Source organism: Triplophysa rosa, linkage group LG12 (genome assembly GCF_024868665.1).
Source record: "Triplophysa rosa linkage group LG12, Trosa_1v2, whole genome shotgun sequence".
Classification (NCBI taxonomy): domain Eukaryota; kingdom Metazoa; phylum Chordata; class Actinopteri; order Cypriniformes; family Nemacheilidae; genus Triplophysa; species Triplophysa rosa.
The window spans coordinates 7744567-7808425 of NC_079901.1; the positions used below are offsets into that span (position 1 = coordinate 7744567).

General features: G+C 38.6%; 6 protein-coding genes across 8 annotated transcripts in view; 3 read left to right on the forward strand and 3 right to left on the reverse strand.

Annotated features, from left to right (window-relative positions):
• The window catches only part of pex16 (peroxisomal biogenesis factor 16), a 9438-nt gene extending 3733 nt beyond the window's left edge, over positions 1-5705 (forward strand). Inside the window, exons 5-11 of the mRNA XM_057348618.1 lie at positions 2038-2138; positions 2535-2612; positions 2896-3045; positions 3430-3502; positions 3593-3712; positions 4139-4203; positions 4303-5705. Of these exons, the coding sequence (XP_057204601.1) occupies positions 2038-2138; positions 2535-2612; positions 2896-3045; positions 3430-3502; positions 3593-3712; positions 4139-4203; positions 4303-4361 (646 nt within the window). The 3' untranslated portion in view covers positions 4362-5705. The remainder of the gene's footprint in view (positions 1-2037; positions 2139-2534; positions 2613-2895; positions 3046-3429; positions 3503-3592; positions 3713-4138; positions 4204-4302) is intronic.
• A 6312-nt stretch (positions 5706-12017) lies between these two features.
• si:ch211-71n6.4 (para-nitrobenzyl esterase) lies at positions 12018-21172 on the forward strand. Its single transcript, XM_057348154.1, has 9 exons — positions 12018-12097; positions 15780-16497; positions 16736-16843; positions 18302-18498; positions 18773-18975; positions 19098-19156; positions 19251-19418; positions 19745-19966; positions 20810-21172. Exons 2-9 carry the CDS (start codon positions 15804-15806, stop codon positions 20950-20952), a joined length of 1794 nt encoding a protein of 597 aa, XP_057204137.1. The 5' UTR covers positions 12018-12097; positions 15780-15803; the 3' UTR covers positions 20953-21172.
• A 169-nt stretch (positions 21173-21341) lies between these two features.
• arfgap2 (ADP-ribosylation factor GTPase activating protein 2) lies at positions 21342-29497 on the reverse strand. 2 transcript variants are annotated; one of them, XM_057348155.1, is made up of 17 exons: positions 29397-29497; positions 28134-28252; positions 27826-27898; positions 27575-27706; positions 27184-27264; positions 26740-26854; positions 26563-26619; positions 26263-26313; positions 25628-25680; positions 25258-25394; positions 25031-25162; positions 24666-24794; positions 24430-24579; positions 24224-24350; positions 24032-24122; positions 23806-23927; positions 21342-23726 (listed from the first exon to the last, which is right to left on the reverse strand). In XM_057348155.1, exons 1-17 carry the CDS (start codon positions 29466-29468, stop codon positions 23706-23708), a joined length of 1662 nt encoding a protein of 553 aa, XP_057204138.1. In that variant the 5' UTR covers positions 29469-29497; the 3' UTR covers positions 21342-23705. The 2 variants fall into 2 exon arrangements, with proteins under 2 accessions (XP_057204138.1, XP_057204139.1); XM_057348156.1 differs by lacking the exon at positions 26263-26313.
• A 389-nt stretch (positions 29498-29886) lies between these two features.
• Positions 29887-37082, forward strand: srpra (SRP receptor subunit alpha). Its single transcript, XM_057347972.1, has 15 exons — positions 29887-29964; positions 30078-30227; positions 31335-31418; positions 31508-31671; positions 32228-32388; positions 32468-32627; positions 32797-32959; positions 33194-33381; positions 33490-33605; positions 33748-33834; positions 33911-34083; positions 34164-34377; positions 34464-34627; positions 35194-35292; positions 35820-37082. The coding sequence occupies exons 2-15, from the start codon at positions 30105-30107 to the stop codon at positions 35946-35948; spliced, it is 2025 nt and encodes a 674-aa protein (XP_057203955.1). The 5' UTR covers positions 29887-29964; positions 30078-30104; the 3' UTR covers positions 35949-37082.
• A 511-nt stretch (positions 37083-37593) lies between these two features.
• fam118b (family with sequence similarity 118 member B) lies at positions 37594-48859 on the reverse strand. Of its 2 annotated transcripts, none has more exons than XM_057348637.1 (8): positions 48713-48859; positions 47106-47192; positions 46568-46820; positions 44150-44377; positions 39432-39560; positions 39028-39340; positions 38881-38946; positions 37594-38605 (listed from the first exon to the last, which is right to left on the reverse strand). In XM_057348637.1, the coding sequence occupies exons 1-8, from the start codon at positions 48766-48768 to the stop codon at positions 38592-38594; spliced, it is 1146 nt and encodes a 381-aa protein (XP_057204620.1). In that variant the 5' UTR covers positions 48769-48859; the 3' UTR covers positions 37594-38591. The 2 variants fall into 2 exon arrangements, with proteins under 2 accessions (XP_057204620.1, XP_057204621.1); XM_057348638.1 differs by lacking the exon at positions 48713-48859 and adding an exon at positions 48121-48417.
• Positions 48860-50622: 1763 nt separating this feature from the next.
• ilvbl (ilvB (bacterial acetolactate synthase)-like) lies at positions 50623-60542 on the reverse strand. Its single transcript, XM_057348053.1, has 15 exons — positions 60194-60542; positions 59352-59553; positions 59109-59236; positions 56478-56616; positions 56192-56303; positions 55970-56069; positions 55637-55734; positions 55198-55334; positions 54932-55066; positions 54734-54848; positions 54440-54609; positions 54272-54342; positions 54062-54133; positions 53652-53757; positions 50623-52494 (listed from the first exon to the last, which is right to left on the reverse strand). Exons 1-15 carry the CDS (start codon positions 60293-60295, stop codon positions 52316-52318), a joined length of 1866 nt encoding a protein of 621 aa, XP_057204036.1. The 5' UTR covers positions 60296-60542; the 3' UTR covers positions 50623-52315.
• Positions 60543-63859: the final 3317 nt, after the last annotated feature.

The following is a 63859-nucleotide window of genomic DNA, read 5'->3' on the forward strand; positions in this document are numbered from 1 at the left end:
TGTGGCACTTTTGACTACCATTATAATTTTTCCTACTATGGTAGTCAATGGGGTCCAAGAACGGTTTGGTTATAAGCATTCTTCCATGTATCTTTCTCTGTGTTCATCAGAACAAAGAAATTTATACAAATATGAAACAACTTGAAGGTGAGTAAACGCCAATAGAATTTTCATTTTTGGGTGAACTATCCTTTTAAGCCAGTGGTTCTCAAATTGTGGTACGCGTACCAGTAGTGGTACTTGACGAGACCCCTGGTGGTACGTGACACGACAGAAAATTAAAATCTCTACATATTCATTTACATTTCATGTTTTAAATACAATTTAAAATGTGTAATACATGATTGATAAATATGGAATACATCTTGGGCTATGTGCAATTTTAATATAGTTTTTTGAATTATTGTTTATTTATCATTGGTCGATGTAACTCAGGCACGTGACAGACAGCTCGAACGCAGAGCAGGAGCAGACCGACGCTTGTGCGTCTCTCACTCTCTCTCCTCCGATGAGCTGCATGTAAATTAAGCTTCATATGTATTTTTTCACTTGAACCGCTGTTTAAAGCTGTTGTTATTGCTGTAAAGTGGTAATTCTACACGCGTCTGCATCTACTCAAGGTTTAATCAATGAAGCGCATGTTGCGATTTAGTTTTGATGCACCGCTTTGACAAACTGCTGCAGTAAAGTGTGAGTCTCTGTTTGTTATATACAGCTGTTCTCTTGATGTTTAGGTATACGTATATTTATTTATCTTCTGTGTGAAATATTCTTTCCACATGGTTTGTCTTTAATATAGATTTGTAGTCTTTCCCCACAAAGATAATAAATCTCCCTTAAAAGTCATTTACAGAGCCCTGTTTACTGTGCACAACAGAAAAGTGTTTTGTGTCCACTATTATTGCTGACTAACTTGAAAAACATGGAAAAAAGTTTTCTTTAGTTTGAAAACAGCTGGTAAATAAAAAAGTGTTTGTATTATTAATAATAAATTAGAATTGAAGGACGAGGTGTAAAAATAAAGTTTCACAGCTCTATTGTTAATTTAAGTGTTTATTCGTAGGATTTTCTATGGCGGTCATTAGGTGGTACTTGGAACAACTCATTTTATGAAAGGTGGTACTTTACTGAAAAGTTTGAGAACCGCTGCTTTAAGCGATTACTGTCTTTATTAGGACTGCACGATATTGAAGAAAAATTAAATGCACTATAACTTGATCATGCTATAGACGATATGCGATATGATAATGCTTTAAGTCTGTAAAATCAGTTCAATATATTTACTTATAAAATAAATTTAAATGTATTAAACAAAAAATTATACAACCAACATACATGTTTTAGCCTAAACTTTGATTAAACATAACTTTTCAATTTTTTCATTTTGTAATATGCACATTTGCAAAATTTTGATAATTTTGATATATTGTGCAGCTCTAGTCTTTATTTTTACAGTGAAGTCTGTGCAATTGATCGTAATTGTCAATTTTGACACACTTTTTTACTAAAACAAAATAATTGAGTGGCATTTCATTTGACAGGGATCAACAACGGCGCAGCGTTTTACATGTATTTTTATTAGTTTTTTATTCAAGTTAAAAAGACAAGATATGTTGTTTCAATAGTCAGTGAGAAAAGGGTGATTTCAATGCTTGCAAAAATAATCGGGATTATATTTTTTGTCATATTCGAGCAGCCCTATTACATTGCATTTTAACAAAAATAAAAATTCTGTCATTATTTACTCACCCTTGAGTTGTATAAAATCTGTATATATTTCTCTATTCTGATGAACACAGAGAAAGATAATTGAAAGAATGCTTGTAACCAAACAGTTCTTGGACCCCACTGACTACCATTGTAGGAAAAATTACACTGGCAGTCAAAAGTGCCGTGTGCTGTCCAACATTCTTCAAAATATCTTTATACTATGGTAGTCAATGGTAGACAAGAACTGTTTGGTTAAAAGCAATCTGCCAAATATCTTTGTCTGTGTTCATCAGAAAATTCTGCATGTGATCTCATGTGTTTCTACAGAGCGATACTACGCTGTCTCCTGCTTTTCTGGTACAAATCAGGCATCCAGACATCACCACCTATAATTCCTCTGGACAGGGATTCACAGCTCTGCAGTGGAGGTGAGAGATCGTAGTTTACCTGTTAATACATGTCAACCAAGGTTACAGAATGTTACTTATTTTCTGTCAGCTGTGCATGAGAATCCGTATATAACATGACGCCCACCTCACATCGTAAAGGTGACTAAATAGACACCTATTGGAATTCAAATGTTGCAATAGTGTTATCACTATGTTATCACTGGCGTTATGTTGCAAGGATATGAAGAGTGAACTGTGGAAGTGTGTTGTGTTACTATGTCATTGAGTTTCATTATACTGTATGTATGCCTGAGACAGGACCTGCGGGTGGCTCAGGGGAGGCTGGCAATGTATTGTGGGTTCTTTAGGATGGAAAGTGTCTGCTAAGTGGCCATTTCCTCTGCATTGCACTGATGCATTGATCTCTCCTCACAGAGAGGAATACTGAAGAGGAGGAAGACACGACTTTTGTCGGCCAGCGTTCAGGGAGAGTGATACGACCACTGGGAAACAGTAAGACATAGATATCTGTCAACCCTGTAGTTCTATTTTTTTAGAAGCTGTAAGCAAGTGCATCATCATGAGAGCTCACCTCTTAAATGATGGAACACAAAAGAAGATATTTGGTTTTGTGTTCATACAATGAAAGTCAATTGGGTTCATATTTAGTTGTGTTGTGTTTTCAGTCCAGTGTGGAATATGTGAATATATCTGTATTCAATGGATCCTAAATGTACTCACTGACACACCATGCCCCATACATTCATTCATACTGTGTGTTTTTGCTTTTCTTTAGCACCATCATTACAGTCTCGTCTTTGGGGTCTCCCTCAGAAAAATAAAGTAGGCAGGAATCAGGAGGAGGTGCTCCACCCAAGCCCCACCCCTCTGGGTCTTCAGGAAACTATTGCAGAGTCACTGTACATTGCACGGCCCCTGGTTCATTGTATCCTCATGTTTATACATATAACATTTTTAGTGTAATATTAGCCAAATTGTTGCAAAATAATTCATGTATTCTCAGGGGCTCTGAATGGCTGATGGAAAAACATGAACGCACATGGTCCCTCCTGAGCTGTGACATCAAAGGCAGTTCATTTCATATTTTTACGAGCCCTCCAAAAATCTGCGAAACATCTTCTGGAATATATTTGTTGCAATCTTCACAGATATTTCTGTTTTATCAGAATATGCAGCGAAATGAGAAATTCCTAAAGGTTTTGATGGTTGCTCCGCCCTTGTTTACTCCAGTTTGTGAACTGATGATGAAGTTGTTTGAACGTTGTGTCGGTCTGGCATTCATTGGCATGGCATTCTTAACATTTCCAAGTGGCCAGTCTTGGGGTTTGCGGAAAGCGTTCCTGGAAACCGTGGATCATCTCTGGTCTCTTGGAGATAACCAGGTGCTCTTCTTATTTCATTCTCACGGTTGCTTGCTTTCTCAACTGTGAAGATCTAAAAAAAAAAAAGTTAAATCGGTGCTGTGTCTTCAGTTTCAGTTTGCTGAGTGACATGAAGACGATGAACCGCAAAGAGCGAGCTGAGATAAGGAGACGGGCTTTCCTCCTCCTGTACTACCTGCTCCGCTCCCCCTTCTATGACCGATACTCTGAGTTAGTGTCTCCTGTCATATGCTTTTCTTTTATGTTTAGCTGTCAAGACTTCGAGTCTGTTCATTACATTAACGCAGTGATGTGCTGCATACCTGTTACTAATCCTCATACGTGGGCTTGGTGAAAAGAGGTGTGTTTATAATCTATTTACTGTAAGTGCAGATGAAAAATCCCATAGATTTACATTGAGCAAAGCAAAGCCATGTTAGGGGCTATAGAATATCATAGATATTCAAGGATTTGTGGGGTTAAAATGCTAAAAATTACTCTGAATATCTGCATAGCAACACCCTGGCAATCACCCAAAACAACCTAGCATTGTGACAGCGAGTTTTGCATGCCTAAGCATACATTTAGCATCTTACTGCATAATGGTTTTTCTGTTGTTCTGTAATTTAACTCGCATTGTTTCATGTACACCCACAGGACGAAGATCCTATTCCTCCTCCGCTTCCTGGCAGATTATGTTCCTGGAGTGGGTTTGGTTGCACGTAAGTCATGAATCCATCTCGCCCAAGTACCATCACACAAAAAGCTTTTAAGAAACTCAAAGTCATGTGCTGACTGTATTTCTTTTCCTGTCCTCTCAGGTCCACTGATGGACTACTTGCCCATTTGGCAGAAGATCTACTTTTATAACTGGGGCTGACGTCAGAGTAAATCATTCACAGGTCATCACAGCCAAACTGTTAGCGAGATGAGCAGAAGCCATTTGCCGGATGCTTCCGCGACACTTGAGGACTGAAATCACACCTGTGCCAGGATATTACGATATTAATTAAGAAGTTTTGCAGTAAAGATGCAAAATGTCATTTTTCTTCAAGCGATACATGGATAATGAATTTCTAATCTGGGCATTTTTATCAGTCTTAGTTCACACATTTTTACACGCCTGAGCTTTTGTGTGCCATTTTTGCGCTGATTAAATCAGTTCGCAAATGACTTTTGAGTCACAGTGCGAACTCTCTCCCATTACTGTCCCTCTGTCAACACAAATGTTTTCTTTCTCATTTAGCCTGGGAATAGGTTTACTGAACAGAATAATTGGCTGGCTGAGATGAGGTCACACAGACAGCTGTTTGAGTTTGTTTTGTTTCTGTTCTGTTTGTCAACGAAGTACCATGCAGCAGTTTATTTAAAAAAAATAAACAATTAGTTCACCCACAAATTGTGGGCTAGTGGTTAGAGAGTCGGTCTTGTGACCTGAAGGTCGCCGGTTCGATTCTCAGCTCCGGGCGCTGCAGTGATAGCTGCCCACTGCTGTGGGTGTATGTGTGTTCACGACTTGCTGTCATCATTTACTCACCCTTGTGTTGTTCCAAATCTGTATAAATTGCTTTGTTCTGATGAACACATGCAGAATGCTTGTAACCAAACAGTTCTTGGTCACCACTGACTACCATTGTAGGAAAAATTACACTGGCAGTCAAAAGTGCCCCAGAGCTGTTTGCTGTCCTACATTCTTCAAAATATCTTCTTTTGTGTTCAACAGAACAAAGAAATGTATACTGATTTTGAGCAGCTTGAGGGTGAGTTAATGAAGACTGAATTTTCATTTTTAAGAGAACTGTCTCTTTAAGGGTCTAAGGTGCTATGATACCTGTTGCAAACCTGAAATGCATATCGAAGTTTCTTATTTCAAAACAATAGCATGTTCAGGTTCAATCTAAGAAACCCTAAATGGTGCCTCAAATATATTTGAACTTTTACAGTATAGCTACATTTCATCGTTACATTGCATTATCCATGGGTAACGATTCCCCCTTGTTTAACAGGGCTCCAATGAGACTTCTAAGCCTAAACCAGCATTGGAAGCATTGAATAATAAGAAATTGTTTTTATTCACTATGTGAAATGAACTTATCTTTTTGAAAATCCATCAATGTTTTGATTCCAACAGAAAAGCATGACTGTTTTAAAATGCTGAAAATGTGAAATGGATAATTGGTTTGGTATACACCTCTATGCCTTTAATAAATCCTTAAATAATACACGTTCTCATGCCTTAACATGTTTTCCATCAAAGCAGAATTTATTTATTTATTTATGAGAATGGGCCATAATTCAAAGTCTGATCTCGCGGTGCTCTCGGTCAGCTTTTCAAACTAGTGTTTGAATTATACATAGCTGTGATGTATGTACTGCAGATTCATGGAATCCCAGCACCCCTCGCTTTGCTGAAGCGTTTTTCTTGAAGAAAATACCTGAACAGAAGCAATCCTGAAGATGATAAACTGCTTTCTGAACAAAGGGGGGAAATCCTCACAGACCTTAGGTTAGGAATAGCCATGCTATCCATAATACATCCCTGCGGGGGTAGAAAACCAGATATCTCTCTTGAATTGTGCCCCTAGATATTCACTTCCCTTTTGTGTGATCGATCTCCTTTTTATATAGTTTGTGATTTACTTTATATACCAGTGGTTTTATGAGATTGCATATAAAAAGACATAAAAACTGCACTGTTACTGTTAAATTCCATTCTAAAGCCTTTTCACCACCAAACAAATTACCTTGTGTGTTGGGAAGGGATCAATACCTATCTAAATCAATCTAAAAACAATTAAAGTTTTAATTTTTGTTAATCACGCCTAGAATTGATTTCTTTCCCAGATGTATTTATTTCTTTTGTGTCGCTCACACAAATAATAATAACACAAATGAGTACATGGAGAGTAACACACCGGCTTTGTCAGGTATTCAATTCTGGTATATTGCAGATAAATTGCTGAACAGGCCAAAACAAATGACTAATTAATGGCTGTTATTTAAGCATTGTAAAATCATGGTTTATACAGTAATACATTTAATTCCAAATGCCAATCATGTTTAATTTATGCTTTTTTAATTTTAAAACATATTTAAACGTATCTTCTAAAATATCTACATTTTCCCTAGGAGAAATTATGGTTTAATTATACTAAAGATTACCATTTGTATTTACTACAAGAGCCATGGTTAAACTATGGTAACTGTAGTAAGAGTAAGGTAAATATGAGCTAAAGTAAGGTAAAATTGTGGTTATGGTTTTACTACTCCTCCATTCTGACACTCAGTACTGGAGCTCCACAGGGTTGTGTGCTTAGGCCTCTGCTCTACTCGCTCTACACCCATGACTGCACTCCAGCACATAACTCAAATGCAATAATCAAATTTGCAGACGACACCACTTTGGGTGGGCTGATATCACACGGAGATGAGTCTGACTCTGCCTACAGAGAGAAGGTTGCTAAACTCTCCGAATGGTGCATCAGTAACAACCTGGCACTCAACACCTCAAAGACAAAACAGCTCATCATTAATTTCAGGAAACAGAAGGTCGAACCTACACCTCTGAACATTAGTAGAGAAATGGTGGAGAGGGTGACCACCTTTACATTTCCCTGGCACACACATCTCTCAGAACCTTACATGGACTGTTAACACTATACAGTATCTCTCATCAAGAAGGCACAGCAGTGGCTGTACTTTCTAAGGGCACTGAGAAAAACCAACCTGTCCCAGCAGCTGCTTGTTTCCTTCTACCATTGCTCAGTTGAAAGCATACTGACCCATGGCATTCTGGTGTGGTATGCTGGATGCACTGCAGCTGAGAAGAAAGCTCTGCAGAGAGTCATCAACTCAGCACGAAAAAAATCAAAGGTACACAACTGACCTTACTTGAGGAAATTTACAGGACCAGATATGTTCGACGGGCCAGAAACATTATAAAGGACTGCACCCTAGCCACAACCTTTTTACCCTGCTGCCCTCGGGTAAGTGCTATCAGTCTCTTAAGACACGGACCTCCAGACTCCTTAACAGTTTATACCCACGCTCAATCATCGAACTGAACTCCATTTAATGAACAACAAGATTACTCTTTTATTAACATAAGCTATTGGGCTTGTGCAATACTATAACCCTGAGGACTTTACTGCACCAATATTCCCCCCACTGTGCAATAGTTCTATGCCTTTACTGGTTCTTATTTATTTATTTTTCCAACTTTTATCTATTCCACAACACCTTTCAAACCACAACATTCATTGCTGGTTGTTACTCTTCATCTGTATCTGTGCAGGTATAGATACTCATGAATGTCCATTTACCTACTCTGTATTATATAGAGATGTGCATCTTTTGCGACAACAGTTCTTTGCCAACTGTTGTATTTTGTAAATATGTGTACTTATGTAAATGTGTGTACCATTTGTATATGTACAGTGTTACTATGTGTACAGAGAGAGCTTAAATTTCGTTGTACAGCTGTACAGTGACAATAAAAAACTATTCTATTCTACTACAAATATCCCGATTAAACGTTAATTAGGCTATTGTAGAAAAATCATGGATCATTTTCCTAAGGGTTTCCATTCATATTAGTGGAGAATATACAGTAGTTATGAACTATCTATCTAATGGAAAACATGGGGAACGGTATCTGACAGTAACATTTTTAGCCGTCAGATAATGCGCCACTTCTATAACCGGCAAATGTTAGCCTTCAAGGCTCCACAGTCAATTTTGTCTCAAGCAAATATCCCAGAGGTCCAGTGGGTAGTACATTGAATTTGTAGGGAGAAGGTTGTGGGTTTGAGGCTGACTTTGATATTTTTATCTCATTCAATACGGGGAACCTCATCTGACAGCAAAATTCTTAGTTGTCTCAAGTTCTCCTGCTTTGATGGAAAGTTTTGTGATATCAGGCTGAAACTTCTTGTTGTGTTGTTAAAAGTCAAAGTCAGTAGAGTAAATGTGAGACGAGTATGTGCTATCTTTTTAATGGAACACAGTGGGAACGGTATCTGACAGTAACATTATCCCCTTGCTATAACTTGCAAATGTTAGCCTTTAAAGGATCCACATTCCAGCTGACTCCAAACGAAATGCTCAGTGGTCCAGTGGTAAGGTTGTTGGGTTTGTGGGCTGCAGGTTGTTGGATTGAGGCAGGCTTACCTTTCTTTTTCTAATTCAATATAGGGGAACCTTATCTGACAGCAAACTTCTTACTTGTCAGGATAAGTTCTCCTGCTTTGATTGAAAGTTTTGTGATAGTAGGGCTGAAACTCTGAGATCCCACTTGTTGTGGTGTTAAAAGTCAGCAGTGTTAATGTGACAAAAGTATGAGCTTTATATCTAATGGAACACAGGGGGAACGGTATCTGACAATAACATTCTCAGTTATAAGATAACGTTCCCCCCTGCTATTTTGTTGACATGCAAAAATTTCAAGGCCACACACACTACATGTTACACATGCAGTGTTGGGGAAGCTACTTAGATAAGCTACAAGCTACTCATTAATTAAAGTAGTTAAGTTACAGCTTAGCTACCCATCTGAAAAAGTAGTTAGCTACACTACAAGTTACTATAAAAATTAGCTAGCTACATTGAAACTACTTTGATTTTAGAGTGTCATTGTATTTTAAGAATAACTGAATTATTGTTAATGAAAAATGTTTTAAGAAAACAATGTTTAAAACAATGTAATACAATACAGTTATGATTTCAGTGTTGTTTTATTTTGTAAACTACACAGTACTCAAGTTAAAGTTAAACAGTCAAGTTGAATACTCAAATTTATCTCAAGTTGACAGTTTGCAAAATGTAGACAATGTGAATCATTAAAACAACAAAAAGAACAAATGTATGCAACTTATAGTGGTTACACGGGAGTGATTAGTCAGAAATACTACCCGAGAGATTTCTTTCTTGCATTTTGGCAAGAAAATAGTTTGAACACTAAACTACCGTTCCTAAACACTGAACTTAAAATGGTGTGTTTATGTTACAAAAGCCTTAAAACCTAGAATACTTGGAAAACAGGAAATGTCAATAACCGAAAAGGTTTTAAAATACCCCGATTTATAACAGCTTACCGCATAAGCCTAAATATTACTTAATTTACTTTATTTTATGAAACCTTGCTACGCATATGGTATAACCGTTTTATAAAAGCAATAAGCTGCTTCACATCGTGCCACAATGCCCTTAGCTGTTATAAAATTCACTGTAACCCACTGATTCTTGGGGCTTATCGCTTTAATAAAACAGGATAATTATTCAATTTAAAATGGCTATAACTCACCTGTATGTGTGTACTTAACTTTGTGCTTGAAGTCTTCGATGCAGACAGCGTTTTAATTTTTGAATTGCACAGATTACATACAAACGTGTAACCTTTAATGTTTGCATCTTTAAGAGACATGAACTTGGACAATTAAGGCCATGGGCAATTAATCTGTACATCTTCCGATTCCGAATCTGCCGCGGCCGCCATGCCTTGCTCCATCCTGGATGGATGTGTGTGTCGAGTTTACTTCGGCACATTCACGTAATCATCAGATGCTCTCCGAGTACTGTGCGTAAACCGCAAGATGCGTCACAGAACGCAAGATGCGTTACAGAACAATAGATGGCAGTAATGCACAATTTTAGTTTGTGATCTACAGTAGTAAGTAATATGACGACGCTGTGCTCAGTGCGCTGCACTGCTTATTGCTTAAGAGTTCGTCACAATGGAATGAAGCGAGTACCGTTTGGACACGCTACACTGCTACTTGCTTGTAGAAGTATTTAACTACTGGAAAAGCTACAATGTTTTAAAAGTAACTTAACTACCATCAAGCTACAGAAAAATTTAGTTAAGTTAGTAGCGTGGCTACTTGTAGTTAGCTACTCCCCAACACTGTACACATGATAGAATAATATTTCAAGGAGGTAATATTGGTGCATCATCTGTTTTGCCCAAATGCCAGGATTCTACCTCCTTCAAATGTATGCATGGATGCACAAAAAAAGTCAAAAACAATTGTAATGCATGCACACAAGCAACACTGCATGTCTCAGAAAGCATTCATTCAGTAAAGCAAAGGCAGTGTAATATTTTGGGGCCACTCACATTACGTTACATAAGAAAGGATAATATTTCAGGGGGTAATATTGGGGCAGGATCTGTATTGCCCAACTGCCAGGATTCTACCCCCTTCTAAATTAGGCACGGGTGCACATACAGTCAAAAACAATTTGTTTGTTGAATGCACACAAGCAACACAGTGTCTCAAGAAACCATTACTCATAATGGAATAGACAGTTTAATATTTCAAGGGCACACACATTACATGTTGCACACGAAATAATTATATTGGAGGGGGTAATATTGGGGCAGATCTGTTTTGTCCACCTGTCAGGATTCTACCCCCTTCAAACTTATGCATGTTTGGATATATAGCCAAAAACAAGTCGTTTGTTGCATGAACACAAGCAACGTTGTGTCTCAAAAAGCAGTTACTCATAATGGCATAGACAGTTTAAAATTTCAAGTGCGCACACATTACGTTACACATATTTGAAGGGGTAATATTAATGCAAGATCTGTTTTGCCCGACTGCCAGGATTCTACCCCCTACACATGTATGCACTGGTGGACATATAGTCAAAAAACAACTGGTTTGATGCATGCTCTCAAGCAACACTGTATATTTCATGAAGTATTTCTTAATATTTACATAACGTAACTGGAAAATTTTAGCCTTCAAAGGTTGCACATTTAATCTGTACCTAACAAAATCCTGCTGATGCTTCACATCTTATTGCCTGTATCTACTTTTGTCTCCTTAAAGTCTAGCTTTTACGGTTCGGTAGCTTATAAAAACTTAGTTCTGGGTTTTTTCGCTTGTTTACTGTACACTTTGTCACACAGCAGCTTTTAGACATTGTTCTGTTTTTGTTAAGTCAGAAATGACAAGGAGGCAGCTTACCGCAATAGAAAGTCAATGGAGAGGGTTGCATTGTTGTATTTCATCTTCATAAATGTAAAGTTACTGACTGTATGCCAAATAGGAAAGCTATGATAACTGCACTACTAATGAAAAAAATATGGTTTCCTTATAAAGATTACCGCCTGTTCATTCTAGAAGGTGACGCTTTTATTTTTATTTAATTATATAAATATATAAATTGAAGTCTTTGTTTAATATTATTTAGTTTGCTATATTATTTCCTCTTTGTATATCTTATGTATCCTTGGTATATTTTTATGTTCAATAAAAATAAGGTTGCATTGTTTCCCCCGGTGTGGGCGTGGCCTAAATGTGAGTTTGTCTGTGAGACAACTATACAGAGAGAGATTGCTTCCCCAAAGGCAAAATGGTAAGATGTACTGTAGTATAGCCATATCTACGAGCAGCCATTTTTAACACAACCCACCCAAACGAGCTGAGAAAGCGGCGCTGCGCAGACAGTTTGGCGTATGACAATAAAGTATCGCGAGAAGCTGCGCTTTCGAACCGCTTTCGCGATAGTTTGATATCACACGCCGATCGCTCCTTGCAGCGCGCAAGAACACACTTCAGTTGCCTTCACGGATTCAGTGTGCGTTCGTGCGTGCGTGCTGTTGACATGGTAAATATTTTACATTCATCGTCATTATTATCACTCTTTGACTTTGGCATTAGGCTTATGTTACAATGCAGAGATACGTGCTTATGATATACTACGGTGATGAAATGCTGCACATGCGACGCATGTTTGTTAACTTTGTTTCATTGTTGCAGCTACATTATAAGAATGCTACGTTCTAATACACTAACGTCGATCCAAAGTTATAAACTCTTTATAATGAAATACGTTTTATTATATATTATTTGTAGCATAATACTATTACTATGGTAAAATAACTTCCACCAGGGCAACTGTTACGTGCATTAGGCTACGTAAGTTTACTTAGTTCCCGCACAGACTTGTTAAGTTTCCTTTAGCGTTGTTTGACGTTTGTCTCTGCAGGAATATTTTACCTTTAGCTCACATAGAGATTTAGTAATAAAGCATTTCATGGAAAAGTTTCACTTGTGGTGAGACAGTCAGTGGTCGTTTCCGCCGATTATTCGCTTCATCCTGTAACACAAAGACTTCTGCTATGCGTGATATATATATGTAGAGTTTGGTTCCAAAATGAGATAACTCTGTTTTTAAAACTTTTCAAAAATCAAGTTTTGTATTGTGCATTCCAATTAATATCAATCAAATTGCAGTTGGTTTGTTTTGACTTGAGCCATAATAAATAAAAAAATACAGCTAACTAACACAATAAAACATGATAACAATAAAAACATGAATTTTGTTTTTCATTTTGGAACCAAACTCTTCATATGCTAATATCAATGTAAACCATACATTTGTAGTAAAACCATTTGTAGCCAAAAACATGAATACTACACCTTTACTATAATAAAACGGTTATTTTGCTGAGGGTGCAGTCATTATAAATTATTATATAAAACATAATATAGAATTATTAGCCTTAGAGAAAATGTTTTCATAATATTCAACACTCAGGGTTTTTCCTGGCTCAAAATGAGGCGGAGGTGGTGCCATCCTGATCTTGTACACACATGTAGGCCTACCTTATGTGGCTTTATTAAAGTGACTTCGAGTTTGACATATTAAAAGTTCTAATAAAATTAGATAAAAATGCAATTATTAAGTTACATAAAACATTACTTTTATTCAACCAAACATAAATGTTTTTTTTTTATAAATTTGATTTTTTTAAATCATTTTCTACTAACTTTTCAGCCCACAATAGCCAACTGACTAACCAGTCTTTCTAAATGAGCAAAGCTCATTCACATCTTTCATTCTCTGTGGTTCATTTTAAATGATTCAAGGATCTCTTATATTCGCTAGTGACTGAAAAGTTCAATAGTTTAAATGAATCGGTTCAATTGAGTCATTCGTGTGCGAGTCGTTCTGAACGCAATGTGCGTTCATACTGGCGAACTCGCTGTGTACAGTATACGCTGATTCAACGATCCAACTGCACAGCTAAAGACATTACAACAGGGCTCTAGAGTGCGACCAATTTGGTCGCACATGCGACCTAATTTCTCAATGGTGCGACTAAAAAAAATCTGAGGTCGCACCGGTGCGACCAGCCGTTCGAGGGGGAAAAAAGTCTCTGCGAAAGTCTCCCTGTGGTTCAACAACAGACACATTAGGCCCATATCGTGGTCTAAACCAATTAGAGATAGTGAAGGGCGGACCCCCTCTGATTGGCCGTGGTCCAGATATTCCTGTACGTGTGTGTACGTTTGAAAATGCTGTGCTGCAGTCGGACGGGGTGAGTAGCCTATAGGCCCGTCAGATAAACAGAGTGGATGTAGCCGCGGATGATGAGAGAAGATGAAAAGAACGATTGACAACTTTTTCGTTAAGAATGTTAAGTTAAGGCCTGACCGTCCGAAAATCATTACCAATGCTCTGACACGCTAGACTGCGACTAAATGGTCTCATTTTGCGACTATTTTTCCTGCCTGTTTTTCTTAATGGTCGCACCGGTGCGACTGTCAAACTGATCAATATATAATTTTTGCGTATTATAAATTTAATGCGCAGAAATGTTATATTGCGCAAGCGGCGCATTCAGTCACTCATTTTCGTCTCCCCTCCTTCAACCATTCCCTTATCTATCAGTGCCCCGCCCCCAAAGACGTAATTCGCGGGTTACGGGTAAGAGGCGAAGGACCGAAAGAGCAGACGAGTGAAGCGCTCAATCTTGCAACTTAAATATGCAGAATACAAGATTTTCCCCTGCTAAGGTACAAAACAGCAAAGATAACAAAATGTGTTGCAAGTATTGTATGCATGTGAAGCTAATGCAGGAAACGTGTTTAAACTTTATGCACTAAACTATTGTATAAAGATCTCTAACAATACTGCAAAGCATACAAAACGTTATACATCACGCTAAATACTATTTATTTGTGAGTCGCTATTGATAGAAGCCAAACGTGTATCAATGCAGCTTTCATGAAGAATAATCACTAAAAGCCTTCAGGTCTTGCGGGTTGTTTGAGATGCGCGCGCCCAAAGAGTCAGAGCACAAAATACTAAACGGAGTTCTCTTTCACACATTCTTACTCTGAAACGGACATATTAACACAAAATAACCTAAAAATTCCCATATTAACAAGAAACCTTGTAAAGGTATTCAGTTTGTTTCGTGACCAAACAGTTGGGAAACAAAACACGTGTTCCAGTATATTGCGCGAGCTCTTAAAGGGGCAGCAGCGTAATAAAGATCTCTGTTTATAATGTTCATCAAACAACAACGGACGGGCCCAAAAACACTCACTGATATTAAAGGAATTGTGTTCTCTTATAGGAGTCGTTCACAACAAATAAAGGAAGAAAGTAGCTTTAAGAAAGATGTGCTTTAAATATGGTAAAGTGTTGAAAGAGAGTTTACATATACAATAAAAATAATTAAATCATAAACAATGATTTGTATTAATTTCTAATTGATTTATTAATGTATTAAACACATTTTAATGAAGTTTTAGTGATTATTTTTTCTTACCTCACCCCACGACTCTGGTGCTATCAAATTAAGGGCTGGTAACTTGGTAGCACCAGTGCCACCTCTCTCAAGTGTTAGTCTAGAGCCCTGCTTTCTTGTAGAATTGTGCTTCAAATAAAAAACTTTATGTTGACCAGATTGTTCGTTAATCATTTACAAGTCAATATTGCCTATATGGACAGCGATTAAAAAAAAAAGTGAACTTGTAAATCTGCGGTGTTACATGCGATGCGGTCGAAAATTTGGGTGCACCTAACTTTTGTGCTGGTGCACCTAAGAAAAAAAGTTAGGCGCACCAGTGCAACCAGTGCAAAAAGTTAGTCTAGAGCCCTGTACAATGATGTACGTCATGTTAATTTAATAAATTTCAAGAAATTAAACGTACTTGGATGCAAAACAAACAGCCGTGAAACACAGGCTGGCTCTTGTTCTGCAACTCTTTTTAGCGCCTCAGTGTTCTGATAACGAAACAGCGCCTCCACTGTGGTGTAATGTCGCAACTGCAGTTACAAATTACAGTCTGATAAATGCACGCAGCATTTCTTGTGAAGACTCACAACATAATTTTGGCTAGAGCCAGAGGCGGCACGACATTTGACGGAGGCGGCCGCCTCCAATTTCTCTATGCAGGAAAAAACCTGTTCAACACTAATGTGTGACTACTGTGTACTTTTCAAAAGAATGTTGCCTGCAATAAGTGACAGTGTTGTTTTTCTACATAAACAGGGATGATTCACACAAGCAACAAAGATGAGTGATGACATTTTTGAGGTCCCTGAAGGGACTGAATATCGTTACTTGGTTCAGGACGAGGGACAGGAAGAGATCCAGTACGTCCGACGCCACTATGTCAGTCCATTCCTGGTGGTATCACGCAGGTGTATGTTCCTCATCGGCTGCGGCGTGCTGGCCCTCCTCGCCCTCGCCGGATACCTGGCTTACGTGGCCGGGACCCTCCCTCGGGGATTCGCAGAGGTGGAGACGGATTGTGGATGGCTGCGTGGGCAATGGAAATACGGGGCGTATTCTTTCAAGGGCATCCCATATGCCGTGCCACCTGTGGGCCAACACCGTTGGCGCCCCCCGGAAGACCTTCTGGAGGCGGGGAAGTGTTGGAACGGCATGTACGATGCCACCCGGTTCCTCAGCACGTGCGCACAAGTGCAGCCTTTACGTAAATATGGGAAAGTTATGGGGCAAGAAGACTGTCTGCATCTTAACGTGTGGACGCCGAGCCTTCATCCAGCCAAACCCTTGCCCGTCATGGTGTGGATCCACGGGGGGTACCTTCATATGCTGAGCGGCCATGAAAGAGGCTACTCGCCCACTGAAGAGCTGGCGGCGCGCACGCAGACAGTGTTCGTCAGTATGAATTACAGGCTCAATGCATTTGGTTTCATGGCCCTTGAGGTGCTGAGGGAAGGTTCTGCCACCAACTCTTCAGGTTAGTTCACAGAGATCTGTCCTCGTGTTAGATCTGTCTAGGTTACTCGAGGCTGCTGTCTGTCTCTACTCCTTCATTAACTTTGGGCTCGTCAAAAGCACCCATGAAACGTTCCATCAAGTTGATGCCTCGGCATATTGAAATTCATCTAGAAACTTCATCTCAGATGCTGTTTTTACAGACATGGAGCTTCAGATCATTTGTTCATTTACTGGTATGTTTCTGTTTGCTGTCAAAGGAAATTATGGCTTCATGGACCAGATCCAAGCCCTTCAATGGGTCCAGAGGAATATCCACAACTTTGGTGGGGATGCAGAAAGGGTTACCATATTTGGTCAAAGCTCAGGTAAAAGATATGCTGTGTTTATAAATAGGGCCATGCTAACTTTGAAAAGTGAAAAAGCGAGAGGACAAAATAATGAATGGATGAAAAGTAATGATTATCTTTTATAAATGTGTATGGAAAGAAAATTGATAAGAATGTAAACATCTCCATGCAGACTTTTGTGTTGTGTTGTGTTGTGTTGTATGTAATTAATTATACAGGGGGCACAAACAGTATCTGGACCCCTGAATGTGCTGTTTAAAGTGACAGTTAACCTAAAAATAAAACTGTCATCATTTACTCATTTCAAACCTGTATGACTTTCTTCCGCAGAACACAAAAGAAGATATTTTGAAGAATGTTGTTAACTGGTCCCCATTCACTTGCATTGGTTTTGTGTCCATACAATAGAAGTGAATGGGGTCCAGTGCTGTTCGGTTACCAACTTTCTTCAAAATATCTTCTTTTGTGTTCTGCGGAAGAGAGAAAGTCATACAGGTTTGAAATAAGTAAATGATGACAGAATTTTAATTTTTTGGTGAACTATCAACTCAACTTTTATGTATATAGCGCTTTTTACAATTTTCATTGTTACAAAGCAGCTGTACATGAAAACATGTTAACTATAAGCAATACATTAAATAACATAAACGCACTGACACACACACTAACGCACACCAAAACACACATCCATCACACGGACGGATACACACACAAACACACATGTTTTATTGGGACATTCCATAGACTTCCATTGATTATATATCAGTCTTATGATATATTCTCCCCTACCCCAACACCTAAACCTAATAATCACACAAACCTTTCTGCATTTTTTAATTTTCAATAAATATTCTTTATGATTTATAAGTCGTTTTCCCTCATGGGGACCTAAAAAATGTCCCCACAAGGTCAAAATCTACTGGTATTACTATCTTTGTGGTGACATTAGGTCCCCACACAGTGATGAATACCAGTACACACACACACACATCGAGAGAGACAGAAGATAAAAGAAGAGGTAATATCACTTTAAGTTGCGTTATAGGTTGTTATTTAACAAAATAACCATCCAAGTGGCATCAACAAACAGTGACATTTTCACATATTTAATTAAATGAACTTTAAATCGAATTAAAAGTAAAAATCATGTAAAAACGTGACCTATTTCATTGGAAAATTAAACGACATTTCATTAAGCTATGATAGTTGCCTTTATATTTAAAACAACTTCAGTGTATTATGCATGTTATTTTTGACAGCCATCAATTTTATGATATTTAAACGATGTGAAACAGATGGATTGTAAGGAAATCATTTCATTCGCCGGAAAGTATTTATGCCCACAAATGTTATGTCAATGTTTTTAGTTCTTATATTCCAGCCAGCCAGTCATTTTTGATGGACGTTTCTGCAATCTGTAATAAAAAAAACTTTATCCATCAGTATGGTAATGATCTCTTTCTGTGTGGTCACAAGGAGGTACATCCGTTTGGACCCTGATGATGTCACCACTGGCCAAAGGTCTGTTCCATCAGGCCATCGACATGAGCGGCTCGTACATTTATAACGCTTCCCTGGAATCGGCCGAAAGAGACAACTTAAAATTCCTGAAGAACACCGGCTGCAAGGATGCCGTCTGCCTGAGAGCTCTGAACATCACTCAAGTCCTTCAGGTGAGAAATTTATGGCCAAACTCGTAACCTTCCACAGCGAGGCAGCAGAGGAGTCATGGCTGACTAGCATCAGCCTCAACCTGCTGGCCTTCTCATCTTTTTAATAAATCATCAAACCTCAAGCGCCTGCCACGTCTGACCGCTGAACGCTCAATGAATTCACGATGAAAATTGGGGATCAGAAGACGTCCTGCAGGTTTAAGTGTTGTAAATGCTAGTCAGATACACGAGGAATGGATTTTGTGGCTGAAATAATGTATCGTCTGTGACTCAGGCAGTTCCGTGGCAGGAGTACCCGTCCTGGGCAGCTGATGATCTCACCGATCTTCCAGTGAAGGGGAGATTTGTCGGCCCGGTTGCTGTAGTTGATGGCCATGTTCTCCGTGAGCCTCCGTTTCAGTCGTGGAAGAAGAAGAATGGAATCTATAATGATGTTCCTTTTGTTGTTGGCACAACAGAACAAGAAACTGACTTTAGGTAAACTGCTGCTGCTATTTAAGATGATCAACAATGTAATACATGAAAATAAGAAAAACGGTTCGTGCAGATATTTCAACTTGTGAAGTAATGACAGTCAATGTGAATTTTCTGAACTCTAGTCCTCCTTACGAAAACATCTCAACGTGGACTTGGGGCGACTATCGGTGGTTTGTAACAGGTAAGGTGCTCCTAAATGACATGTACACAATAAAACATTAATGAGTATTTACATATTATTTTCTCAAACCATTCTTTGTTCCTCCGTTACTCAGAGAAATTGACTCTTTTTGGAGAGGCTGTGACCAGTCGGGCCCTGAAGCTGTATGGTAGTTCAGCACCATGCCCGACCTCTGACCGATGTCCAGAGAGACTCTACACCACCATGACCTCTGACATGAGGGTCACCTGCCCCAATAATGACCTGGCTAAAAGAGCTGCAGGTTCAGATTTGTTTTTTTTTGTCAAATAATAATGAGTGGATTTTGTTGTTATTATTATCCATTTTAACCCTTTCATGCATAGAGGTCACTACGGTGGATCGACAGCAGTGCATCATTCTGTACACTGTGACATCTTTAGATGTCCTCTCAAGTGGAAGATTTTTACGTCTAAGAGTAATTAAAGCGAACCGATGTTGTCATAATTTATGCATGAAAGGATTCATATATAGTCATGTGAACTCGTAGTAACCTGTTAATAATATGACATATTTCTCTATGGTTAGTTGTAATAGAAATATTTTCATTGATGTTCATTTGTATTCCAGGAGCTTTAAAAAGCCCAGTGTACCGCTATCTTGTGACTTACACGCCATCACGACAAGTGAACGCCTCCAGCTGGCTCCCATTCCCCAGTCGCTTTGCCTTTCATCTTCTGGACAGCCTGGCCTTCTTCGGGAGTCTTGAAATGGTGATGGGAACTCTGTCACCTGCTGACATTAACTTCCAGGAAGTGGTCACCAAATATTTCCTCCATTTTGCCAAAGAAGGTAAGGAATGACCTAAATGATCTATTTTACATATATACTAAATCATGTCTGTTTACTAAGCAAGTCTACATGTTTGAATATTTTGTACTAAGCTTATATATAAATAATATATTTGTTTATTTATTTATTTAGTTAGTCCATTAGTTAGTTATTTATAGTTATAATTTTGTAATTTGTATTACAATTTGTTTTTTTAATATTTGACGAGTTTATTTGCAAAAACAGATAACTCCGTTTTCAGAAATCATGTTTTTTATTGTTATCATGTTTAAATTGTGTTGTATTATGTTGGTTAGCTGTGAGTTATTATTACTATTAATTAGAATAACAATTTAATTTATATTATTTGAAATGCACAATAAAAAACATGATTTTTGAAAATTGTATCTGTTTTTGCTTGGGCTGTCAAACAATTAATTGCAATTAATCGAATTCAGAGTGTTAACATAATATATGTCTGTGTATTGTGCATATTAATTTTGTATTTATATACATACATACATATATTTAAGAAAAATATACAATTTATAAAAGATTAATATGCGTTTATATATCATTTCAATTGTTGGTAAATATAAATAAATACATATAAACATTTCCTAAATATCTATACATGTACTGTGTGTATGTGTTTGTATTTATAAATACAAAATAAATATGCACAGTACACAGATATATATTATGTAAACACAAACTTTTATTCTGGATCCGATTAATCGCAATTAATGGTTTGACATCCCTGAGTAGTTTTTAAGTATTTGTGATTTTTTTCAAGTAATGTTTCACTTTTTAGCTTGGCAAAGTCTTGTCCATAATATTCTTAAACCACACATATCCTGACAGGTAAGATGCCAGAGGAGTGGTCTGAATATCCCTCACACACTGCAGTTCTGGGGAAGAACGTTTCCTTCACAATGAGTTACTCTGGCCAGCGGTGTGACCTGTGGGAGGAGAACGGCTTCTACTCATACGCCTGGATGAACTGAACCACATAATCATCTGAGTTATCGACCCGTCCAGCACACCTTCCTCTGTCTGTGTCACATGAGCGAAGCTTGATTGTGTGATTATGTTGAAGTATTGATACACTGTAAAAGACTTTTCTGAGCAGGGAACGCATTTGCTTGCAGTTATTTGCACCTTGAGGAAAATACATTCCCATAGGAAAGGAAAGTGACAAATGAGATCTCCTTAATATGTAAACATATGAAATTGTTTCTCCTACACAGCAACGAGATGAAGTGGATCTTTCGAATGGGAAAAACCACTAATCTCACATGTGTATCCTCTAGAGAGGAGATCTCAAGATCAAGAATGACTCAAACTGTGCTCAGGTTTGCCATAGTCGGCAATGGAAAGAAAAAAAAACAAGTTATTTTTCCAAAACCTGTATGTGACTCTTTCTTCTGTGGAGCACAAAAGAAGATATTTTGAGAAATGTCTCAGTATTTCTGTGTCCATACAATGGAAGTCAATGGGGGTAAATGTTGTTTGGTTACCGACACCGACATTCTTCAAAACAGCTTCTTTTGTGTTCTGCAGAAGAAGGTTTGGAATGACATGAGGGTGAGTAGATGATGACTATGATGATTTCCATTGTCTCCTGATCTATAAATGTGCAATATTGTGACCAGTGAGATTTATAACTCAGTTACTTTAGCTACAAAACTGAGACAGAAATTGAACGGAATTAACTTTATTTGGGTTATTCCTGGGTTGTTACACTAATCAGCACTATAACTATTCAATACATAAATGACTAAATATATGGGCACTTTGCTTCTAAACCTGCTATTCTTTGTTTCATTAAGTAAATCTAAAGCTTTAACACAAGAAGAAAGGGACACGTTTAGCATCCGCACTGGCACATAATGCGTCTCTCTGATCACCACCTCTCAATTTAACTACCATACAAATAACACTGGAGGACGGCTTACATATTGATCTTTTGTTTGTATGGTAATGTCGAAGATCCTCGCAATTGATGTAATAACTAAAGGTGGTTTTTATGTGCATTTATTTATCTGTGATCAAAGGGTCTTTTAGGGAGTCTCTGGCATCGAGACAATTGAACGCTGTCAAGCTAAATTTCATCCACGGTCAGTCGATTCACAGTCTGTCGTACAGCTCGGTTCTTCAGCTGAAGCGCTGAATGAAGAGGTCACAGACTACTTTGCCCCTTTACAACAGCATGAAAGGTGTGTGTTGAATAAGGAGCACATTAAAGCCACAACCCACCGATACGGAGACTTTTCTAAGGTTTGCCAGGCCGGGCCTCTGCTCATTTCATTTTTATAAGGGTTCAAGGGTCAGCGTCTGTACCACTTTGTACTCTGAATTGCAGTTTCTTTACCACTCATTTGTTTGCACTTTAAATGTCATGGATTGATTACACAAGTCTTGAATCAAAGTGTGGGGATTTTAATCTTTATTCACACAGTTCTCAATAGATTCTTCTCAACAGGCTACAATAAATAGCTTTTTAATCCAGGCGGCTGTCGGGTTGATGTTCTTTATCGTCAAATTTAGGGATACAACTGGACAGGCAGACAATGTACGAGGAGTATTAAAACAAAAGAATATTCCAAGATGTCATCGTACAACCCCAAACAAGGACAAGCTGTATTGTTTGAATGCATGTACTAGGAAACAGTATTGCACATGCACACTGCCTGACTACACTAAAACTGGTCAATTTGAAATAAAAAATGGCTGTTGACTGTTTTTTTACTCAATTAAATATATACTTCAATTTGATTCATGTCTGAAGTGAAGTGTGTAGCAAATGTGAGCACTAGTAACAACTGTTTTCAAACACTCCCTCTTCATCCACAGATGATATAATGTCAATGTTAAATGTGGCCGGGTCACAACTTAATCAGACTGTAGATCCATTTGGTACCACAAAATAAATTACACGCTTAAATTAACAACTGTAAATCTCAAATCAGTTTGGGTTGTGCCTCTTGAAAATTTTGGGAATGCTGGGATTGATAACATTCAGCACCAGTGTCTTCTACCTGTGCTGGCATGCAAAACAAACACGGTTGTTTAAATTCACCTCTCCAACAAAAACCACAATAGCGATGAATTCCCAGGTAACACCGCTGCATCCAAGAGCTGGTCATTGACATGCCAGGACATATTGCACAATATTAACGTTATTTTAACATCACTTAAAAATAAACTTTAGGTCGTCTTATGCAAAGAGGAACTATACCTGTCACCCATAACCATAGTCGCTAAATGTAAAGTCATGTTGTTAAAAAAACTAAAAGAACGCTTGGGTGCAAAATGTATAAATATACCATATGGGGATCACATGTTTACCGAATGCATCGTTAAAATACAAAAAAAGCCATGAGAACACGTTAGAGCTAACAAATATGCAGTTATACATTTAATTCCAGGAAGAATACTTTTCAAATAAAAAACTATTTGAAATCAAAGACCAAACATGGCGTAGAAAACAGGATTGTTGGGTAAAACAGCGAGCACCGCGGTTGTAAACTTTACACTCTTTCCCAGTGCTCCTGTTATCTGAAAATAAAACACGTCTTCAAAATAAACATTAAAATACTGTCAGCAAAGAATGTGTACAGTGGTCAGGAGAGAAACAGGCGCTCCCATGCCTTCGTCTTCCTCTTATGTTTTTAGGTAAGACAGACAGACCAGATCCAATCAGCAGTGAGGTGTATCCTGTTTGATGTAACGTCCATATCAGTCTAATGCAGTTCTGTCAGTAAGAGCCATAGCGATCCTGAAACACACGATATATGAAAATCAGACACATATGAAATCAGACATGTGGTGTAGTGTGTGATGTCAGGTGCATTCACCTGAATGGTGTTCATAACCCCGTTAGCCAGCACTGCCATCTTCCCAGCGACCGTCTTCACACCTTGCTTGAACTGGGCAATGTCTGGACCAGAGGGAAGCACGCCGTCAAAACCTGATGATCCTACAGGTAAACAGAAACAAACAGAGTCAACGTTATACTTTTACATCATATTTTTGGTCATGCGAGTCATTTACACATTCGAATGAAGCTTATCCGTGGTTTACCTGAGGAACGGTCGCTGCCGTCACCAAACAGATCAGCAGAGCTGATGGAGGTGCTTCCAGACATGCCCTCCAGACGAGTCTTTGCCTCATACTAGTAAAGATAAAAAAAATCCTTAGAATGGAGTTGTGCCAAATGCAATAAATTGCTCTATGACAATGTAATGATTTTTGGCTCTCTTAGCCCCACGGTACCTCCGGGTTGCTCTCGCGGCCAAAGAACATGTCGGATGAGATGGCTTTAGCGTTGGAGAACTTCTGTCGGGCTTCGCTGGACTCTGCGACTGGCACAGAGACCTCATGCTTCCGTCGGCTAGGCAACCTGAGAGGGCACATCATAAGCCCGGTACAAATCGATCGACTCCAAATTGAACAAGATTCACGATCGCAGAATGACAAACCTTTCGCCAATCGGCTGGATGCTCGAGATGGTGACCTCGCTGTCTTTAGGCTCGTCCTTCTCCAGAGCCCAGGAGGAGAAAGCTGATCCGGTATCACTGTCCCACCGTGACCCAAAGCTGTCTCCTGATGTGAAAGGGTTATCCTTGTACCTGAAATGACAAAGAATGATTGGCATGCTTAATTCTATGTCACTCACAGATCTTATAAAATACACAACTTCCAATGACAAACATACTTTGGTGGTCCAGAGGCAAACCCCGGCTCATCAAACATGTCCAGCTTGGTGCGGGTGGAGGATTTGACCCCCACCGGGGTCTCCTGCTCGATCACCTGCATCTCGGCCATCACGGAGTGAGACACGGCACTGGAGGTGAATCAAGGGTGCCAAAAGAGCGTCAGATCGCTTAAGGTCAACTTTACAATTTCAAGACAGGAAAATTAACATAACATACGCACTTATAACATACAACATGTAACATACAACCCAGCACTTATTAAAAGGTGAAAGTGATGTCACACACAGGGTGATAAGGTTTTGAGTTTATTCATTTGCCAATGATGTCATGCAGAGTGACGTAATAAAGGTGACTGTGTCTTTACCTCCGGTTGCCGAATCCCATGCCCAACCTCTCCGCCTGCTCTTTTTTCTTCTCCTCCATGTTCTTGAGTTTCTTTTCTTCCATCTTTCTGTCGATCTCCAGCTCTTTGTAGGCCAGTCTCATAGAGGTCACTCTGTGAATAACAGGGGAACATGACGATTACATCTGACTGCAGCATCAGAAGAGCCGAGGTTTGACCATTCAATCATTCACAGGGATGTGACTCACATGGACTCCTCGGCTTGTTTCTTGGACTCGGCAGCCTGTTCCTCTCGCATCTTCTCGGTCAGATGGGCCTGTTTCTCCACCTCGCTGAAGCTCTTGCTGCTCACTTTCTGGGCACCAAGACCCTTTTTAGCTCCAAGCTGATGAAAAAACAGATATGACTTATCTTTATTGTTAAGCTCTACTTAACACATCTAATAACGCTGACATGGACAAATAAAACCAGATTTAAATTATTGCACTGGATTTTTTCTTTGCCTGGAGCAGGACAGCGTCTAATGAATATTATGTGTTGTAAGCCTGACACCTACTGGTAAAAGCTGAGTATTGCAGGATCAGAAATCCAGGAGGTGACTGCCAGCTGTTAACTTACCCCTTTCTTTGCTGTGGTTGGCTTTTTCTTTCCAATGATGGAGGGTTTCACTTCTGCAAACAAAGTCAGAAAAACGCATTATTGTAGACTAGAGAATATAGTCACGTTTAGATCATTAGTGCATTGTGAGGGAGGAATCATCACTATGCCAGCAAAGCTGGAGGGAGGCAAGAGATCACACAAACATTCAGATTATGAAAGCAAGAGAGGTGATGATATGCAATTTGCTGGTTGGTTGCGGGTGGGTTTGGGGGAGGGACGTTCTCACACACGGCATTTGATTGGACAAAAATTGGTGAAGTGCAAGATGAATCATCTGTACTTTGTTTATTGGTCTTTTCCGAAGACACTGGATTAAACCCGGAATGTCCAGACAATTGCAGTTCAATGCTTAAAGTCGTCCCAGTTAAATCAAACCTTCAGATTAAACAAAAGCCCAGTATGTTTCAAACCTTCATTAAATGATTGTATCTACAGTAACGGCAGGCATAGAAGGTGACCAGCTTTGCGGTGATATTAAAAGAGGAATGGGTGAAAGCGGCACACACGCTCCAATCAGGTGTCAGTCAAGCGCAGAACCATGCTACAACTTTCCCATCAGCCAAAAGGCAACCAGCCGTTTCAAAATAACTCACGATCATCTTTAGGAGTTTGTGACTCTTCAGATGCCAATCTCATTGAGTTCTCTACATTAACAGAACAGACAGAGGCATTACTGAGAATAGAAGCCCCGACAGATAGACCACAGCTGATTTCTTTCATAATGATGCTTATAGAAATTTCCTGGCAGGTCCTTGTGCTTGACTTGTTCATGGGACACATTAACATCTCAATAAGATGAAAAAGAAAAAATATGGGGATGTTGTGATGATGACAACGACATGCATTCCGTCTGACCGCTCTCTCTTTCACGCACAACTGGGGTAAACACACACCTATTGTGCCTTTAGAACTCGTGCTCAGGCCTTCAATGCTCGGACCCTCTTCAGGCTCTGGATCACATGGACATGAAGATTTTAAATCAGATTAACTAACAACAGAAGTATTTGCATGACAGAGACAATGTGTTTGTTTAAATGAGCATGTGCTGAGATGTGGAGAAGTTTCCGCACGGGTACTCGCGGTCTCAGAATTCTTAGGAGTGTTCTGCTCCAGTTGAGGGGTGATTGTTACGGCTCCGTTCTGATCAGTTAGGGAGGGTGATGCCATGTCCCAGCTGTTGGCAGGCTGCAGGTACAATAACAGAAAAGTTTACATTTTCCACAATCTCTCTGTCTTTATAATGCAATAAAAATGTGGTTTCGCCACCGTCCCCTTAAAACTCTAGCTGACCCTTTTTGAATGCAAAATGCATAACGGTGTTCCTATAAAGTTACTGAATAATATTTAGACAAGTAATTATCATAATCATTTTTGCAGCCTAATTTCAATAGATGGTCTTTGTGGGCCGTTGAGGAAAAATAGAACAGAAAACCTAGTTTTTTTATGATACGACCCCTTTAAACATAAAACCAGGTGTTTACAAGAATACCACAGTCACGCCGCTTGTGTCCTACCTGTGTGTGCTCATCAAAAAAGTCAGTCTCTTTCTTCTCTGAAGGTGATGGTTGAGCACAGCCCGGTTTGTCAATCCACAGCTGATGAAAAAACAACAAGAGATGTGATAAAGCTCAAGGTTTTGAATGCAGCGCCGCAGACACTGGATGTCCGAGAGGATTACATGACCTGCCAGTGTGGGAAAGTAAAGCGAAGAACACTGCTGTAACGTGGAGTTTGCTCAATGACACTCCAGTTCAAAGTTTAGATGATATCAAAAACACGTGGCATTACACAATATGTGTCATGAACTGCAATGCCAAAAAACTGTAAACAAAATATTTTAAAATATTTTGATTCCAAAAAAGTAAAAAAAACTGAACAAATGCACAGGGAGGTTTGTATACTCACATCAGTGCCATATTTGGAGAGCGCGGCGTTGGCGAACTGCCGAATCTTCTCTCTGTACATCTGAGCCGCACGACTGTTATATTTTGCATTGGTGTCGTTGGTGGTACAGCCGTGCTGATGGAAAAACGCCATCTGTGCCGAAATAACCAATGTTGATGTACTGTTGATGCTGTATTTGAAGTGGGGCAGCAATGTAAAATGTTGAACTTATAATGCATGCTATCATGGGGCAGGTAAGAGGAAGAACTAACCGCGTTGGCATTTCCTCCAACCTGCATACATCTCAGCTGAAACCAGCTCCAGTTGGAATCCAGCTCGGTGGATCTAAAAAGAGTTATTACGGTAAATTAGTATTACAGATTATAATAGAGGAGTAAACAACACACCCAGACAATAACAGATAATTGACATGTGCAATTCCGATAAGTGGCAACATTTTAAACAACAAGAAAGACCTGTTGTGTTTCCAAATTCCATAATGTCGTGTAGGAATGACAACCTTGACAGATATTCACGTGGCATCATAATATAACAAAAGTGAATAGAGAGACATACAGACCTGATGAAGCTTAAGTGCACTCCCAATGAGCGATGAATCCCAGAACAGTCAATGCACAGAAACACGCCATATGGAATACTAGCCCAACTCGGATTCTTAGCAGCACAGTCAAAGCAAGCCTAAGAAAACATCACAGAATTATCTAAATATACCTTTAGCATTTTCATATGGTTTCTGGATACGGTCTGTATATTTCACTAACACCGAGCAATTTTGTCCAAGTTAAATATAAATAAAAGACATATGTTGGTTTCAGAAGCTTTACTTTCCTTTTTTATAATTGTAATATAACATCATTTTACAGGATTTCAATGAGGTTTCAGCGGCAACAACAACAAACTTTACGTGTCCCAAAGGTAACTTCCGGTAGACCTCCGCAAAGAATCAATAACTGTTGAGTTGTTTTAATTTAATACGATTAATATTCTAGAAATGATTCATATAAATTAAATGTAAAATAAATTGTTATGTTATTATAACCAAACACACCGGAAGTTAACTTCGGTCCAGGCGCGTGCGTCCGACAACACCGTTTATTAAAAGCCTAAAATGCGCCTGAAGACTTCAGATAGACAGATGCTATTTTAAAACCATCTGGTCCCAACATGTTCATGACCCTAATCTGGTACAAAAGTATATACTTTCTGTAGACTGAGAATATTTAAGCATACTAATAACATACGTTAACTAGTATACGTCAGTATCAAACATTATTTAATGTTAAACAAATAAACAGTCTAAAGTACATTCTCATTTGAAAATATTCAATGAAAACAGACAGGAAACAAAGTTCAAACTATATGCGTTATCTAACAATGACATAGTGAAATATACATTCACAAATATGTATACATAAATGAACATCTTTGGTCTGTTTAGGGAGGCAAGTCAGAACGTTTGAAAGAGACGTTATCTCCAGTACATTATTACAGGATGAGTAATGTTCCAGCGTCACTGCGTCATTCTCACATAATAAACAATACCGGTAAACAGGAACATCACTCGTTGCTTACAATACAGCGGTTTAAGCCCCAACAGTAGGTTCATATATTCTTAAGAGTTGTGTGCTCTATTGTTTTGACGCGTGATGTTGGCTGTAATGTATCATTATACAGATGAAACAGACAGGCCCCATCACCCGGGTTTACGGGCAGACAAATGACACGTAATCCCATTTAAAACACATATCCTCATGTCTCAAAATAGGTTATAATGATAACTAATACGGTCACTGATATATCGGAGTAGGATTTCTTGTGTTACCTTGTTTGTGGGAACGGAGCGTAGTCGCTTAAAAATGGTGAGAATTTCTGTCTTGTTCGGTTCCGACGCCATCTTGCCAACTGAGCAGAGTAAACACAGAAACCACAGAGAACATTAAAAGACACACGACGGAAAATGTATTTTACAAGTTAAAAGTCCCAATGAGTTTTAAATATTAATATAACCGCACATGTTAAATAAACATATTATTATTATATTATTACAAAATACTATTACACTGTGTAATATCGGTAGTTATTTATGTTATTACAGGCAGAGTTCGAGTTTGCATAAACTTACAACAACACATACATAATAAACGTCATAGGGGCTTTAAAAACATTAATTGGCTTACGAAATGTGAAGTTATTCAATAAAACATTCGTATATTAAACAGAGCAGGAAGGAATTTTTTAACAATCTGTATTTATAAATAAAAAAATATTTAGACACCGATTGCAACCGTCGATCACATGACAAGGTGGGATATCCACCGACCGGAAGTTGCGACACTTCCTCAGTTCCTCACAGTGGCACTGACGTGTCTGATAGTGGATTTTGAAAGCAGGTACAGCAGTTAGCACTACGCACATTATCTCCATAAGCCCAGGGGGACCGCGGAGCTCATATTTATTTTTTACACGTGTTTTTAACCGTCAGTGTTTGTTCTGTTCCTCGTAGTTTCGGGTTCATCGGTGTTTGGCAGAGATGCTGGACTTCTTCGCCATCTTCAGTAAGGGGGGGATCGTGTTGTGGTGTTTTCAGGGAGCCGGGGTCACGGAATCCTTCACCGGGCCTGTCAACGCTCTCATCCGCTCCGTCATCCTCCAGGTGAGACACGCCGGACGTGTCGTAAGATCAGTTACACATCAGTAATGCATTGCAGATCGTAACGTTAGATCAGCTGTAGGCTGACAGATGTCATGTGGCCCAGCAAACACACTTGTTTGAGTATGATGGTGTAGGTTACTATGGAATCTGTGATACATTATATATGAATAATGAAATAAAATACATTAGATGGTGTTTGAGGTGGAGTTTCAGGTGCTTTTTTTCTTTTTTGGAGTTTCAGGTGTACTTGTTGTGCAGTCATGTGTATTGCGTCATACTACATATGCTAGATTGGAGTTTTTACAACAGGCTGTGGATTAAAGTTTACTTATCATGAAAATAATAATAATTATTCATTATTATAAGGAAAATAATTATAAAATGTCATAAGGACAGTAATTATAAAATAACGTGAAGGTGTTGTTATTATGAATTTTTTTACGTTTATTATTACCGTGTGTGTGCAGCAATAGTTGCTGGTAATGTTGCTGTTTATTTTGCTAGTTAAAAAAAATAGAGTAGAACATTTCAAGTTACATTAAATAAAGAAAAGTTGCAGAGAAAAAATACATGGTAATATATTTATTAGGTTTAATGTAAAACTTTGTAAAATCCATATTTAAAAGGGATAGTTCATTCAAAAATAAAAGTCATGTCATCATTTACTCACCCTTGTGATGTTCAACTCCCGAATGCTTTCTTTTTTTTGTGGGACCAAGTCTGAGATTTTGACTGCCTTTTTAGGCTTCAAAATGATGCAAATTGCTATAAAGCCTCTATGAGACTCGTCCTGTATATGTGACCCTGGGCCACAAAAAGATTTATACATCATCCGAAAGCTGAATAAATAAGCTTTCCACTGATGTATGGTTAGAATAGGACAATATTTGGTCGAGAGACAACTATTTGATAAATTCTATAAAAAGTATTTAGACTTGTTTTGTGGTCCAGGGTCACATATTTCATGTCCGAAAGGCATACCAAAGGATTTGTGGGAAATTAATTATATTATGGTAGTCTTAAATAATGCCAAAATGTTGTCTTTCAGATTGTCGTAGTTTGTCGTGAGTATTTGCAAGTGAATGTTTTTTGGCTTTTGTTTTGCAGGAGAGGAGTGGAAATAACTCCTTTACTCACAATGCCCTCAGTCTTAAATACAAGCTGGACAATGAGTTTGAACTTGTGTTTGTGGTGAGTGTTTACTGTTCGTCTCACTGTCAATACATGAAGAGAAGCTGATTCATCATTGCATGACTGATCGAGTGGCTCTGTTCCTTTAGGTGGGTTTTCAAAAGATCCTGACGCTGACGTATGTGGACAAGTTTATAGATGACGTCCAGCTTCACTTTAGAGATCGATACAAGAATAAGCTTGAGCAGAGAGGTGCCCTGAAGTTCCTGCTCCATAACTTTGAGTTTGGAGATGACTTCCACCAACTCCTAAAGTAAGTCTCTGGAAGACAACTAGTATTTCTTCCATACATGTTCTTTTTTTGTACATATACGTTATACATATTCACATGCAGTTAAAGTGATAGTTCACCCAAAAATGGAAGTTTTGTCATCATTTACTCGCCCTCTTGTCATTGTCATTGAACGTTGGTAACCGAACAGCACTGGCCCCCATTGCCTTCTATTGTATGGACCCAAAACCAATGCAAGTGAATGGGGGCCAGTTAACATTTTTCAAAATATCTTCTTTTGTGTTCTGCGGAAGAACAAAAGTCATAGAGGTTTGAAATGACAAGAGGATGATTAAGTAATGACAGAATTTTTATTTTTGGTTGAACTATCACTTGCAAATAGCTTGCAAAACTTATGGTCTGCAGTTGCAAGTTGCAAGAAACTAATTAGAATAAATATATGATAAAATAAAAGTTTTGCCCTGCTCGATATGCTTTATAATAAACAATAAAATCTAAACAGAAATGTAACCATCACTCTGTGGGATTTTAAAATTGTAGGCATCGTAATTTGGGATTTGTTTGTGTGTTGTTTTAGGGAGGCGGAGGAGGGCAGCAGAGCCAAGGCCCCCGCATCTATGAGGACTTTCAATGAGTCTCAGAAGTCCCAGAAAACTGTGAAGTCTATGATTGAGACAAAAGATGGAGATAAAAGCAAAGAGCAAGGTGGCAAGAAATCCAAAAACGCCAAAAAAGAAGGTGAGGCATCAGATTATTACTGAGTAACGTATTACAGTCTGTTCAAGTTCCAAATGTTTTTCTGCGTTTTATTTGTCAGTTGAAACGAGGGTTGATCAGCCTAAAGCTGCCCCCCAGACCGCCTCGAAAAAGACCGTGGAGAACGGAATCGAGGCTCTGACCCAAGAGGAGATTATTGAGAAGAACCGTGCCAAGTTCATCAGCAAGCAGTTAGGTGGAGGAAAACCAGAAAAGACCAGGTGTGAGACTTTATACACCTCTTGCATTGCAAACGAAGGCCTACATTCAAACCTATAAATGACAAATTATTACGAAAGTTCATTTTTGTTCCCCACAAGATGTCAAGTCGTGGTTACAATTAGCCGGTTTGCTCACAGACTGCAATTTCAACACCTGATCGTAATTTAGTTTTCACAGTAAGTCGTCCCCTAAACCCCAGAAGCCAAAGGGGAAGGTGAACCGTGTGTGGGACATGGGTGGAAAAAACACTGGAGAGCTGGACTACAGTGGAACCAACGGCGACAACTCCAGTGATGCACAAAACCAAGACAAGGAAACCCCAGTTGAACCAGTATGTAACCATTAAAAACGCTTTAGAATAAAAACGCCATCATAATTTCACTCTCATGTCATTCGAAACCTGTATGTGACTCTATCTTTGGTGAAACACAAAAGAAGATCTTCTGAGAAATGTCTCAGTGGTTTTGTGTATTTTCTTCAAAATGTCTTCTTTTGTGTTCTGCAGAAGGAAGAAAGTCATACATTAATGTTAATTAATAACATTAAACTTTGATCTCTCTGGCAGCTGATCCAGGTGGATTCAATGAAAGGTGACCTACGAGGGGTAGATTATGAGTCCTCAGATGAAGAGGATGACGATGAAGAAGAGGAGGAGGAGGAGGAGGAGGAGGAGGAGGAGGAGGAGGAGAAGGAGAAGGAGAAGGAGGAGGAGGAGAAGGAGAGAGTTGTGGTGGCAAACACTAACAAGAAGGGGTAATTTATTTCTTTACCTTCTATAATGTATCGTTCCAACACCGCCTCAATAATGAAACCTCCAGATAAAGTTTGGATCATTTATCTTGGTGCATTTGTGTTTTTAAGGGCTAAGAAGGGTTTTGGGGGAATGTTTGGGATGCTGAAAGGTCTGGTGGGATCTAAGAATCTGTCTCAGGAGGACATGATGCCAGTACTCGACAAGATGAGAGACCATCTCATCGGTATGACGTCACACTTCTATTATATTTTTGTGGTACAAATTTGAAACGGTGTGTGTGGTTGCCTATTTCATCGATTGAAAAGTAGGTTTTTGTATACTTTTATAGCAAACAGCACAATATTCAACCACTGTTTTATTTTAAGCCAAGAATGTAGCAGCTGAAATATCCTCCCGGCTCTGTGATTCCGTGGCCAAAAAACTGGAAGGCAAAGTCATGGGCACTTTCACCAGTGAGTACACCACACATCTTCTTCATCCTTATAAATCATCACTTTTTTGTCTAAATCTCTCTCATTTCATCTCCAGCTGTGGCCTCTACGGTAAAGCAATCGCTGCAGGACTCGCTGGTGCAGATCTTGCAGCCCAAGCGTCGCGTGGACATCTTGAGGGACGTGCTGGATGCTCGTTCCCAGCGCAAACCTTTCGTCATCACCTTTTGTGGGGTGAACGGCGTCGGGAAGTCCACCAACCTCGCCAAGGTCGACCGCTGAACGCAGACTCATTTTTCGGTTGTTAAATGAATCATCCTTAGCATCGTGTGACGGTTTTTTTGGTACAGATCTCCTATTGGCTGATCGAGAACGGCATCACGGTGCTCATCGCCGCCTGTGACACCTTCCGTGCGGGTGCCGTGGAGCAGCTGAGGACTCATCAGCGCCGTCTGAACTCGCTGCACCCTCCTGAGAAACACGGAGGGCGGTCTGCCGTCGAGCTCTTTGAAAAGGGCTACGGCAAAGATGCGGCCGGGATCGCCATGGAAGCCATCGCCTTCGGTAACCGCTCGCGTTATTTTGAGTGGTTGAATGCTTGCTTTAGAGATTAATGGTTAACATGTCTCATTATTCGATGGTGTCCGCAGCTCGTAACCAGGGCTTTGATGTAGTGCTGATCGACACAGCTGGCCGTATGCAGGATAACGCCCCTCTCATGACTGCGCTGGCTAAATTGATAGCGGTCAATAATCCAGACCTGGTTCTGTTTGTGGGAGAAGCACTGGTGGGCAACGAGGCCGTGGATCAGCTGGTGGGTTTCGCACGGCACTGTTTTAGCTCTAGTGTAATGTCAGAAATGGCCAATAATAGATTTATGTCAAGTTTCTACCAATATCTTTTGGGCTTGTTTGTTTAGGGCCATGTTGAAAACAATGCTAATTGATAAAACAGTTTAAATAAAAAATAATATATAAGAACTTAGCAGTGGTGTAATTTATTTAGTAGGTTACGATCCAGTTTTATATGTACTGTACAAAAATTCACCTAAACTAGAAACTAACGAAATCAAGCAGTCGCTTACATTGAGATTTTAGTATTGCGTTGGTCATCACCGCTTAATATTCAAAGTAAATTCTGTGAACTTCCTCTCAACAGACCAGACCAATTAAAGACAACGATCTTTCATGCAAATTCTACCTGTTCTACCTACATGCACTAGAAAAGCAGTGTATTCTACACAACCGGTCAAAAGTTTTAGAAAAAGATCAAATCGTTATTAAAACTCATTACTTTTGACCAGTAGAAACACCTAACATATTACATTTTTAATGTGTGAATATTGCTAGTAAATAAATGAAATTGAATTTCTTGTTGTAGGTTAAATTTAATCAAGCGCTGGCTGATCATTCCAAGACTGACAAACCCAGACTGATTGATGGCATCGTTCTTACCAAATTTGACACCATCGATGACAAGGTAACAAAAGATCCAGAAATCAATCCTTCATATACTGTACACAGCTTCATTTCATATGCTGAGATGGATCACACAATCCATGCATTTTAAATACTTCTTTTTTTTATATTTCATTTTAAAACCCATTACATTACACAAGGATTTACAACTTTGTTTAAGTTGTTTAAAGGGATAGTTTGCCCCAAATTGACTCAACCTCTTGTCATTTCAAACCCGTATGACTTAAGATATTTTAAAGAACGTTGGTAACCAACCAACAGTGATACCCATTGACTTGCATTGGTTTTATGTCCATACAATAGAAGTAAATGGATACCGCCGTTGTTCGGTTACAAACATTCTACAAAATATCGTCATTTGTGTTTTGCAGAAGAAAGTCATACAGGTTTAAAATGACATGAGGGTGAGTAAATGATAAAGGAACTCAGTAGCTCACTTGCTCCATGAAAGATCCATAATAATCAAGTCATTTCTATCTGGTTAAGGAGAAAAACGGGTTATTCAGATGTTTTCCATGTTCTCTTTAGGTTGGCGCTGCCATCTCCATGACCTACATCACGGGTCAGCCCATCGTGTTTGTGGGCACCGGGCAGACGTACAGTGATCTGCGCAGCCTCAACGCCAGGGCCGTGGTCAGCGCTCTCATGAAGGCCTGAGCAGCACACGTGCTAATCTACACAGCAGAGCTTCAGAGCCGCTTCTGGAGGTCAAGCAACTTCCACGATTTTGCTGCAAACTAGATCTTGTGACCCCGACTCAGCTTACCTTGAATGCAGTCATGCCTACTTGTCGATGTGTTTTTTTGCTGTCCCACACATTTAAATAACTGAAATTCAGTTCACATCATTTCCTAGTAAGGATCCTTATTGTGTTTTGTCAGAAAAGTGTTTGTAATTCAATTGAACGAGTAGCATTCGCCTCGATCTCGCCTCTGGACCAACCTCAGTGTACTTCTTTTGATTGACATGCAACGTAGCCAATCAGAAAAGCAGCGATTTCATACAGATCTGTCCATTTCGTCACTCAGAGGAGCTTCTTCTGAGCTCCACACTATCTGTGAAGTGATAAAAGAGGAAAGTATTTTCTCACTTTCCCATTTCAGTTCTTATCGCTGTACTCAGCTCCCACCCGGATGAACAGAAACGGGGCGGGATTCATGTTATAAGAGATATCATATATTCTAAATGTATTTTGTCTACTTTTAATTTGATTACTGTATGTAAATGAGATTTGCAAGACAGTCTGCACCCCGAACTGTTGTTTTCATGAATTCACTACCATAGTGCCTCAGCTCGATCCCATGATGCACTGCTCCCGAAACAGGGATGTGTTCTGTTTGTCCTGACACTTTATTTCGTTACAAATGCTGCCTTTTCTTATTCTTCCCACACATACAATGATCTTTTTCATTGTTGCTTTTGAGACGTCATGTCTCTGGATATGAAAGGTGTTTGGTAAAAGCGTGAAGATCAATGTCTGCCAAGAAGTCATACACTTATTTTAGAAGGCCAAATGGTCTCTTTTCCCCCTCTCTTATTTATGATGTCCTAAACCCGTCTATATTCACCAGAAATATGGCCGTCTTGATTTCTCAATGCTTTGCATACCATGTCAAAGCCCTACAAAAGAACTTTTCATTTTCAGGTTCGGTTGTTTTAGAAGTCTGTTCTTATTTCTCCTGCACATCGGGTTAATTTGCGCTAGCACAAAGGCAAGACTGGAATGCTACATAGAAGGGATACGTTGTATGAGAATGTGTAATATTTCCTAAATAAAGCTGCTATAATAGCCTGTAATTTGTCATGTTTTGTGCTAATAGTCTGTTTTAGCAATAAGACGCCCTAAATAAGAAAATATTTTGGTCCTTGAAAATATTAAGCAGTGTATCAAGCTCCACTCTTCTGCTGCAGTACATTCCCTGATAAGATATGTAATGTAATTTAATACGATTTAATTCTGAAGCCATGATGTAGATTTATTTCAAACCTGTATGACTTACTTTCTTCTGCAGAATACAAAAGAAGATATTTTGTAGAACGTTGGCAACCAAACAACATTGGTCCCCATTGACTTCTATTGTATGGACAAAACCACAGAGACATTTCTCAAAATATCTTCCGTTGTGTTCCACATGAGTCACATACAGGTTTTAAACCACATGGGAGTGAATAAATGACTGATTTATAACTCCATTGGTCAAATTTAAATATGTTGCAGTCTATGTTGCAGTCCATGTCAGACTCCATTACTATGACATTTATGTATTCTGTCCTGACAATAATGACAGCAGCACATTTGGTATGAAACAGAAGATTTATTTTAAAATAGCATATAAATACCTTAAGACATTTCTGGACATGACGCAACAGCTGATCACTGTAGTAAAGTACAAGTCTTATAAACATCTGCTTACATATATTTCAAGTGACGTAGCACTTAAGACTGAATGGAAAATGAATCAAAGTGCAAAAATGGTGTATTGAAATGTAAAACAAAGTGGCTTCAGGGCAATGTTTTTTTATTAATGTCTTCATTTGTCTTGTGACCCTTTCATGTAGAACGAGGAAAGCTGAGATGTTTCTAAATATAGCCTGAGAAATCGCATGCATGTTGAATCACACCTCAGTCATACCGACAAGGTGTTCAGAGTGTCCACCTAGAGAATAGACTGGCTCACTGGGCGAATCTCACAAAAAACGCACAGTTCCAATTTTACCACAAAACCTCAAGGACACACAAACTGAAGACAGTTTCAGGATGATTTTGCATTGGAATATTGTGAATATTAATCAAATGAAATACTAAAACGAAAGATTAGATTTTATTTTTCACGTATGTGGGTCATATTTCATCCCAGTTTTCATGAGATCCACCCAATGACTTCAATAATAATGCTGGTGCGTTGACATGGAGATTTTAAGACTCCTGTTAAACCGTTTGCCCACGTCTGTAATTGCCAAACCACATTTCATATCTCATATCTCATATTTCATATTTCATATCTATGTTGAAGATCCCACTGGCCCTGAACATCATTCCTGGTCCACACATAACAATCACAACATAAAAACTCCATCTCACACACAAACACACACACGCAGTTTCATAAACATATCTTTGAGATGAGGGAATTCACAGTTTCCTTGGTGGTGCTTTCTCTATCCTTTCCCTCGCGAGGGAAAACCCGACGACATCGCATCACATGAAACAGTGAAAGTCTGTTGTGCGTGAAGATCTAGTCATACCAGACCTGAGCGGCAGGGGGAGCTGTGGAAATGTTCTTAAGACTGCCACTTGTGTCACGAGTGGTCGTCTGGACGGGAAGAGAGGAAGAGCTACAGTGAAGATCTTATATCAACAGGAAAAATGAATTCATCATGGGAAGCCACACGGGGTCATGCGCAGAGGATAGGAGTATGTGTTTATTTAGCGTGAAACAAAAGCCACCTGTTTGCTGCGTTCAGGTCTACTGTTCTATCTTTCTAGAAGCATGCACTGAAGGAGAAAACTGAAACAATGCGTCGTAATGCTACAATGCCCGAAATGCTTTTAGCATGCAAGCCAAGGCGACACAAAAATGCTCCTAACCTTGCAGGAGGTTTTTCTGGGTTATAAAACCATTCTGGGTATCTTCGCCTTCTAAGATGGGCGATCCTGAGAGAACAAAAGAAACAAGTGAGTGAGAGAGCTGAACCACCACACAGGTATTAAACAGTGAGCGTGACCTACTCTTACCCCAACCATTGGTCGTCGCCACCTCCCGCTCCACGTCCCGGTGACAGATCTCGTTGGCTAGCCGCTCGAAGTACTCCGGCAGGTCGGCGTATTCGTTTCCGTACGAGATGACCTTAATGCCCTTGTCCAGCATGTTATCGCGAAGCTTCTTGAATTCCCCAACGTCCTCTCGCCGTACCAGCATGAAGTGTTCGAGGTCGGACTTGTGTTTGACCGCCTCAAGGAACAGGGCCTGGAAGGTGGTGTCGTCCACCGTCCTCCCGCAGCCTAGGAACACAAACGACTTGGTTTCGTAGAGTTTCTGGATCTCCCTCTGAAAACGAAGCATTGAAACAGGCATGTAAATATGCAAATCCCTTGATAATACTTCATTTATTCATTATAGTAAAAAACCATTCCCTCACCATGACTTCAGTGTTCCTCAGAACGTTCTGGTAGCCGGCAGGATGCAGTACGATACCGCTGGGGTTGGTGTAAACGCCGTGAATGTGAAGCACGCTTAGCCTTCTCTTCTCTTGAGCCCACTCCAGCACCTAAACACACACACGTTTCATACTCCACTTCACCCCATCCGGATCTCACAAGTTGCTTTTAACTCATTTAATGACAAAAGTGCATAAACACCCTGCCTAAAGGCCCCGCTATGGAAAACCACACACACGGGCTGATGAATAAAGACGCTGAGAACTGAACATGCAGTGTCTTTTGTCAGAGTGGCCTTCAGGTCAGGTACAGCACACCTTACATGCACTAATGCACTAGATGACGCTTTGCAAGGTACCATAACGCCGGTTTTATGACCTTTGGCTTGAGCTTTCACTGCTTTGGCTCAAGAAAATTTATGGCCGAGAGCAAACAGGGATGAACCCTGTGACTAAACCAACATCAGAGGAACATTGTTTCAATGTCTTTCATGGCAGAGATAGCAAACGGTTTTAAAAGACCATAATAAAGTATTTTATTTTTACACACTTCCTTAACAGTTTTTTCTCTGAAGGGAATTTCACTTTCTAAAAAACAATGGAGTTAAATTGCAGAATTAATAAAAACCAACCCCAAAAAATGTCTTCCTGTGTGTCATCACCTCATTGACGTAAGCTTTTTAAAAGAACAGTGACTGGGATTAAGTCTGAATCTAGAAGTTCTACCTAATTTATGCACAGACAGGATTTGATTTTGATCGATTCCGATTTTAACAAAGCCTTACTGGCCGATTCAGATATTTGCGCATGAATTTTAGCTTTTGTGATTTGAACTGATCATTATTTTAAGTTAGTTTATACAACTAATTTAGCCAAAGGTTATAAACTTACAAAAATACAAAATACTACTATAATATAATATAATATAATATAGATAAAACATAATATAATATTAATAATACAATTATTAACTATTAAAAATACAACAATAAAGTTATAATAATTATAATAATAATAACAATATTCAATTCATAATAAATCAATATAGTAATTAACGGGTCAATGACGTATAACAGCCACGTATCATGTGGTGTGACCGATAATATCAATAACTGTATTAAATTTAAAAATAAATCTAATTTCTGTGGCTGAAATCTGAATCACTGATACAGTACACACTGTATGTTGGTGTGTTTAAAACATTTATATCAGTTGTATGCGATTTTCAGGAAAAAATAGTTTAAAAGACTACTCTGAAATTATAGAACAAAAATATAAGATCATTACTTAACAAAACTCAAAGAAATGCAAATACTTTATTTCTAAAAACTTCAATTACTGAGAAGTGAGATTTTTCTTAGTGTTAAGCATGTTAAGGAAATTAATTGATTTTAAGATGTGGTCGCACCACATGGTCGACATGGTCGCATCGCACCACATGACATGGAAAAATCATCTACACGAAAAATCACTTGATTAAATTTTTTATTCTGCATTTATGTGTACACTACATTCTCAAAGGTACCACAGTGTGTCATGCATTCTGACTTCTTTACAATGTTAAACGTGCTGGCTTCTGGTCAACTTGTCAAAAAACGAGTTGGACGTATGATGTAGTTTTTCTGTGCTCGATACTAGTGCTGTAGTACTTGAGTCCGGACTAGAGACGTTTTTTAATGGTCTCGGACTTGTCTTGGACTCGTTGGTATTTGAACTCGGACTTGTCTCGGACTTAGTCATTGGTCTCACAAATGTTCTAGTCGGTCTCGTCCGAGTCCAGCGATATGTGTTTTATTTTCTCCTTCAAAACAAAACATTGATAGAGCAATATTCTTGTGATCCGAAAACTAATGATCCGAAAACTGTTGCCGACTCTCGACTCTAGAACGAGAGCTGCGCGTGCTCATAAGTTCTCTTTTCATACAGCAGTTCAGTTCAGTGTGTGCTGTTGTTGTAACTAAATAACTCCGGTATATTGGTTCAAGTCCGCGGGACTGTCATGCACGCCAGAAAGTGAACAACTGAATTAATTTGTGGATAATATTAAGTGTTTACGGGAGACGCTAAACGGGAACGATTCAGCTGAACTGGTTCCACCGGTTCACTAAAAAGAAAGAACCGGTTCAAATGAATGATTCGTCCGCGGCGCGAACCAGCATCAATCATTTATCAGGCACGATGTCAGCGAGCAGCGGCATAATACAGATTGGTTTTACAAACCATAATAAATGTATCGACAGTGCGCTTAAAAGGAAACTTTTTGCAACAAAACTTTCCCCGAAACATGTGGGACAACATCCAATTTCGTAAGACACCTGCAAAGGCATCACAAAGAGAGGTAAGTTAATGCCATGTTTCAGAGTTAGCATTGCATTTGAGTATTTTAGAAAGTTTGGAAAGTAGGGCTTGAAGATAAGATTGATCGTATTTTTATTGTCATTGTGATGAACATGTTATTTAAGGATGGGCACCGACGTGCTTATAAACGTGCTTATAAACGAGCCGTGGAGCCTCTGCTCTTTCTAGCGGCTCCTCTATCGAACACGCACGTGCACGGGCAGGCGCGTACACGCACGCACGCACACACACGCACAAAAGTGTTCATTGCTGCACAACCTTGCTGTTAGGAGGGCTGATAAAAAGTTCCTTAAAAAAGTAATAAACAGTTACACTTCGGCTTTGTGACTTTAGTGCTATACCTATATAGTAAAAAATAAAATGACATTATTTGATCTGCTTTTTGATCATTACAAACAATAAAGAAAATGATTATCTTAGAATAGAAGATATGCTGTCTCTTGCATCACATAAATTATCAATAGTTAAGTATGTGGTCTTGTAGTCATGATTTTTTTCTGTCTCTGTCTTGACTGTGTCAATTGGACTCGGTCTTGACTTGGACTCGAACCTCTCTGGACTTGGACTTGACTTGGACTCGAACCTCTTTGGACTCGGACTTGACTCGGTCTCAACTAGTCCTGGTCTTGGACTCGACAATGGTGGACTTGACTACAGCCCTACTCGATACACTCCCCCAGCGTTCGTATAAGTTTTCATAAAATTCGAACATGAAAATCCGTTTCGTAACAACTTTTCTTACTCCCTTATAGGTTGTGTGCACATGACGTCACGGCACTGCGCGAAGTGCTGATGGAGGGCAGCAAGTGATTTTCTCCATAGGAATTCACTATAACATACTCAAAATAGTAGGTCATTTTTGACTGTTCAAATCCATCAAACCATGAAAGGTGTTTTTATTGTGTAGCAAAAGCTGATGTTCATGAAGGGGGAAAATGCGAGTATTGACTGAGAAACAGAGGTAAAAAGTGGCTTGTAAACCTGATTCTGCGGTTGAGATGAGCAGAGTCGGATGACTTTCTAAAACTAACAAGGTTTAACGTATCTAAACAACGACCAGGTGAGCTCAAAATTCTGTCAAACCTCGTAATAAACACTAGCTGGTGTTAAAAGAACGAGTCCTGATTAAACAGATAAAGTGATAAATCTCGTGTTAAGCATTTCTCCCCCATATAAGTCCATTATAATGAAACAGCTTAACGTACCGAAACAACTACCACGTAAAACCAAATTTTTATTAAACCTTAATTGTAATAAACACTAGCTACTGTTAGTCTCACGTTAAGCTTGTTACTCATTAAAGTTCATTATAAAGAAACCATGTAACGTGGCTCAAGGCAGCGACAAACTGAGAACATAAAACTTTTCTGTTATCATGTTTATGTTTGATATCACTGATAAACAAATGTATTTATTTTGGATTTCTGTGGTATTTTGTTATGGTACATTTAGCCGTTTCCTTAAAATGGACTTCTATGGGAAACGCAAGATTTTTCACTTTATCTGTTTAATAAGGGCTCGTTCTTTTAACGGAAGCTAGTATTTATCACATTTAACACAGAAATTTGGGCTTGCCTGGTCATTGTCCAGATCGTTAAACATAGGCACTTTGAGTTTGTGATAGTGAATTCCTATGGAGGAAAATAGGAATAAAAACAATGTGATTGCAAACGACCTATTGGACAATTCTCCCGGAAAAGCACGCCCACGCGTCAACCAGCGAGAGCGGGAGAAAGTGCACACCAATCAATGTGCTCCTTCGTTCGCGATGTTCAGCTGCATTTGTTTGTTCACTGCATTTGGGTGATGAATGATATATAAAACGGTGGATATAACGCTGGATTTGCAGATTGTTTGAAACTGATAGATGGAGCGGTCCCAGCGCTAAAAGATGCCGCACATGAACCGCACGCGGTAAGTCAAACTGAGTCATATGTCTGTGTTTTGCTGGAAATTGGTGTATTCGTGCATAAGGTACACCACATGAACTTATAGTGAATCAACAGTTAAACAGGGATAATGCAATTATGTATTGTTTGCTCGTGCAGGAGGTCGCCTGTTTTCGATAATAATCGTACAGCTGTATCTGTCTTTTATAAATGTGATCAAACTAAATACTCTTCGAAGATAGGTACTCAAGATTAATAAGAGATTTTTAATTAGCCTGTCAAAAATCCTTAAATGTCGCTGACCCAAATACACTATTAATAAATAAATGATTCATACAAAAATCACTTGATAAATATCTGCGTCTGATACATTGGTGCAACTCTACCTATTTTTTGTCCAGAATGCCAACTCAATTCAAACCAAGCCTATGAAAACTCATAAATAGCCGTTACCTTCTTCTCATCTGTGAGATCCAGAGACTCAAGCTTGGTCCCTTGATGGGCAGCGTAGATCTCTAGCAGGTTGTCGAAGTTGGTGGTGAGGACCAGAGCTCCACTCTCCATCAGTTGCAACACTGAGCTGAGGAGATGCTTGCCAGCATTCTCCATCTTACATTCCAGGTCATCAAACACCTCGTAGAGGCAGTCTTTGAAGAAGGTGGAGCGTACGTTTCCCGTCCGCTGCAGGGAGCGAAAACATACAAAGTAAGGGAGACTAAAACAAATCAACTTCTTGTTTTGTTGGCTGGGGTTTTTGCGATTGCATAAGCAGCCGGTGTGGGAGAATGTGGTAATGCGAAGAGTACCACAGTGTGCTGTTTCCACATGAGAAGAAAAATATTCTATAAATAATTCTTCTTTTTTGTACATAAAATGACAACAGTTTTGCATGCGTACAACATTTTATTCCTTCATCAAGGATTGTGAACTGATGGCTGGAAATAGAGGAGTTTTGACAGTGGTGTCCTTGCTGTGGTCAGTAACAAAATCTCATTACACTGAGCTCCATTTATCCTCTCGTCGCTTGGCAGAAGCACACGGAAAACCAGCGACAGTGAGACAGAGATGGTGCTATGAATAGCTTGCTATGGTGAGATTAGTAGCCCTGAGAAGCTACAAAGATACAGATTACAGATCTGCGCCACTGTAGGAATCCACATCCACAGGAAGACCGATTACTACTACCTCCACACCTCAAACATGTTCCTGTGTGTACAGATGGTCTTATGTAACACAGGTGCCTGTCAGTCTTGAAAAATGGCTTTACGATCAGCCGTGACCTCTAAATACAAAAAGCAAGGAAAGACATGACTTTTTGCAGGTACACATCCATGACCAAACATGTCAAAGGTGCAGATCTAAAAGAAGAATTGGGGAGATGGATCTGATGGATGGATCCTTTACGGAACATGAAAGGAAAGAGGGCTTTTAACACGGGAAATGAGTGAAACGATGCAACAAAACTCATTAAAATCAACAGCTCTTTAGGCAGCAAACAGAAGCGGCCCCAGTACACGGCTTTCAGGGTAGAGCTATCTACTTTTGTTGGGCATAACAGGTTTAATGCAATGAAGGAGGGATTTCTAATAACTTGAAAATGACTGGGGGGAAATTGTTCGGCAAATTTGATTATTTTGAAAAGTATTTTATTTCATCAAAGATCCACTAAAGTGCCTTAAATTCACATATTTTCCACTGAAACAGGAAGTTAGGGCAGGACATTTTGAGTGGCCCCTACCTCTTTTTAAAACAGCCCAAAGTGTTTCGTTTAAATCTGAGTCTGATAAAAAGCTAAAGTGCAGAATGATCATAAAATTGTTAATCCATATAGACTGTATGTTTTGAATGGTATATCTTTTAAACACAAATTTTGAATCACATGAAAGGTGTTGGATCCAGCACAAATTCACCTCTGATGTAACTGGAGAAATATTTAACATTAAAAAACAGCATCTAGCCATGGCATGTTATTTGGGAGGTATGAATCCTGAAGGCGTGTTCAGATTAGCCTATAATTATTTTCGCCCTGATCCGCCAGGGTCTGTTATGCTTACACGAGACTACAAACTCACACAACTAGTTTAAACGGCTCGTGGCCTGTGGAGATTACAGACCTTTACGCCATAACAAACAACTCTGCTTGTTAAAATGAGCTTGGACGTTCATGGGATGTAAAGTGATGTTTGTCTAGGAGCTTTGTTGTAGCAAGAATGTCCAGCTATGACCGTTCCAGGCGATGTAACAACAACACTGAAGCTTGAAATTCATCACATAACCCCCTTTTATAAACCTAATGCCATCTAAATCCTCTACTGATACTGGTGGGCACGGATGCTAATGATAGAGGGGCTTGCCCATAAAAACAGGGATAAAACATTGAGCGCTGTTTGGACGTGTTTGGATGGGTCAGTGTGCATGCCTGTGAATGAAAGGCGAAAACATCAACACCAACAGAGGTGCCACATGACTCTGGATGAAAGGAATGAACTAATGACACACAAACCCAAAGTCAATCTCTTCTCTCTAAACTGCTCACTGCCTGCCACTGTAGCATAAACAAACATGTTGTGTTACAAAAGCAGGGTTGTATTTCATTTTAGGGATATGAAATTAAGATTTTTGATAAAAACAATCCCTTTACACTTTTATAAGAACATAACAAGTCCATGCATCAATGTGCTTGTGGTTGCAAAGAGAGAAAATTGCCTGACATAACCACGAACATTCTCTAAACAAACCCATGAAACAACAAACAGATTCAGAACAAACAGGAAAAATAAAACCGCTTTTGTGGCTCTTTATTTATCACGTTAATTTCTGAAAACAGAGCTGCAGCGTGCATTAAAGCACCGAATAACACATAGGTCTTACCGGTGAAAGTTTCTGGATGAGGTCATGAGCAACGTGCACCAGGTTCTTGTCCTCCTGCAGACTTTTCTGGAAACGTCGACTCTCTTCCTCTTCAAGCAAATCAAAGTCATTGGCAGCATCCAGCAGCGCCTGGATCAGACCTTTCCAAGAGCGCAGAGCGGGTACCTGTGGAGCTACGGCCGAGCTCACCCCCGTCCCGATCACCAGCACCAGCTCAGGGGCGCGCTTGGTCTTCAGGCTGGGCAACAACTTCCTGTGGTTAACGGAGAGGAAGGGAAATGGAAACAGGTCAGAGGAAAGATTCATACGTATACAATGCTTGACATTTTGTACATGCAGTTTAATCTTTTAAACAATCCTTTACAATAAAGGTTTCAAATCAGATTACTCCGATGAGGAAATAAACAGTCATGGGTTACTGCATGGCTATTGATGAATCACATTTTTGTATGAGTAATAAGCTGATGGTTAAAAAAACTATTTTGGTTTAGAATGTGCTGGCTGGAAATTAAGACGTGAACATCTGTTGTTTTCATACCTGGCCTTCTTAGCCACAGGGTCACCATCCTCGGTAACAGGGGCAGGACGCTTCTCTGTCTTCACTGTGACAACAGAGGCCATTCGACTGCAAAAAAAGTCCCAAATGTGTGTCTGTTAAATCAAGTCAAACTGAGTAGTACACAAGGATTACACTGAGAATGACTGAGAATTAAACATGCGTGCTCTTCTTAGGAGTCAAGTGTTCACTTTGAAGGTCAATAAAGCTTAAATCTAATGACTTAATTGGATGAAGTCCTGTCATTGAAGGATTCCTCATTGTCTGTGAGATTGAGAGTATTTACTATTTACATACTCAAGATGAGTAACAGAACTAAAGATGCTGCAGTGCTTTCTTGTACACGTCACTTTGCCCATTGGATGCAAGCAGCTGGTTCTTTTAACACAGTACAATTCTATTTATGTATCTCTTTTTCTGTCGTTTAGACCAAACACATGTCTGACAGACTCAGGAACAGGAAAAAATCAATGATAATCGAAGACAACAAACACAACCCTGAAAAAACCAAGACGAACTCATTCAGCTAGCAAGCTAAAGTTAAAAGGCTAGCCACATCCGTGATTTTATTCATCTAACTATTTGAAAACGAATAACTGAAAACACGTATGCCTGTTATGTTAACGTTAATACCGTATTTATAACGACATTATTAAGATGTAACATGTTTTTATTTATAGAGGTTTTTGCTGGTAACGTTAGGTTTTGCTGAAGTTCAGTCACCTGTTGCTTTTGTTCCATATGTGACAGTGCAGCTTTAGCATAAAGGCTAATATTAAACTACTGCTCTTTATAGACATTACTTAAGGGTCACACTTTAACGTTATTATTGACAAAAAGTAACGTTACATCTTTATAAAGTTTATTTACTAAATGACACTGTAGCTTATGTAATTCAGGTTAAACGAGAATGACATGCAATTGGACAAAAACAACATTAAAATAGTATGTAGGTAAACAAAACGTATCTTAAAGAAAATGATGAAACATGACTTACCCAGAGAAACAAAAACGGACGACAGCAGTATTGTTTTAAATGTACACTAACAAAAGCGGTCGATAATGATAAAGAAAGGCTAACTTATATAGTAGAAACTCGCTATCATACAAACTTTCTATGAATCGCTTTCTGTACGTTCCGGTATTAAATACCAGTAAAGCTTTAAAACACACGGAGGGCCTTAAATAATGATCTGAGATTTTGATGAAGCACCTGGCTGGACAGAATCTCGCCTCTGCAAACTCTTGCGTGAACATAAGCGGTAGCAGAGACTACTCACGCCGCACGCGCGTCCCTGAGCTCACTCAGCAGCGAGCGGATGTGTGGGATGTGCGCGCGCGCTCTTGCGTCGATGTGTGATTGGCAGTCTTATTTTTTTTAATCATTTCTTAGTTTTACATTTATACATTAATTATTTATAAATTCGTTATTTCAAATTATTTAATGTGCCTAAGGTTCACAATAGTTGACACAAGAAGCTGACCTAACACTATATTTACATGAATATTCTTTATTTTGGAACATGCCAAAAGCACAAAATGCCCTTGGTAAAAAAGCTGTATGAAATAGACATTTTGTAACTTTTTACCTTAATTCTGTAGGTGGCTGGAGAGGTTCAGGACCATCGTCTATTGGAGTGAACATGTATTCTTTGTCTACTAGCCCCTACTGTTCAGCTTTGTTTCTCCACCTCGTTCAACTCTGCGATTGACTTTTCCCTGAATTATGAGCGTGTACCAAGTGATCTCTGCTTGTGTAAAATGTAAATACTGTACTGTGCCCTTCTCGTGGGATCAGCATCTCGTCTGCTGACATCTGTCGAAAGTGTTGAAATATACTGCGTTATGACAACGCAACGCAATAATTCGTGGAAAAACCTGACAGTTTATGATAGCCTAAATAATGACAGGTAAATATAATTACAACATTATAACACATACAGTTATATTACAACATATATTATAACATATTTGACAGAATACACGGATTCATGTTTACTCTTTACTAACATATTCGACATTTCTGAATAACACAAGTAACAGTTGATATGAGCACGTCTTGTGTGGCCATGTAAAATCTAAAAACAGAATTTTATCGATTCCTAAATCACAACAGCGTAAATAGCATAGCTGGCAGTTAGTTAATATTCTTACTTTGTATTATTAAAATCAGTAAAATAGAAAAAATCCATGTAGTTCATGTTATCACGTCACACGCAGGTCACGTGGTTTCGGAAAAAACATTACTTATGGGGTCAAGTTGATACAGCGAAGTGAGCTATTTTGATAAATATTAATTTATGTATGTATGTGACTATTTATTTAGATAAATGAAATTACCCTGCTGTTTTTTTTAAATAAATCATTGTTCCAAAAAAAATCTAAATTTCTGTGTTAATAACTTATTTATTGACCCTCATGTTGTTCAAAACCTGTAGGCCTAAGTTATATGACTCTTGTGTGAAACTCGGTTTGTCCATACAATAAAAGTCAACGGAGGCCAATTTTGTTTGGTTACCAACATTCTTCAAAATATCTTCTTTTGTGTTGTGCAGAAGAAAGGAAGTCATACAGGTTTGGAATGACATCAGGGTGAATGAATGATGAAAAAAATCGTCTCTCCAAAGTGAGAAGACAGTGATTTACTAACAGGTTGGCTTTAGGTTCAACGTTTTGTCATATAGGCCCTAATCATTAAAAGAATGTGTAAACTCAGATAGCAGATGGCCAACGAAAAGCTCAAGTCAGTTAAGGTGCTCATTTTAAAGTCGTTTATTCTCAGTGAATGTAAGAAATGTTCTCTTTCAAGTGCTGCTTGCCGTAAAACAGTAAATGGGTTAATGGCAGGCCATGATGTGCCCAGAGTAAATGAAGCATCAAACAGTTTGTAAACATCTGCAAACAGACACAACATCCTCTTTTCACTACTTTCTTCCTCTGATGCTCTTATAAAACTACTTACCCATTGACCAGGTAATAAAGACCCCGGAACATTGCATTTAACACAATGTGTGTAATGTTAATCAGTTATTGGACCTTTATTTATTGATTGGTGTATTGTGTATTATGTATTTATTTATTTAATTTATTTATACGTATAATGATTTATTATTATAATTATTATACTAGAAACACAAATTAAATTGTATTTGTTTAATTTTAATTAATTCATTCTAATCAAAGTGACAGTGTAATGGACTTATAAATGTTATACTGTAATTGCTGTAAATGATCTTAGTTTGAATTTCAAGCATGTTGTTAATTTTATATAACAAATGTGTATGGGAAAGTCTACGTTATGGTGTATCTCTACAATGGCGAGTTTTAAAGGGATATTTCAGAGGCAAAACAAAATTTCCCCATGTTTTACACAACCTCAAAGGCATCCTGACCGAATATGACTTTCTTTTTGAAGAGTAATGCAGTCAGAGTTATAATACTATGTATAATTTTTCTTCCAAGCGCTAGAATGGGAGTGAATTGGGGGGATTTTTTGAAGCTCCAAAAAGTGCATCCATCGATCAAAGAACAGCTCAACACGGCTCTGTGGTCTTAACAAAGGTGTTCTGAAGCTGTTCTAATTCAAACAGATCTCAACCCCCATTGACATAGTAGGAAAAAAAACAATGTCATAAGAGCCCCAGAACTGTTTGCTGTCCTACATTCTTCAAAATATCTTCTTTTGTGTTCCACACCATGGGAGGCAGTGGGTGTTGAGATCTGTTTGGTTATAAGCATTATTCTAAATATCTTTCTCTGTGTTCATCAGAACAAAATTTATACACATTTGGAACAACTCGAAGGTGAGTAAATGATGACAGAATTTTCATTTTTGGGTGAATTATCACTTTAATACCACAGAGCCGTGTCGAGCCGTTCTTTGATCGATGGATGCAGTTTTTGGAGCCTCAAAAAATCCCCCCAATTCACTCCCATTCTACCGCGTGGAAGAAAAATGATACGTGGTATTATAACTCTGACTGCATTATTCTTCAAGAAAAGTCATATGCAATCAGGATGCCTTGAGGGTGAGTAAAACATGGGGAAACTTAGTTTTACCCTGAAATATCCCTTTCGTGATTTTATTGCAATCGATAAATCTTGATGAATTATATAACCACACCTAAATGATTCTGTGAATCACAAACCTGAGGAAAATAACTGTGGTATACTCAGGTCTCAGATTGAAAAAATACAGGACTACCTTTTTCCAGAGGTTCTTATAAATATATTTGACGTTTTGATGATCCACTGATTCAGTCATTAGTAACAGTGAGAAATAAGTGAACTGTAATTGCAAAGTCATTGTCTTCAGTTTCAGGCACACCGTTGAATGAAAAAGATTCAACACTTTTGCATATATCACACAAGCAGACACACTAACACACAGATCAGTCCTTCTTTGTCATATATTAATGTGCTTAGAAAACAATGAAATAAATATTGAATGGACCACAACATCTCTGATCTTTTAAAGTGTCACACAAAGGCACTGCTGCTCCTTAAGAAAATGGGTGAACTTCAAGAAAAAAAAACATGTCCAGGCCACCGTATACAACTTATATTTTTCTATGCCATTGTGACATTGTGCTGCCACCTGCTGTAAATACATTAATAACATTTTTAATTCATTGTTATGAGGCCTGTATAGGAGGTTTCAATAATTCTCATTATTCTAAATGGTGATTCTCATACTGTAATACAGCACTTAATATGATTAAAATAAGCATAAATTAAACGCAGTACAACAAATACTACCACATGGTACTTGTAAAAGTCCTTGTCAAATTAAATATTAAAAGAAAAAAAAAGCATTATTTTGGGACATTGGGGAAATGTAGGTGCTTAATTATAAAATAATGTCACCATTTAGAAACCTATTAAAATCAGTTCTCTTTGAGCGAAATATTGTGTTATTTCTGGTGGTTTTGGATATCCTTTTTGAGTTTCACCCAATTTAACTTTAAAAACTGTCCTAGTCACAACACCACTGCAATCTGGTATGTTGTTGCACACACTTGATACTCTGCTTCCATTCCAATAACTTAATTTCTTTTTTTTTAAACAAGTCAGTCTGTAATTTTACTAAAATGTGGACCACACATAAAATAATTAGGCTTTAAAATTAAAACGTTGAAATGTAAAACTGAAACCTAAAACAGAACTTTGGGTTTCTAGGCAGGATCGTCTGTTTAGACGGAGATAGAGCCCTCCCTGAAGTTGGTTTTCCCAATCAGAACGTTTAGCAGAATGGCTTTTCCCTCTCTGCACTCATTCTGTGCCTTTTTAATGATGTCATCAAGCTGTGACTCATCCTGTCGCCCAACCAGGTAACCCTTGCCCCCATAACCATCAGCTACAATGTGATAATCTGCAAGCAAAAAAACGAGAGAAAAACAAATGTATACTTTTGTATCCAAATTAGGGCTGTGCAAAAATATCGGTAAATGTAACTATCGCAATATTTTTTTTTCAATAGTGTATCGATAGTGATACCTCTACTCTCAATATTTTTGTCATATACATACGGCCAAAAGTAAGTGAGCATGGTGAAAAATATAAGAACGCTTGGAGCTCTCAGAGCTGATGTGTGGGTTCGCTTTGGTTTTCAAAATAAGTCATGGAGTAATGAGTTATATAAAATAATGCTGTTTGTAGGCTTCGCAAGTCATGACACAAGTCACTTGGCTACTGCAGTGCATTAAACAAAACGTTTATTAAGAAAAGTAACAATGCCATTTATTGTGCTTTCACGGATGTGACACCAGCGCATTTACAGCACAGATGAAGCAGGGGTTTTATACTGCCCATGTTCAGTGTTTTAACTGTAATGCACCACAACAGCCAAGTGACTTGCGTGAGCCACCTTATTCCCCTGTGCTACCCACTTGAGGGGCACAATCCACAGTTTGAGAACCCAAACCTCTGATCTAAAGGTCCATGCATCGCACATCACGGCCACTCTGCAGAGGTAAGGGATGTTTTTACACTTATCCATACAGAAACCCCCGATGGTGCACAGCATGTTGCATTTAAATATATTGCTATTTAAAGTATTGCAATATATCGCAAATGTGTATCGTATCGAAATACAGAGCAATATATTGTATTGTGACCAATCTATCGTGATATGTATCATATCGGGAGGCACTTGCCAATACACAGCCCTAATCCAAATACACTATTCAAAAAAAGTGAAATGTCAGTTTTGCAGTATTCTTAAAGTGTACAACTACTGGACACTAAGCTATCCTATAATTCCACAGGAGCTATGGAGACTCAACAATAAATGACTAAATAACAAAATGGTGAATAACTGTGACCCAGATGACTCTTTTCAAGCGTTGTTACACGTAGTTGAACTGTACTGTATAACAACATCAAGTCAATTATTTTCCTGGTTAGTGATATGACGTCACAGGTCAAGGAACATGCATGCAACAATATCCTTTTTCTAAAAACATCTTTTCAACATATTTTTATGAAGACTGTACATTTTGAAAATCGTATTAGAGTAAACCATCTCACCTGTGAAGGCAAGACCACAGGCTACATTGCTCCCGAGCATAGGCACTTGTTCTCTGGAGATCTGACTCCAGCAGGCATCATTTCCCACCAGAGCGATCACGGGTGTCTGACATGACATGAAAAAACAACTCATTTACAATCGTTCTGGCTTATATACTGCATTTATGCATTATGCACTTACAATATAAGTCTATGGGACAATCACATAACATGCGACATATGCTGTTGATAGCACATAGAAAGGGTTAAAAATGTTATGAAATTCATTTGTAGATAAATCAAATGTAATCTAAAACACTATTACGCTCTGTCCTGTCTAATAAATAGACATGTAAACTACAGATATGTAAGACTTTGGCCCCAGTACATAACATGTATTTATATGAGAGTTATGGCCGTGGTTGCCCCACCTTGTGGCGTGTAAAGGTATCAAATTCAGCTACACTGTATCCGAGGGAACCATCACCGTAAACGATCCATACCTGTAAAGTACACATTGTAAACCACGTGGGAAAAGCTGTTTCAATAACTAGGGCAAATGTCACCACAGTCAGGTCCTCTGGTCAAACAGAGATCAATATCAAAGCATTCAATACAACTGAACTTCTTTACAGTCTTACCTCAGAGTCAGGTCGACAAAGCTTGGCCCCCAGAGCAAACCCTCCTCCAACACCCAGAGTCCCAAAAGCTCCTGGTGTGAATAGCAGCAAACAGACTCGTCAGTTCCTTCAAAACTGTGCTTTAGATGTTCACAAACAGGTCCAAAAAATAGTGAGAGTCCTGCTAACCTGGGTCGAGCCAGCGCAGCGGGCCCCGCGGCCTCATGATATAAGCAGCACTGCCCACAAAATCTCCCCCGTCGGCCACTATGATGCTGTCCTCATTCAACAGCTCATCCACCCGGTGCAGAACATTCAGAGGATTCAGATGCATCTCTGTCTTCTCATCTGCTTTGGCTCTGAGATACACAAATAGGCAGCGAGGTGAAACTAAAGGGAGTTATAGGTCACAGGTTTACACGTTCAGTCTCCTGAGACAAAGCTGACATCCAAGCAAGAATAGAAAGGGTGGGCAAAGTTCACCTGTTAGTTTTCTCTTTGACGTGATCTCCTTCTTTCAGACTTTGAGGCCATTCCTCTGGGCATCTGTGTCCCTCGAGGGCTTTAGAGAGACGCAGGAGGAAAGAGCCAGCATCGCCTGAAACATTTGGAAAAGAAAACGTCAGTGTACAACACAGTATTCACTGTATTCAGTAAAGAAATTAAACTGCACTTCTTCACCTTGAATGGCCACTGTTGGTTTCCAGAACATGTCGGAGTTCTTCAATAGCTGACTTCTGTCTCTGTTAACTGCAATGATTTTACTCCGTCGGTTCAGCACCTTTCCATAACCCAATCTGAAGTCACACACTGTGCCTATAAACCAAAACAAATCATGTATTGACATCTAAAAAAAGAATAGCTGAGTTTTTTAAGCATTCCGAACAGTATAAAACCATAGAAAATCGAAAAACTCCAACTGTACAGCAGATGGCGCTGTTACTCACCTGCCAGCAGCACAAGATCAGCATCCTTCAAGGCATCTCTCCTGTTCTGTCTGATGTGCAGTGGACTGTTCTTTCCCAGCATGCCCCGAGACATCCCACCCAGGAAGCAAGGAATGCCTAAAGACTCTAGGGCCTTTCTGTAGGACACACATCCAAAAAAAAAGGTTGAAAATTGACTTCAACCACGAGTTACAGGTCAATTATTGTTGCTGCTTTTGGCTCATGCTTACACAACTATAGTATTATTCTATATGATGAATTTATTAAATACATACAGTAACTGAGACGGTTTTGTGTTTACATGAACCTAAAGCAGTGGTTCTCGAACTGGGGGCTGTGGCACCATGGGGGGCCCCAAGATAGATCCAGAAGCGGATTGATGAATTATTCCACGGACGAGTATGACACAAAGTGGGTTAAGAAAGAATGGCTAAATGACCTGACATCATCTGCAGGTGTAGGTGGCAAGGTTGCTTGGCTGCCCAACAACATGACGGGTTTCTTGGCTCTGCTCACCAGTTCCACACATCTTTGAATCTGGAAATGAGTGAAACAATTTGAACACTGAGTCAAGTCAATGTGATCTAATCTGCTGTGTCTGAAGCAAACGTCAAAGCTTTTAATATTATTTCATTCTGCCTTGTTATGGTTCACATTAAAGTGATGAGAATCAAATCAATGATATTTAATGTGACCCTAAATATTGTACCACAACCATAAAACCAATTAATAATACATCTCAAGTGGCCATAAAATGATTGACAGGTCTCACCTCATCCTCTGTGGCCTGAGGGATGTGAACGGGAAGTGGGGAGAGATCACGGTTTTCCCAAGCTCCAGCAAATAAGTTAGATAAGTGATTTTTAAGATACCTGCCAGATAACAAACAAAAACATGTGAATTAAAAGTGATTCATATATGCGATTGCTTTTCCTTTAATAATGAAATCAAGTGTAAGAATATTTGAGGAAATAAAAAGTGAGAAAGGTTTTACCATGCAATGACTTTGCCCATCAGACCTTTGGGAGTGTTTTTAGGGGCAAACTCTTTTTCCACCACATGGAAAGGGTACAGCGTGTCTATGGGAAACTCGATAAACACTGGGCCTGTGAAAGTGTTATACACATCAAACTGTACTTACACACACAGAGTCAGGTCATGTATTCTCTAATAAAAGTGATTCACTTTATCTAAACTTGTCTAAAAAGTGACATGCTTGCTTCGATCACTCACAAAAATGAGACATGATTATATGAAAAAATGGTTATTTGCAGCTTTACCTGGTGTGCCACACTGTGCGATGGCCAATGCTTTTCTTACAGTAGGAATGATTTCTCGCACTGTTCTCACTGAAGCACAGAACTTACAGAGAGGTTTGAAGAGAGACATCTGGTCAATATCCTGCAGGGCTCCTCTACCCTAAAAAAAACACAAAATTTTATGTCAAGAGGATGATTGATGGGTTATTCTTGTAAACACAAACAGATTTTCATATTTATAACAGATCACAAAACCATGACATATGACACACACTTCAAACATTACTTCACACTATTAACATAAACAATAACGGTCTTAAACCTTATTTTCTGTAATTCTGTGTGAGTGTTAAACACGCTGTTGGTGTTCAAAAATGTTAGGTATGTTTATACAGAACACACATACCTCAATGATTTGGACACAAATCATTTCAAAACACATTTTGGTGTCCATTGTTAAAAATGTGGAGGGGGATTTTCTGCAATGTCAGGATCTCTTGTACACTACACACACGACTCAACAGCACGTTCATCTCGTCCATTCTTAATCCGTAGTTAAAATCAAATGTATTTTACAGTGAGATATACTACGTCTGCGACTTTTAAACGCCAATGAGAATTTATGGGGTCAGATTCACAAAACATTCTTAGGAGGAAAATACTTCTTAACTAACATATTTATTTCTACATCCTAATTTTATAAAAAGTTGTTTTATGTTCTTGCCATAAAGATCATCTGAAGTTAGAATAGCTTCACAGATATTTTATACATTGGTCAAAGACGTTAAGATGTCCCCATCAAAAGAAATTTACAAAAGTGATTTTATGGCCATAGAAAGCACATTAAATGTGAGTAAAATGTCTACTTTATGGTTTCAACTAAGTTTTTGGAGAATAAAATGTCACAATTTGGTTGAAATAATGTTACATTGTCATTCGGTGTAACACAATATTTATGTACAAATTCAAACAACATGCTTATTCTTATTCTACATATTAAAATATGTAAAAGAATAAGTGAATATACTACATTTTATTGTACTTTAAATGAGTTAAAAAAGTCTTATTGACAAATGGGCAAAACCCAGGATAGTGTCAAATTTAAATAAAAAATAAATTACAACTAATTAGCATTTGGGGTGAAAGTAATTAGTCTTTTAATATGTCATAAATTGATTTTTGTTGTAAATATGCCTGACAAGATTGTTACACTGAATGACATTTTAGTGGGCATCTTCTGTAAATCAGGGGAAAATGTATGATATTTATTTTTTGCTCAGAAAAACAAAAATGCAATTAAATTAAACAGAACACTTTTTCACAACAATTTAAAGCAGTATTACACTTATTGTTTTTATGCTTAAACCCTTTTTCGTTTTTGACCCACATGTTTTTGGTTGTTGTAAATATGAGACATGTATCCTGTTGAGAACTCGCAATATTGACTGTATACTTGCAATGAGGAATTTCATATTAATATAATGATGATGATATAATGACATTCATTCCTGTTCAGAGCAAGTCGAAACATTGAATGTCACAAGTATTCTATCAAATATTAACTTTATACTTACACTTACGACTTTATAATACACAGATAAGTATTATATACGCATATTACAACATTATAATGCTAGCTAACAGTTTACTTTTAATAGCTTATTGTATGGCATCATTGGTCTTCCAGATGGAAATACTATGAGCAAACAATATTGTCAGACACTCCTCTATATTAAATTATTAGCAAAAGAAATCCTCCATAATAATTGATCATTCAAGTCATTCAACACATCACATGTTAATACATACATGAGAATGTGATGTGCTTGATACACTAAAAAGTTTAATAGATAAGAGTGCTGTTAGCTCATGACCAGGCGAGTAAAATCACTACCAAAGCCTGTCACTTTATTCTAAAGAAATGAAATGAAGCAAGCACTGAAGTTTCTTCTTTACATCTGTTCCTAAAGCTTCTTCCCTGTGCAGCTGTTCTTCCGTTCATACTGAAATGAGATCATTTGCTTCGTGAACAGCGATGCTGTGCATTATTTTCTTTCCAGTGTGTTTCTTCCCTTCACCATGCTTCGTAAGATCATGGGTAGAGCGGTTCAATAATAACATCAACGTAATTGCGGACTTATTTGCTCTCTGTGTGTACACTGGGACTGGGTGGGAGGAGCCAGGAGAGTTAAGATAAGCCTTGAGGTGAGGTGATGAAAACACATCCAGTTTACTGTGTCAGAGATACATGGAGATAAAAACGTGTAGACTCGACATTTTATTGTCATTTCATCACTACCACAATCTCATCAGTTTACCAAGATGTGGCAAAGAAAGCATGTTAAGCATGCTTATACACACAGTTGTTGGACAGACTCGATATTAACCTAAAAACAACATCAACTTGTGCATGAACTATTATGTTCAAGCTTTAGAATTAAATTCATAAAATGATTACAACTTTCACAGTCTCACAGTTATGTGAGAACGGACAGTTACTTGATATAATCTCACACCAATAGCAATATGAGGAACAGATAAGGCAGAGGTGTTCCAGCACGCCAGGCTGAGCAGAGGGCATGCGTGCAGGTCACACGAATCTAAAGTGCACATTGAAGTAACTTACTGAAGTGTGAAAGTCTACTTTCTGACCTGCAGTAGAGTAGCAGCTGCACCACCAATAAGAAGCAGAGGAGATTCGGCCATCTGAGCGTTCTTCACCGCAGTGACAGTGTTGGTCAGTCCGGGTCCTGCCGTGACTGCAGCCACACCAACTGTGCCTACAGGGGCCAAACACTAGATTATCACCTTCTTCTGCCATCTAACATCATCGTGCAAAATAAAAAAAACTAGAACAACTTGAAGGATGCTCTTGCTTTTTAGATTTCTTCTTACCAGAAAGTCTCGCCACGGCGTCGGCTGCAAACACAGCCGTGGCCTCGTGCCGCGTGTCGACGATGCGGATGCCCAGTTTCTCACAGGCCACCAGGATGGATGAGATGTGTCCTCCCACCAACGTAAAGACGAATTTGACCCCGTGAGCCCGCAGGACCTCCGCCACGCTCTCTCCTCCATGCCGGGGACTCTTACTTTCTGTCTGGGTGTCACAGACATTGATAGTTAGAATAACATTTTTTGGTCTATGATGCAACAGTCTCTGTCACTGCAAGTACTGTTCAGGAAGAGAAAAACATTCAAAAAGCGTTAAAAGAATAGAATACTAGACACATTGTCAGATTGAGGGTGTGATCTTTCCTGATTTATGGATATCTGCCAAAACAGGTATTCTGCACAGAAACCTGTTTACATACCGCAGTAAATTCTCTGTCAAGTAAGCGTGTGAGATCAAAGATAGAAAAGCTGTCAGTAATGCAGCTTTTGTTGCATTGAAAAGAATGGAATGAGCTGCGCGTGCACACCTGTCACACACATATGAATATTAGAGAGCCTCGCGCTTCAGCTGACTAACCAATTCATTCAATATCCGACTTTTATTTCATTCTATTCTATTCTACTTTCGTGATATATGTCTAATATCAACATGTCGTTTGATTTAAGTTTTTTTTACTTTCCGTTCTGTTACATAAACTACAAATATATACAGTTACATTCCCTTACATTTGTAGTTTTGTATAAATAACGTTATTTCAACTTGCTGTGTCTTTGTTATGTGTCAACTACCTATTTACTGCAGAGTGTTGTGAAAAGATATTTTATGACATGGTTTCCATACATACCTTATGAAACAGCTGATAAAGTAAACCAAGTTTATATGCTGCAAGCACCAGACCCCCAAGAGCAGCAGCACCAACGGATCCCAAAACCACACAAATGTCCATCGCTGCGGTCGCTACGACCAAAAGTCCACAAGCAGGAAAACAAAGCAATAAACCCCTCACAATGACGTGGATTTAAAGTTGACTTTCTGCGCATTTACTGCTTCTTTTTGCGTTGATTCAACACGCAGTCATGTGTGATCTTGATACGTTAAGTTAACGTCAGATAATAATGTACCTCCGGCCGATGAATGTTCCCTTACTAGAGTTGACGGGGTCAATAACAGAAAGTCGTGAATAGACGGAGTGAGAGAGAATTGCGCAAAAAGCGGAAAAGGGATTCCGCTATTTCCGTACCTCTCTGTCATTTGGACATTCTACGCTTTCGCTCTTTGTCTTTGGAGAATAGCAGCATGCGCGAGAATGTGATTGACAGCGCATGCGTCCAATGGGAGTGGGATACGTCTCCCCGTTACTCCGGTAACGCACACCCACCAGGAAACAGCAAAGATAATAATGGATTTTTTTGGCAAGAAAAGATTGTCATACAATTGTTTTTTTATATTTTGTTAAAATTACGCAGGTACGAGATATATACTCTGTAATAATATCAAACGCAATGCAGGCGACACAATGCAACGTTCAACAATGAAATGACCTTTCCTCTAACGCTATTAGTATTTCAACAAAAGCACTACTGATCTTTGACAGCTGCTTATCACTCATCATGACAAAGAATCACCTTTAGACATGCGTCCTAGGTCACGGTGTGATTTTAAAGCTTAAAGCAATACATTTTTTATGTTTTGTCTATTTTGCTAACAGGTGCACCAACTTTTGACAAAGAAAACCTGTGGAACAAGTTGCTAAAACTTTTTCAAACAAGAAATGCATTCAATCTATTTAACATAGTTTTAATAATAAGATTTATTTTGTACATAACGACAACAATGAAGTAAAGTCCAGGTAAATGGTTACATTTTTATTATCTTTTTTAGTCTTTTTCATAATGTGTCTGAGGCGGAGTTGTTCATAATAAAGAAGCTATTCTATTTTTATTAGTTTTAGTGTATTGTGCTTGGAAAATTGCCACCTATCCAAAAAATAATAATACAGGTACAGGCATTGGTGTCGGTATCAGAGTACTGTTGGACTTTTAAGGCAGTCCTGCATGTTCAAAAATTTGTACAGAGACGTTCTCCAAAATCGATTAGAAGTTTATTATCAGATGTAAAAAGTAACAAAGCTTTGGGTTGTGTTGGACTTTTGAGGCAGTCCTGCATGTTCAAAAATTTGCACAGAGACGTTCTTCAAAATCGATTAGAAGTTTATTATCAGATGTAAAATATGGAATGCCAAAATTGACAATATTAAAAATAAATAAATACAAAAATAAATCCATGAAGAAATGTAAAAAAGCACAAATAAATGAGTATTTGTGCTTTTTTTCCTTATTTATGTGTAATTATATATTTTTCCACATTTTTTTTTAAATAAATTTATTTATACAATTATTTATTTCCACTTTTATTTATTTCCACATTTATTCATGTATATATGTATTTATTCCTACATTTATTTATTTTCACATTTATTTATTTCTACATTTATTTATGTATTTCTGTGTCTGTATGCTAATGAGTGGGGGCATGTTTCACCTCGGACATAGCAATCGATCTCAGAGCGGCGGTGCTGAAGCTTTGAGGCCACAGTGACACCTTGTGGTGTGACCAAAAGAAACGAGTTTGGCTAAGTTGCATAGAGAAGGCAATCTAGTCATTAAATATCACCCTAACTGTATGTAGATAGGGTTACCACACATAGCCTACATATACTTTATTAGGGACATGGCCGTAAAACATTATCCGGTGGAGATTTCTAAAATGTCTTGGCGCACATGAACAGAAACTGCACAACAACAGGTCTGCTGTGAGACACTTGGAAGAAGACACTTGGCAATGGAAACGCGTGAAATTATCCAAATCACATTTAATGTAAATGCGCTGGATGGAGCTGATAAGAGCTTGAGTTGTTTGTCGATGAGACTCGCACCCACCAGCTCAGAACGTCGAGAGAAACCAGCGCATTTCACTGAAGTCTACACAAGCATTATGATCAATGCTTTTGAAACGCGACTGCAAATACAGTTTACATTCGGGTTTCTTAATTTTGCAATGCATAACACGTGGCATTTCGAATGCTTAAAATATAACGCATATTTCACAGATGCTGCTCTTACATACTGATTAATCAAAAGTCATCAATTGGATTTAGGGATCCGGGATTAAATCAAACAAAAGTGCATGCTCATGTTAATGCAGTGAGACACGCATCTCACGCCATCATCATGCCCATTCAAACAGCACCGTTAGGTAGCCTATAAATACACAGACTGCTTAACCTTTACACTTTAGTTACAGTGGCATAAAAGCCATTATGAGATTACTATTTTAAATGTAACATTCTGAATATATAAATATGAAATTGTGGAATCAATGAAATGATACGCGTAAATATGAAACTAAAACAGCCAGTAGGTGGCGGCAAGTCACCCTCTTAACGAGTGAGTTGAATCATTGATTCAGCCGATTCCTTAAAAGTACTGATTCGTTCAGTAAGGAAACACCACGTGTTGCTCGGCGGCGCGTGCAGCTGGAACTTAGGCGAAACAGCAATATATATATATGTTTATAATATATAATATCTGATCTGTTTTATGATACGTTTCTGTGGACAAAAATTGTGTGTGTGTGTGTAACTTGAAACTACACCGTGGCCTCCCGCTGGTGTTTTAATACTTATTTTTATACATTAAATGATAGCCTGCATTTATACTGATTTTTAAAAAATAGATTGATGTCTATTCATGATTCATGTCTATTTTTGCCTGTTACTTTATATAATTATCTACAATTCTTTGAATGCTATTAAACCACCTTCCTGTTTTCTCTTCCCATTGTTTCTGCCATTTATTCTTCACATGTTGTTTGATTGAAGACTTTATTTCACTCGTACTATACTTTATCTGCATTCCTATGTCTTTTTTATGGCTTCCTTTGCATACTCAACTAAATTTCCTTTTACTCCAACATAAGCTGGTACCCAACAGAAAGACATTAATGCCCATCATCTAAATCCTGTTTAAAGAATCTTAATCAACATATCTGATCTGATTTCTGAATTAAGTGTTTTAATTGTAATTAAAGATGAACTTGGATCAGATCATACAAGTGTCCTTAATGGGTTTCTTCAACATGCTGCAATGCCAGCAGAATTGCTCGTATTTCACCAGTGTACAGTATATTGAAGGGACCGGTGCCGTGGCTTCACCTTACTTCAAATATAAATACTTTTATGTGGTTTTGACAAATATTAATCAATTATTATTCACAATTAACACCAACCTTTTCTGATACAGAAAGTAGAGAATAATTCATGGTTTAAGTCTCTAATGAATGCTTAGGCTCTCTCTTCCTGCTAAGTCAGTGTTACTGTGCAAAGGGACGTCTTATCATCATCTACGAAAAACATCTTCTGTTAACACACACTCTACCCTTGAGGAGGTTGTGTATGTGTGATATTATTGTTTCAGGAAAGTGAGAAAGAGTGGAAAATCACGAGACAGAC

Excerpts from the sequence above, each read along its gene's own strand:
- fam118b (XM_057348637.1), bottom strand. The coding sequence starts at position 48,768 with ATGTTCACTCCAATAGACGATGGTCCTGAACCTCTCCAGCCACCTACA. Across the intron at positions 47,193-48,712 it reads CAGCCACCTACAGAATTAAG|TCGAATGGCCTCTGTTGTCA; the intron begins GTAAAAAGTTAC and ends CTTTTTTTGCAG. Across the intron at positions 39,341-39,431 it reads TGAGGAACACTGAAGTCATG|AGGGAGATCCAGAAACTCTA; the intron begins GTGAGGGAATGG and ends CTTCGTTTTCAG.
- srpra (XM_057347972.1), top strand. The coding sequence starts at position 30,105 with ATGCTGGACTTCTTCGCCATCTTCAGTAAGGGGGGGATCGTGTTGTGG. Across the intron at positions 32,389-32,467 it reads CAAAAACGCCAAAAAAGAAG|TTGAAACGAGGGTTGATCAG; the intron begins GTGAGGCATCAG and ends TTTATTTGTCAG. Across the intron at positions 34,628-35,193 it reads ACGAGGCCGTGGATCAGCTG|GTTAAATTTAATCAAGCGCT; the intron begins GTGGGTTTCGCA and ends TTCTTGTTGTAG.
- arfgap2 (XM_057348155.1), bottom strand. The coding sequence starts at position 29,468 with ATGGCGTCGGAACCGAACAAGACAGAAATTCTCACCATTTTTAAGCGA. Across the intron at positions 27,265-27,574 it reads TCTCCAAATATGGCACTGAT|CTGTGGATTGACAAACCGGG; the intron begins GTGAGTATACAA and ends TTTTTTCATCAG. Across the intron at positions 24,123-24,223 it reads GCCGCGAGAGCAACCCGGAG|TATGAGGCAAAGACTCGTCT; the intron begins GTACCGTGGGGC and ends TATCTTTACTAG.
- ilvbl (XM_057348053.1), bottom strand. The coding sequence starts at position 60,295 with ATGGACATTTGTGTGGTTTTGGGATCCGTTGGTGCTGCTGCTCTTGGG. Across the intron at positions 55,335-55,636 it reads ACACCTGCAGATGATGTCAG|AAAGGCCCTAGAGTCTTTAG; the intron begins GTCATTTAGCCA and ends TGTGTCCTACAG. Across the intron at positions 54,134-54,271 it reads TTTGTCGACCTGACTCTGAG|GTATGGATCGTTTACGGTGA; the intron begins GTAAGACTGTAA and ends TGTACTTTACAG.
- si:ch211-71n6.4 (XM_057348154.1), top strand. The coding sequence starts at position 15,804 with ATGAGTGATGACATTTTTGAGGTCCCTGAAGGGACTGAATATCGTTAC. Across the intron at positions 18,499-18,772 it reads ACATCACTCAAGTCCTTCAG|GCAGTTCCGTGGCAGGAGTA; the intron begins GTGAGAAATTTA and ends TCTGTGACTCAG. Across the intron at positions 19,419-19,744 it reads CCTGGCTAAAAGAGCTGCAG|GAGCTTTAAAAAGCCCAGTG; the intron begins GTTCAGATTTGT and ends TTTGTATTCCAG.